General features: G+C 52.4%; 1 protein-coding gene across 5 annotated transcripts; it reads left to right on the top strand.

The window, feature by feature from the left end:
• Positions 1–26,089: 26,089 nt before the first annotated feature.
• Positions 26,090–65,430, top strand: VWA5B1 (von Willebrand factor A domain containing 5B1). 5 transcript variants are annotated; one of them, XM_087858300.1, is made up of 22 exons: positions 26,090–26,228; positions 27,971–28,123; positions 29,362–29,632; positions 32,942–33,087; positions 33,981–34,112; positions 34,723–34,847; positions 38,545–38,721; positions 42,818–42,928; positions 44,605–44,807; positions 45,273–45,387; positions 46,824–47,009; positions 49,235–49,424; positions 50,305–50,495; positions 53,483–53,563; positions 54,099–54,300; positions 54,784–55,095; positions 56,976–57,113; positions 59,521–59,652; positions 62,013–62,087; positions 62,697–62,766; positions 63,308–63,425; positions 64,924–65,430. In XM_087858300.1, exons 1-22 carry the CDS (start codon positions 26,090–26,092, stop codon positions 65,428–65,430), a joined length of 3,774 nt encoding a protein of 1,257 aa, XP_087714426.1. The 5 variants fall into 5 exon arrangements, with proteins under 5 accessions (XP_087714426.1, XP_087714425.1, XP_087714427.1 ...); XM_087858299.1 differs by having other exon boundaries at positions 34,642–34,847; XM_087858301.1 differs by lacking the exon at positions 53,483–53,563 and having other exon boundaries at positions 29,413–29,632.
• Positions 65,431–70,231: the final 4,801 nt, after the last annotated feature.

Raw genomic sequence — 70,231 nt, 5'->3', positions numbered from 1 at the left:
GTTGGATTGTAGGTGTGGGAGTCATAGGGCAGTGCTGATGACAGGCATGGTCCCTGCTGTAGTGGGACTGACAACGGACGCTCAGCCAACTCTCAGCCCACAGAGGGTCCTGTCGCATGGTGCCGATTACCATCGAGAGCTTAATGACTCCCAAGTGTTGTCTTCTGCTCAGTGTCATCTGAGCTCCAAACCCATATATCCAACGAGAAGCTCCCCCCCGGATACCTGATTTGCCATAAACTCATTATATTCAACATAGACTTCTAGATTCCCACCCATGCTGCCTCCGACTTGGTCTTTCCCACCTTCCCTACCTCTGCGAAGGGCACCGGTCACCCATCTCATTGCACAAGCCCATAACCTAGAAAGTACCCTCAGTTCTTCTCTTCCCTGTACCCCCCATGCAAGCTGCCACTGCTCTCTGTCACCACCATCCCCCCTCCCCTCTATTACTTCTTTTTTTTTTTAAGATTTTATTTATTTATTTGTCAGAGAGAGAGAGCTGGAGAGCACAAGCAGGGGGAGTGGCAGAGGAAGAGGGAGAAGCAGACTCCCCACTGAGCAGGGAGCCCGATGCGGGGCTTGATCCCAGGACCCTGGGATCATGACCTGAGCCGAAAGCAGTCGCTTAACCAACTGAGCCACCCTGGCGACCCACCCTCTGTTACTTCTATTTCCATGATAGCTGACCCCTTGACCTTCTCCCAGCTCACCCCACTCGAATCCATTCTCTACACGGTGGCTGGGACGACCTCATCAAATGTAAACAAAAACCTATTTCTCCCAGTTTATCGTCTTGCAGGGGCTGTCATTGCTCTCAGAGTAGAATTCCTGCTCCACAGGGCCGGGTACTGCCCCCGTCGCCCCACTGCCCCTCCCCCCTGCGTGGGCCACTCTTTACTTTGCTCCAGCCAGCCTGGTCCCCTTCTCTTCCTGGAGCCCACGGCCCCCCTCCCATGCTTTGCACCTGCTGCACCTCTGCTCCTCCCCCACTCCATTCTCCGAGCAGCTGGAGCCCTCCTCACCCATCATGCTTCAGCTCAGATGTTACCTCCTCAGAGGAGCCTCTCCTGACTTCCCGATCTGACATCGCACCCCTCACTGTAGTGACTCTGTACCATGTCACTCAAATTGTCCCTTTAGAAGCATTTCTCAAACCTCGAATGTTCTCATGACTGTAGAATGTAGGATTCATGATGGCAGGGGCAGTGTCCGTACTCCCCACTGTGGCCCCGAGGCTAGCAGAGAAGACACTCGAATATTTGTTGAACTGAACCAAACCAAACCACAACAGAAAAAGCTTCCCAGAGCTGTGTCGAGAATTATGTGAAACAGTGTGTGTGTACATATGTGTGTGCACATATGTGTGTGTGTGCGCATGCGTGAAAGCACCTGGTACAGTGCCAGACTCATTGTAGGTCCTCAATGCACAAAGTGTCCCAGGCTGGCCTGCAGATTTGCAGGGACTCAAAATGCATTCTCCTCTTCTCCGGGAAAAAGTGTGAAGAGACAAAAAGACAAGAAACAAGAAGTGCGGGGCACCTGGGTGGCTCAGTTGTTAGGCGTCTGCCTTCGGCTCAGGGCGTGATCCCAGCGTTATGGGATCGAGCCCCACATCGGGCTCCTCTGCTGGGAGCCTGCTTCTTCCTTTCCTACTCCCCCTGCTTGTGTTCCCTCTTTCTCTGACTGTCTCTTTCTGTCAAATAAATAAAATTTTTAAAAATCTTAAAAAAAAAAAAAAGAAACAGGAAGTGCTCCTGTCCACCCTTGAAGCAATGTATTCTCCTTTGTTCTCCTATTCCTCCTTCTTTGCGATGCATCTATGTTTAAAAAGCCAAAGAGTGCATTTCGAGATTGATAGCTTCAGAGAGTGGGCCCTTCTTTGTCCCCTGAGCAATCCCTCCTTGCATCCTTCCCATTGAGCAGCCACCTGTTCCCAGCCACCCACATCTGTCCCGGCGCCTGCCTGTCCCCACGGCGCTGAGCCGCCCGGGACCCCTGGCTGGGCACGTCTCTGTTCCTGCCCAGGACAGCTTTGAAGCCAGGAGCTGTTGCTGCCTGTGTGTTTGCACCAAGGCCCCACATATGATAACAGAGCATGAATCAGAAACAGGTACCTGATGGCAGAGCAGCTGTCTCCCGCCAGCACTGACCTCTGCCAGCAGCCATCTGCACACCCAAGGCAGTCCACCTTCTGGAGAGGCGACAGGATGCAGGGGACATGCCCTGGAGGTGGAGGCAGAACACGGCTCAGCTCAGCAAGCAGGGACCGAACCCCTCCGGGAGCCAGCAGCCGGCTCCGGGTTCTGGCCCTGGCTGTGCCACTAAGCCCAGAGACTTCACTCCTGTGATCCTCTGTTTCCTCATTCGTAAAGTGGATATAATAATAATTCCAACTAAGTACCTAGGATTTATATTTTTGATCAAGGTCTCTTCCATTAAGGCTTCCATTTATTTTCACTTATTCGGCTGTTCAAAAAATATTTACTGCATGCCTACCCTGTGCCAGGCATCACACTGGGTGTGGTATATACAGTTGCCAAAGGAGCTGAGGTATTAGCCTTCCTGGAGCCGTCATTGCAGGAGTGGAGAAAGACATGCACCATGGGATCCCGTGGTAGAATGTTCAGTTGCAAGTGCCATAAAGGCTACAAAGGACAGGTACTCAGGGCAAGGGGAGCCTCAGTTGGGGAATTTGACCTTGAGCATCCCACGAGGAAGTGATCCTCGAACTGACATCTGAGGAAGTAGAGGTGTTCATTAAGAGAGGAGGGAAGAACATTCCGGAGAAAGGGAACAGCTCTGAGTTGGAAGGTAGCCCGGAGACCATGGGGTCTGCAGGGAACACAGTGCCTCTGGAGGGTGCAGAGTGGAAACAAAGTGGAAAAAGTCAGCAGGGACCAGCTCTGTGGGTGGTCCTTGTTGGCCGAGGTACAGAGGAATTGTGTCCTTATGCCGATAGTAATGCGAAGTGTTTGCTGATTTTATCAGGGTGTCATGAGATCGGGTTTGATGCTTTGCAAAGTTCACTCTGGCAGCTTCATGGAGAACTGACCAGAGGGGCCTGAGGGGAAGCAAGGGCTCAGAGGCTGTGGCAGTCACCCTGGAGGGGCCTGAGGGGGATTTGGAATGGTGGCAGCAGCAGTGCTGGAGAGAGCATCCAGGAGCTGGCTGCACAGCAGGATGGACGGCAGGATGGCAACCCTGGAGATAAGAGAATCAAGCCTCAGAAAGGGAAAGTGGTCCCCACCCATAGCAAGTGATAGGACCAGGCTCATGGCCAGTCTTCTGACTCAGGGTCCAATCCCCAGGAGACCAGTGTCAGGTGTCCTTATGTAGGTGAGTACTGAGTGGCTGGGTGGAGACTGGTACCCGAGGCCAGGGCTGACCTCTTTCCTGAGGCTCGTGCTGTCAAAGGTGATGAGGGCACCCTCTGGGCTGACTTGTTCTGTCTTCAGCCAAAGGCCGGGGGGCAAGAGGGGACCAAGCTCCAGGGCCAGCTGGAGATAGGACCTGGAAGGGGTGAAGATGACAAGCTCTAGATGCATGCAGACCTGGGTGCAAATCCTGCCTTTGCCTCCTTTTAGCCACGTGCCCCATGGCCCTGCCAGTAGCTTCCTGGCATGTAACTTGCACTGCCAAGCCTTGATAACCCAGGCTGGGCTCACTGAGGTCGCCAGTGTCCCTCTCCCCAGAGACCGAGCTGCCCTATCTCTCCAAGGATGTCCTGGCAGGCGGGGAGTGCAGACTCTCTCATGGGGATGGTAAGCAGCTAGACATCAAGGTAGAGGTGGAAGGAGTGGTCTGCCCAGTGAGGAGGCCGATTTGGTCACTGATGTTGTTCTAACTTAGCACTGCACGGTGATAAAACACAGACTGATTGGGGTCTATCGGATGGTTTTTAGCTCTCTGCAGACAGTGCAACTTCTCTTGCCTGGACTCAGAACAGATGGCTTCCTCAAGGCCCCTCCCGCCTTCATCCCGCTATGCCCAATGCCAAGCTTCCTCCCCCACCACCACCACTGCCACCTTCTCTGGCAAGGAGAGGAGCAGCTTGCCATAACTCTTTGGGACACTGAGGAGATGCGGTCATGTTCATTCATTCACTTATTCAACAAATACTCACGAAGCCCTGTATGCAACAGGATCAGCGTTCGATGCTATAAATACACATATGTTAGCCCAAGACTGCCCTTGAGAGAGACTCATTAGTCCATGCCCTCATTCACTTATTCAGGCGACATGGCATTAGTTGAGCACCTACTGTATGCTGGGCTCTGCACTAAACACAGGATACTACAGCTCCTTGGTCGGGTGATCTAGCTGATGCTGGTGCTTCAGCTTCGCAGGACAAGTGGACCATAGCTAAATGGAAACAGGGAAGGGCGTCTTCTCAACGAAGGGATTAACGGTTGCTTCAACCCCAGAGGTTTGAAACAACCCAATGTGGAAGGAACCCCAAGTAGTTCTTCGTGGCTGGGGGAAGGGTCCATATGGGGGACTGGGCAGGACCAGGGCCAGAGAGAGGGCAAAGGCAATATCATAAAGGGCCTTGAATGCTAAGCTAAGAAGGGGACTTTTTACTGAAAGCCATGGAGGGACATTGAAAAGGTTTAGGCTGGGCTGAGAAAGGGGTAATGGGTAGGGACCGGCATCATCATGTATTACAGAGAACTGGCTGCAGCATGGGGATAAGAAGCAGTTAGGAGGCTGGAACTGAGGCAGGCGGTGGAAAGGAGGCGTGTGCTCAGAAGACGTCAGGAAGCCGAAATCTACAAGAGGTGGCTTATCACTTAGCTATTGCCAGAAAATGCTGCTAACCAAACCACTCCAATCCCAGTGACTTACAACACCAATCAGTTATTCTAGATCAGCTAAGTGTTGGCCGATCTCGGTGGGGGTTGACTGGGGTAGTTTGGTCCTGCTCCATGTGTCCCTCCTCCTCCTCCTGGCACCAGAGCATCCCACTCTGGGCTTGTTCTTCTCACAGCAACCAGGGCACAGGCACAAGAGAGCAAGCCCAATCAGGCGAGGACTTTGCAAGCCTTTGGTTACGTCATACCCTCCAACATCCCATTGGTTGTCATGGGGCCGAAGCCAAGGTGAAGGGGGGAGGGGGCTCTATCCACCTTTTTAGAGGAAGAGCTTCCAAATCACAGGACACAGAGCATGCATGCATATAGGAGCAGTGACAGTCTGGAACGATTTCACTATTTCTTGCAGCAGATCAGGGGCTGGGAGGGGAGGTAAAGAAAGGAGGGGAGGTCATGAGTTTGTTGCTGGGAACGCAGCCCATGTCAGCCTACTACCTCCAAAGCTGGGACCTGGTCCCCTTTGCACCCCACAGCCATACATAGCCACATCCAGCCCCCTCAGGAATTAAGCCTGACACAGGTGCCCTCTCACACGCTCTGTGTGCCCAGCCTGGCCACCATGCCTGGGGTGTTCAGGGGAAATAGCCAACCCACTGCCCGTTACCCCAGCCGGACCTTCCCTGATCTGTCTGCCAGCCCTGCCCTGGGCCCTCAGTTTGTGTCACTGGAGGACTCGCTTTCCCTTCTCACCCAGACTGTGTTGATTACACATTCTGGAGGCTTGTTTTCCTCTGTGTGGGCAGAAACAGTTACACGATTGCTTCCATTCCTGCAAACAGAGGGCTGGGTGGGAAAAGAGGTGTGTGTCTGGGGACAGGAGGAACCTACTGCTTCTGTCCTCACTGGGGTCCCCTCACCCCCTCTACACCCACCTCCTCCTCTCTTGCCGCCCCTCTGGACCATCCCCCTGATTTCTCCAACTGCACAAGAAATGGGAAAGAGATTTAGTCTCCCCTGAGGGCAACCCTGTACCCCAGCTGGCCCAACTGGGTGACCTGAGGGGATGTCATCTCCCCTTTCTGGATCTGAGTGTTCACATCTATGAAACAGTAACATTGGCCTAGGGGACACTTAACACTCATGGGATGCTTACTAATTGCCATGCTATCTTCAATGCTTTGCAAATGTTAACTCATGTAATTGTCATAATAACACTTGGAGTATCCCCATTTTACAGAGGGGACACACTGAGGCACAGAGAGGTTAAGTGATTTCCCCAAGAGCACACAGCCAGGGAATAAGAGAGTCAGGGCTTGAACCCAGGCATTCCAGTGCCCAAGTCCACACTTATGCACCTTATTATACTGCCACTTGCTTTCCTCTCCTCTCCAAATTTCTAGAAGTCCAGAGAACTGGCCTCTTGGAGTCATGCGCCAGTCCCATGTCTTTCTTTATTACCTTCTGAATGTCTTTTGTGGGTTGAATTGTGTCCCCTGAAAAGATATGCTCAAGTCCTAACCCCCAGTGTGTGAACATGACCTTCTTTGGGGTAAGGTCTTTGCAGATGTAATCAGGTGGAAATGAGAATGGGCCCTAATCAGTGCCAGGTGTTTGTATAAGAGAGAGGAGAGGGGAGTTTGGAGACAGACACACCAAGACACAGAGACATGCGTGGGGGAGGCTGTGTGACACGGAGGCAGGGTCCAGCCACACAGCTACAAGCAGAGGAAGGCTGGAAGGCAGAGGACCGCCAGGAGCCACTCAGGGTGCAAACAGCAGGAAAGGCTTCTTCCCTAAGCCTTCAGAGGGAGCAAGGCCCTGACGACACTTAATTTTGGATGTCTAGCCTCCGGAACTGTGAGAGAATACATGTCTGTTCTTTTAAGTCACTCATTTTGGGGCCATTTGTCACAGCAGCCCTGGGAACCCGAGGCAGCAGGTAAGGAGATCCCAGGGCTTCGAGCAGAGGCAGCTCTGGAAACCACCTCCAAGCTGGCAGGCTTCTCTCCCCACCCAGTCCTGGGCTCAGATCCTCTGTCGCCCACCACCCTGCGTTTCTCTGGATGGCCTTATCACCACTCACCCAGGCCGACCTTGAATCCTGGAGAGTTTGGGTCCTCAAATGCAAACTCCAGGCATGGGATTGCTGAGCAGAAAGGATGACTCTGGCAGTGGCCTGAACTGGGGGGGGGGGGGGGGGAGATCTTGAACTTCATGGGGGCTGAGAACTGGGCTTTGGGGAAGACTGGGAATTCTAAATGTCTGGGCCCGTTAAACCCCAGTCTATTACCTACAGGGGAAAGTGTGGCTCAAGGGGACTCCAGGTGCACGTCGCACCCCTGTCTCAGCCTCCATCCCCCACCCTTCCAAGAGCAGGGCTGATTCTGCCTGCTCCCTGGGGGGTCACGAGCATGCAAGACAGTGTTGGGGGGAAAGACATCAGGACTTCCAAGTGGAAGGAAAGTTGGTTGGGAACCGTTGTGCCTCTTCCCACTTGGGCAGGCTCCTGAAATCTGTGTCTGCTCCTGAGCACCCTCTCCAAGCACGGGACCCAAAGCCTGGCTCCCCGTGGGCAAGCCATGGTGCCAAAGTGAATTCTGCCTTGTACCTAGGTTCGTCCTCCGTGTAACAAAGGCAGCATTCCAGTCCCCAAACGTCATCTTCTGTCATCTGTGCTAGGACAGCCCAGCAGTCCCCAAGTCAGAGAAGTTCTTCTGCTCAGGCTAGCTCCCGTCGCTCTCCACCCCTCCATTCCCCTTGCCCAGCAGTACCCTCCCAAGTTTCTCCCTCCAGACTATTCTCCAAAATTCTCTTGCTGGGGCCTCCCTTTCAGCTGGGTGACACCTGCAGGGCTGGGAAAGACCTGGGGTTTCAGGTAGACATTTAATGAAGGTCTGGGGGAACTTCAGGCTCCAGGGAACCCTATGATGTGACTCTCGAATGGTGGAACCGTTAATTCTCAGGCTTCTGACTAAGATCCCAGGTCTTGGACCCGAGGTGACATCTCTGCTTCTTTCACCCCTTCCTTGTCCCACTGCGTCTGCCCACTGTTCCTGTCCCACCGTCAGACTCCACCCTCCTTAGGCAGAGAATCCAGAAAAGGGATAGATCTTCTGCCCTGGATGTCGCCTGATTGTGGTGAAGGAGGCAGGGTGGAGAGACGGAGTTGGACAGACCTGGACTTGAATTTTGGCTCTCCCACTTTCTGTGTGGCCTTGGGCAAGTTACTTCACCTCTCTGGGCTTGTTTTTTGACATGAGGAGGAACACAGCATCTATCTCCCTGTGTGTGGCACAGAGCAAGCGAACATGCCCTTCTTCCAGGCCCTGCGTGCAGTGCCTGGCACGCAGTGACGGCTTGAAAAGGCCAATGAGGTGTAATGGAAAGTTCCCAGGCTGACAGGTGTGAGTTTGAATCCATTCTCATCACCTCCTACCGTGTGTCCTTGGGCAAGTGACTCCACCTCTCTGAACTGCAGTGCCCCTACCATGTCGGGATGAAGCCCCTCTTCTCAGGGTGTTCAAAGGACTAAAGGAGATGCACAGGTGTAGGACTGCTAACTCTGTCCTGTTCTCCTGGGGCACCTACCTTCTCAACCTGGGATTGCTTAGCTCTAGACTCCAAGGTAGGGTTCACAGAGCCACCCGGCAGACCTCTTGCTTCCAGATCTACTTGTCCTTGATACGATAAGCCTCTGGTTCTCTGGGTGGTCCAACTTTATACCCCAGAGGCCAGACCTCTAGTCTGATGCCTCCTGGAAACCCGAAAAGCCCAGCAATTTCCTTTGTGGCTTTGGCATGACCAAGGGCAGGAGGTGATGGCTTGGGTCTCTAGGGCTGGACAGGCGTGGCCAAAGGTTTTGGCAGATAACCAGCCCATGACCACAGTAACTAGAACCGTCTGCTTGGCTGCATCATGGCCAGGAGGGGGGAGGGTGCATTTCCTGATGGAGCTACAGCTTGGACTTGCTGGGGGACAAGGAGACGTAGAGGGAGCCAGCTCTGCTCTGGTCCCAGGGAGCAGAGCCCCAGGGCCATGGCAGGCCCAGCACAGTGCTGAAGGGCCCGGAGGCAGCCGCCTTCCTTCAAGGAGGGGCTGCCCTCATGCCTGTTATCACTGGCCAGGCCCTTCCCATCAGTCCCAGCAGGAATTAGCAAAGGCTGCTAAGTGGCCTCCTGCTTCCTCCAGTGCCCCAGAGGAGGGGGAAGAGCAGGGGGGAGGGGGGAGCAGCACCAGCGGTGCGCACATGGGGTGATTGTCATGGTTACGCTCTGACAAAACAGTTGGCTCTGCTTCCTGCAGGCCACCTCAACAGCCCTGGCCATGTGTGCCTCCATCAAGCCAGCCGCCGGGGCGGCGGGCAGTGGGCTTGGGTGCTGGAGCCCAGCCCTTGGCGCCCCCTCCAGCAACTCCGGGTGCGGGGAGGCAGCTTCTGGGGCTGTGGACAAAGGGAGTATTTGCCCAGACATGTGCTGCTTCTGGGGCAGGTAAGGGCTGGTCCAGCGTGTGGGAGACAGAGGGGCTGGCTGCTGGGCTGTCCTGAGTGTGTGTGCGGAAGGGCGCGCAGGAGGGTGTAGACATGATGAATTCACGTGCCTCTGTGTGCGCTGGCTATGCAAGTGCGTGTGTTTGTGTGCGTCAGGGTGTGTACGATGTGTGTTTGTACTAGGGGAGGGGGTCAGAAAAAGATGGGGTTCAGGATGTTCCAGCACTAGAAGTGAGAGCTGTAACTACCACATGTTGCTGCTGGAATCCTCCTCCCTCCCTCCCTCCCTCTCTCATCCTCTCTCTCTCTCTCTCATCCTCTCTCTCTCATCCTCTCTCTCCCTCTCGCTCTCCCTCTGGCCCTCCCCCTCTCTCTCCCCACTCCTTCCCTCTCTCTCCCTCTCTCTGGAGCTGTCTAGTTCTCTCTTCTTTTCTGTGTGTGATTCTCTCTGCATCTCCTTCTCTCTGTGTCTCTCTTTTCTCTGTCTCTGCCTCCATCCTACCCTCCCCCATCCCAGCCACCTGTTTCCCCCATCTCCAGGTCCCCATAGTCTCTTGTCTGTCCTCCGGAGCCCTGGGGCTGCCAGGAGCTCTGCAGGCTGTCCATCCCTGACTGCCTGGCTCGTGCCTGCTGCCCTCCAGGTGCCCGGCGTGTGACTGTCCCCTTAGCCACTTGCTGAGTGCGGCACATGTCCCCCCCTCCTGCCAGGTAAGTGGAGCTCCAGGACCAAGAAGGGGTCCTCTGGTGGTGGGAGGTGGGTGGTGGGAGGTGGGCTGCTGCGGGGGACTTGGCCGGAGCGTAGCAGTGGTGTCTGCTAACACGTCAAACCCTGCTGGAGCCCTGTCATTACATCTCCCGCAGCCCCAACAGTTCCATCTGAGGCGACGCTCCCTCTGCACTGTCGCGCAGCAGCGGCGGCTTGGTGGAGGCTTGGTGGGGTGGAGGCCAGAAGCTTCCCCTCCTCTTCTCCTCCTCCAAGAGCAACAGGCACCTTCCTGTGTCTCTGTTCCGCTCTCTTCTTTCTTTTCTTTCTTCCTTTCTTTCTTTCTTCCTTTCTCTTTCTTTCTTCTTTCTTTCTTTCTTTCTTTCTTTCTTTCTTTCTTTCTTCTTTCTTTCTCTTTCTTTCTTTCTTTCTCTCTCTCTTTCTCGCCTTGCCTTTTTTCTTTTTCTTTCTTTCTACAAGTCTTTAGACAAAGCAGAGCATTCTTTCTCTCCTCTGCTGGCAAGGAGCCTGATCCCTGGGTTCATTTGTCTGAACCCAGGTAGGTCCCCGGGAACTGGGCAGAAGCTCAGAGGGCACTGGATGAACTCCTGCCCTCCTGCCCAGGGTGGAGGGCAGAGAGCATGGAGGCTCCCTTGGTTAGCTGGGCTTGGAGGTTGCTGACCTTGTGCGTATGTGGTATATAGGATGTGTGTTGATAAGTGTATGGGGCATGTGTGTGCAGGGGTGTGTCCGTGGAGGGTAGGGAGTGAGCTCCATAAGTTGGTAAGGGGAGGCAGGGCAGTAGTGCATGTATAAGTGTGTTCACGTGTTTAGGGGTACTTGTGTGGGATGCCCTGTGCCTGCAGGGATTTAAGGGTGTGGGGCACATGTGTGTGCTCACGCACATGCACACATGTGCATGGACAGATGATTGTGGATTGAACCTGACCCAGAGGTTGCTGGGCAGGATCCCTGAGGCATCACCCAGCTTTGGTTAGCATCCCCCTCCAGGAAGAGTGCTGTTTTCCATCCAGCCCCACACAGCTGGGGATCCAGGGCCCAAGGTGAAATGGGCACTGTGTTCTGATGGGTGGACTGCAGACCCCACTGTTTTTTGGACGTGAGACAGGCCAAGGTTCCCAGCCTTGGGGGATAGGTAACTAGGGTTCTGTGGCCTTGCAGAAAATAGTGTTAGGATCAACCCCAAATCCAGGCCAGACTAATCTCAGTAGAGATTCCAGCCATTGGCCATTGGTTTGCTGGGTGGTGGAATGGACCGTTAGTAAAGCCATCCTGACCCAGAGGGAAGAAGAAACAATTCTGTGCGTGTTAGTGTCTCTCACCATACGCCACTCTGAGTGGGCACCTGCAATGGTCCCCTGGCTTCTCCTTTGCCAACAAATGATGTTGACTATGGTTTTGCAGGGGGCTAGCTCCACAGAGAAAGGAGACAGCCCTGGAGGAGTGGAGAAAGTGGAAGAATTCCACCCAGGGCTCCACGTCAGCCGCTCCTCCAGGACCCTGACCTCAGGGTTCAAGCTGTCCTTTCTGCTGGGTGAGTGCATCCCTTCTAGCACCTCCTGGCTAAGTTCCTCCACCTACATGGCCAGGGTAACCAAAGGCCAAGCCAACCTAGATTTCTCGTGGTCTCACTAGTGTCCCCCGTCTGGCAATACCAAGTAGAGGGTCACCATAAACAAAAAAATCAACAGACTTCCCTGCAGGCATTGGGAACAACTCAGTGGGCTCAGTGAGCAAAGTGTGGCTGTAGGTCACCAAGGATGAACTCATCCTGTCATCCCATTTAACCTCCTTTAAGAGAATGTGACCACTGGGCACTCCATCGTGAAAACCCTAGCCAGCACTCTTGGGAGGCAATCACCCAGCAGCATAGCTGACACATGAAGCCTTCTGGGAGAAGGGGTTGGGATCAGGGGTGTTCAGTGTGGGGCCAAGAAGGCTTCCTGGAGAAGGTGGTGTTGGAGTGGGGACTTGGAGGTAGCAATTAGGGGGCTTGTGGATATTTGGATGGACAGAGAGGAGCAAGGGAGGGTTCATATGGACTGGAGGTGTGAGTACAGGTTGGGAGGGGCAGGAGTTCTTTGTTGACAGGCATCAGGTAGGTCAGTGTGAATGAACAGACAAGGTAGGGTGGAAAGAGGGAAAAGATTGACAATCATTCGGGTACTGGATATCTACTTTAGGCCAGGTTCTGTGCTAGGTATTGGGTCCCTGTCCTCAACGAGCTTGCAGTCTCCAACAGGCAGACCAACATTAGTCAACTATTTAAAATAGTGCCAAGGAGGGGGCGCCTGGGTAGCGCAGTCGTTAAGGCGTCTGCCTTCGGCTCAGGGCGTGATCCTGGCGTACCGGGATTGAGTCCCACATCAGGCTCCTCTGCTGTGAGCCTGCTTCTTCCTCTCCCACTCCCCCTGCTGTGTTCCCTCTCTCGCTGGCTGTCTCTCTGTGTCAAATAAATAAATAAAATCTTAAAAATAAAATAAATAATAAAATAAAATAAAATAAAATAAAATAAAATAAAATAAAATAAAATAGTGCCAAGGAGAAGAGCACTTGGACTTGAGGTCTCTTGAGCTAGCCAAAAGGAGAATGCAATGGGGTTTCTCTGGACCTGAGGTGCAGGGATGGATCCAGGCTGGAGAGACACACTTGTGAGTCAGCTGCTCGTATACTGGAACAAGGCAGGGGTCAACCACTTTGGGACAGCAGAGGCAGCCTGAGGTGGACCCTTGTGGAATGTTTGCCTCCATGCCCAGTCACTTGCCTCACGGAGGGATGAGTCTGCAAAAGAGACAGAGAAGGGGCTGCCGGAGGGAGGGACCAGTACCTCATGTCTTCCCTGCCCTGTGCTGTCCCCTTGTCAGGGACCTTACCCCTGGTATTTTATTTAATCCCTACATTATAGCTGATGAAACTGAGTCTTGGAGACCTCCAAGAGCTAGGTTTAAGGTCACCTAGCAAACGGCAGAGCCATTGCACCAGAAATGAAGCAAGGGATACTCCTGAGCACATGCTATGTGCCTGGTGCCAGGACAGAAGAGGAATGAGAAGGGCCTCTATGCCATCCCCTTGGAGATGTTAGAACCATCATGGAGGGGGATGATTATAGCAGGATATGGCTAAGGGGGCTCAGGGGAGGGAGCCTTACACCAGATAAAGAGATCAGAAAAGTCTTCAGGGAAGAGGCAGGACTTGAAAAGGCCCAGAGGACAAGGAGATTTAGAAACTGGTAGATGGGACAATGGTATCTGGGTGGAGGGAAGTTCATAAGAAAGGATATGAATTTGGGGGCCCATGGGGGTCCAGGGAGGAACAAACGTACTGCTTTGCCAGGAACATAGCGTTAAGAGAAGAAGAAGAATATGGGATCAGGCAGCAGAAGTCGATAGGGGCGTGACCATCAGGGAAGCTGAATTTGACATGAAGGAGTCAGGCTTCAGCCAAAGCTACTGGCAATCCTGAAGCAAGGAAGCACTGGTCAGGTGGGGACTCCAGGAAGACAAACTGACGAACCTGAGGATTTTAATTTCACCTCTTAAATAGTCACTGGGATCTGGGGGGATCACAGTCCTCAGTTTGAAACTCTGTGCTAGAATTTTCACTGTGAATGTCCCTGAGTTCCAGGCGATCCTAGTACAAAGCTCTTCTCCCTCTTCCTATAACCACATTAGGGATCACACTGCTGGGCCCAGGACACAACGTGGTTCCTTCCATGGGTGTCATTCTGGAGACAGTGAAGGACCCAGGGTCAGGACAGGTAGCTGGAGTGGATGCTCCCAGTACAGCCTAGAAAGGAGCCATGGGTGAGAGCGGCTGGAGGGCAGGGGATGGGTTCACCTGGTTGGTCATGTATCTCCCCTGTTCCTTGCTCAGATGCCATACAGGAGTCTCAGTAATCATTATCTGAGACCCCACAGATGTGAGGTTGTAGGTTTAAAAAGAGTCATCTAATAGAAAAACATTAATGAACTGACCACCTAAAAAGTAGCTCCCACCTGAACATCTCTCCTTGCTCAATGCCAGCATCCATCCCTGCCCGTCACTTAATATCTACATCCATCAGGCTCTCTTTGGGTTTGGGGTGATGTCAGCAGCTGAACATACAATGCCGAAGGATCACAGAATGAAACTGAAATCTTGTGAAGGTTGTAGGATTTAATGAAGCCAACCAAAGGCAACATCGGAGCTCTTCAAATCACACAAAAAGTCACAGATGAATTAGAACCCTGAAGAGGTAGACCAGTCAACAAGAGAAGGAAAAATTGGCAACAATGAGTTCATGATAGGAAACTTGAATCGTTACACTGTGACAGTGAAACAAGAAATGAAAAAAGAATGTCATATCATGCTAGCATTTAATTTTGCACAAAAAATGTATCTCCCCCCAACCCAATCAATAGTTGATTTGTTCTTTGTTCATTGAAAGGGTTAGCACATGTCTGTAATTATAATCTTATTTTGGCCCAATATAAGATTCTATATTCATAATTTTAGTTTCACTTTTCAAAATAAAATCCCAGTTGGAAACATTTTTTTCACTCACTAGTTCATATGAAATTTTGGCTCCTGTCTTAAGTGGATTCACTCAGAATGGTCTTGTTCTGGACCAATTATTGGGGGAATATGGAGGCCATTCATTCATTTACTCAACATTTAATGAGCACCTGCTGATTGCTGGACACTCTTCTAAGCACTAGGGAAACAATTGTCAACAAAATATACAAAAATCTCTGCCTTCACGGAGCTTAAATTCTAGTGGACCCATTGGCCACGCGCCCCTCCCCCACCTCTTACTCCCTTCCCAATATTGTGATTTCTGTCCCTGGACCATCATCTTTGCTCAGAGATCCAAACATTCATGGCTCTCCCTGCCAAGTTAGATTAGGTTGTTCTGCAGTAAAAAGCAGCAACATTTTCATTCTTGCTCCTGCTGCACAACCAAAGTGGATCATGTATGTTGTCACATAACACAGTCGCTCTTAGGTCCAGGACAACAGAGGCTCCTCATGGACACGTGTCCCCATGATCACAGTGACAGGGAATAAGACATGGCCAAGTACACAGCAGCTTTGAAAGTTTCCTCATGGAAGTGACACACCTCACTTCCTCTCAATTCATTGGCTGAAGCAAGACACACAGCCACACCTTCTGGGGACAGCCTGCCAAGTGCCCAGAGGAGAACTGGAAAGGGTTGCCCAACAGTGTGAAGATCACATGTGGGCTTCCTCGAGACAGGGGCATCACAGTCTTTATGAGGATGCAGACATACTTCTTGCTGTGTCCAGAGAGGGCTCTGGCTTCGTCCTCTTTTCATATAATCCCATTGTGAGTTTCCACCCTCGTGGTTTCATCTACATTGCCTCCCAAAGGCCATCTCCAAATACCATCATGGTGGGGACTAGTGCTTCCACATATGAATTTGCAGGGACACGGACTTTCAGCCCGTAGCATAAAGAACACTCTGCTGTAGGAGCTCCAATTCTCCTGCATCCTTCCCCCACTGAGCCTCAGTCCCCAATCCTTAAAATGGGTATAATAATCTTTATTCTGCCCCAAGTCATAGAGCTCCGATTAATTCATAGATGTGAAAGTATATTACAAATCGCTCCATATGAGGCACGGATGTTTATCATTCCCACTTTCATGGCACAGTGGTAGACAGGAAAGGGTAAGTTGGGCAAAGACTAGAACCCCCTCACTACTTTAAATTCCATCATTTTCAACTCTTTGAACCTTGAAGTCTTTTCTAAGAGATTCCTCAAGATTCTGTCGGGAGATGTGACTTGACCAGCTTTGCCCCTCAGCCCATCTTCCCCCACACAGGCCAGAGCTGCCTGCTCACCTTCAAAAGCCAGCCCTCCCTCGTTCACACGGCTTCAGGTGACCTGACCACCTCAGCTGAGTCGTATATACCTGTGCAGATGTGGTCAACCCTGACTCCGGGCCAGGCACCGTGCTTGGTGCTTCACACACATGGCTTCACCACATCATGATGATGCTCAAAGCAGGTCTGCTCCTGTGCCCATTTTACAGATCAGAAAACCGAGGTTCGGAGAGATGAAGTGACTTTCCCTTGTTATTCGGAGGTACAAGTCAGAGCCTGGCTTCCAACCTAACTGTTGGGACTCCAGAGCCTGAGCTCTTGACCCTCAGGCTGGCTGATCAGGGGGCCTTTCCCACTAGCCTCCTCTCTCTGCCTTCTTGTCCCCAGCTGGTTGTCTTCTTGTCTCCGTTGCAGATCACCCCACTTTGTAACTTGGACTCTAAGAGAAGGCTTTTGTCTTGCTCCTGAGCGTGGGGGGTATGGTCAGTACGGCTTCTACAATGGCACAGTGATAGACGCAGAGGCACGGGAAGGAGACCGCGAGACTTCTAGCCCCACACCTATCACTGACTAGCTTTGTGACCTTGGGCCAGTTTCTTAACCTCTCTTACGTTCACCCAGATCATCTGCAGAAAAAAAAGAAAGAAAGAATGAATGAAAAAAGAAGTCTATAAGCTCAGGAAGAATCAGTGTGCTAATCCCCATAAACTGCTTAGCGAAGTGCCTGATTCAGTGACAGTTTGTTTTAAGTGCCGGGAGCCTCTAAATCCTATCTCCTTAAGCCTGGTTGGCAGTGGGGACTCGATGCTGGACCCAGCTCCTTCCACTGCCCCGCAGATTCCTTGTTAACCTTCAACTGGCTCTTCAGCAGCTGGAGCCCTCCCGGGAAAAGGGACACTGCAAAACCTCTTCTGAGTTTCTCCTGAGCTCTTACCCCCTGAGACCCATTTGAAGGCCTCTCTGTGTGTCCACGATGCTCTGTTTGCCTCTTAGCGCAGATGATTTCCCAGCGGGAGTTGCCGCAACGAGGCCGACTCTGTAGGAGGATCCATCATTGCTGCTCCAAGTACGGGGAAGGAACGTCAGAGGGTGGGAGCCAGTGTGATGTGGAGCCTGGGGGTTTTGCCCCCGTTGAGGCCAGGGATGGCAGCCTGTGAATAAGGGCAAGCGGGCTCTCGGGTGCCCTGAAGGGGCCTTGGTACCTGGATCTGACTAGGAGTCAGAAGGACACAGTTAACAACCTACGTTCTGGAGCCAAACAGCTAGGGTTCAAATCCTAAATGCACCACCAGCTTGCTGTGTGACCTTGAGATGTCTTTAACCTCCCTGGGCCTTGGTTTCCTCTGCTATAAAGTGAAGATGATCTGCTTCATAAGGTCTTTATGGGGCTGAAATGAGATAATCCCCTGGAGAACTCCAGAAACAGTGACGCCTCTGAAAGTAACCTAAAAGTCAGATATGTGGCCCCCTTAAAATGGGAACCTTCAGATGAGGAACCCATACAGGGCACCTGGGTGGCTCAGACCAGTGAGCGTCTGACTCTTGATTTCCACTCAGGTCACGATCTCAGGGTTGAGATCGAGCCCCAGGTTGGGCTCTGCACTCAGTGGGGAGTATGTTGGAGGTTCTTTCTCTCCCTCTGCCCATCCCCCTGCTCATGCTCTCCTTTGTCTCTCAAAAAAGTAAATAAATCTTCAAAAAAAAAAAAGATGGGGAACCCATACACATCTGTTCCCTTAGAGCAGCTGGGAGCACTTGATTTCTTCTGGGTGGACCCTGGACTTTCAACTTGAGAGAGAGGACAGTGGATTAATTCTCCAGGCCCATCTCTTTATGTTGTCAGATAAAGATGTCAAGACCGGGTCAGGGTTGGGAGGTGACCCTCACCAGGTCACTGCGATAAGTATGGAGGGGTCTTGTGGTTAACAGCTCAATCTCTGAAGCCAGAGTCCAAATCCTAGCTCCATCACTTATGAGCGTATCACCTTGAGCAAGGGATGCAAACACTCTGAGCCTCAGTTTCTTCATCTGCAAAATGGGGATAACAGACCTGTCTCCTTCGTAGGGTTCTCCCGAGGGTTCTTGGAGCTAATGCATGAAAGGCACTTAGAATAATGCCCAGCAGATATTAATTACTCGACATATGTCAACTGTTATTACGTTTTTTTTTTTTAAGATCTCATACATTTATTTATTTTTGCGGGGGGCGGGGGAGAAGGGCAGAAGGAGAGAATCTCAAGCAGATTCCATGTTGAGAACAGAGCCCGATGCAGGGCTCACCACCCTGAGATCATGACCTGATCCGAAATCAAGAGTCAGATGCTTAGCCAACTGAGCCACCCAGGCACCTCTAGCTGTTACTACTTTTAAAGAACTCTTTCAGCCACTCTTCTATGTGCTGGGGAACATAACAAGGAAGAAGACACCTTCGGTCCCTACCCCCTGGGGCAAGGTGGACAAAGACAGACAGTAAGCCAGCCACCCACCCGTCTTTGCGTCCCGCCAGGCGCACTGAGTGGGAGATCCAAACGGTGGGCCCCGGCAGTGTGTGTGACAGCAGGGTCCCAGGCTGGGGCCCATATGGAGTGGTCGGCAGAGCTGGCACTCGGGCCTGGGGACCTTGTCTCTTTGTCCAGTGCCCTGGACAAAGCCCATGCAGCCTGTCTGTGCCATCAGAGGGGACAGCAGGTGCGGGGGAGTAGCCTCGCAGGGTAGCGCAAACCTCCCTGGGACCTCAGAGGAAGTTAAGGCAATGAATCTATGCTTCAGCCAACACCCAGGCCAGGTGCTGTGGGAAAAGGGGCCCCTGGGGTGGCTGGACAGCAAGTCTGGGGGCTGCGGGTGTCCATGACCACCATGGGGAAATGCCAAAAACGCAGGTGCTCAGATGCGGCTGGAGTTGGTGGAAGAGCAAGACCAGGAAGAAATTCCAGAGAGGAAAGGAAATGAAAGCCTTGCCAACATGCATTTAGGAGGAGGCCCTGGGGTAAGCAAGCCCTCTAGATGCAGTGTCTCACTTGCAATCTTTGCAAGAGCCGGGGGGGGGGCGGCGGTTATACTGCCGCCTGACATGCCCGTTATACAGAGGGCAAAACTGAGTTTCAAAGAAGTTGCTGTGAGAAACAATTGGCAAGAAAGAGGAAAGACAGTTTCCCGAAGCAGCAAGTAGCTTCCTAGCCTGTCATTCTACCACTTCCAAGTGTTTGGGGAAGGCTCAGTACAAGGGTGTCTCTTCAATTTCTAAGGAACAACCCCCCCCCACCATGCAAGAGATCAGTTCTAGAAGGCAAAGGACTGTGGGGCGGGGGGCGGGGTTCTGAAACAGCCCTTCCCCGGCGCCATCCTCCCGTGAACTCCTCAGCGCCCCGGGGAGGCCTGGACAAGGCTAAAGCCACAGACGACCATTTAGTACGTTTCCTGGGGCCACGGGGCTGCTAGTGGCTCAGCACAGGGGGCTTACCTTGCACGTGCGGCCCTGGAAAGATGGGTGGAAACTGCATTGTGTCAGTGGAGCCCAATTTTCCCAGTGATGGGGTGGCTCGTTTCTGAATGACCCTCAATGGGCAGAGACTGCAACACCAGGGACGTCACGGGGCCCCCAGGAAACAGGCCCGTTTCTGTGCACCTGTCAGCCAGCACCGCCCGCAAGGATTCACACACCTTCTCAATGGTGGACAACAGAGACTCTTTTCGGAAACCCGACAGAACCTCACCAAGGGATTGGAGGACGTGCATTTTATGATGTGGTTATGCCTCTTCCTCCCTCCTGCAGCAGGCCCAGACGCAGCCTCTTAGCTGGAAGCTTCTGCCGCCACCGTGGGCGGCTTGGGCCTCAGCCACCTGCAGGGCTGGCTGACCTGGACATCCGGACTGGCCGGACTCCAGGTCTCTCTCGGCAGTGTGGGCACGCCAAGCACTGAGCAGCCTGGGCATCTTCCGGCCTGATTACCACCCAATTCCCCACCCCAGAAGAAGACTACATCTGTCCCTGGGATGGAATCCTACAGGCTTTGGGCTGAAATCAAGAGATGTCTCGCATTGTTAGCTGCTTTAGATGAACCCCTAGCCAAGGCCTATTCCCACCCCAGATACATTCCATCCTGTTCATTTATTCATTCATTCCCTCGCTCATTCAATCACTGGGCCAATGGAGCACCTGCCAGCATCCATTCAGGCCATCGGTGAGCACTGACTATGGGCCAGACAATGGGGGGGACAGTCCTCGCCTGGAGCGCCAGGAGCTGACAGGACACAAGGGGACAGGACACAAGGCCTCGGGGCAGAGTCCTTGTCCATCGTGCTCGCCTCTGGGGCCCAGGCTCAGCACAATTCTGGTACATGGGAGGCACTCCATCTACATCTGCTGAATGGACAGCACACGGCCAATGAGAGAGTGGGCTTGCCAACGGTGCTAGTGAGGGCAGTCATGATGCCAAGAAGACTTCATGGAGGTGGTGGCATTTGACCTGGGCCTTAAGGGATGGGTGAGCCCTCCTCTGGGGGGCAGGGTTGGGGTGGGGACGGCCTTCCTGGCAGAGCCAGTGGCATCAGAAGAGACGTGGAAGCAGGAAAATCAGGCTTGTTTAGAGGAAGAGCAAGTGGTTTTGACTGGTTGGAGTACAGGGTAGATGGGGCGGGGGTGGGAGGGTTCAGAAGCATGGATGTAGGCCCAAGGTGGGGGCATGGAGAGAAGGAGACCAGAATGTGAGAACCCCAGAATTCTAGAAGCTTAGGACAATCAGCCAGGCCTGAGAACCCATTGACTCTGCCCCTACTTTGAAGGCAGTGTTGGTGCTGCTGTGTGGGGGGGGCGGTCCTTGAAGGACTGGCTCCCAGTGGGGGCATGAAAGCATGGACTTTCTAAACAGCTCAGTGACAGGGAAAAGGATGAGGACCCCCAGCCCAAGGTGAGTGGGCAGGGGTCAAGGCCAGAATTGCATGGTGGGCTCACAGTCTACATCTGGCCCAGGCGTGGCTGAGCCCACTGAGCTGAGGAGCCCTGGGCCTGTGGGCACAGTCTGGGGGCATCTGGCTAGGGGGAAGGGGAGAGGTCTCTAGAATGGCTTTCCAAGTGGGGAAAGGAGGGCCGCCAGGCTGCCTCTGGGACAAAAAGTGAACTGGGGAGGAGAGGCGATAGGGCCCATTTCAGTAGCAAGGCCAGAATCAGAGGGCTTACTGAGGTGGGCTCTTGGGCAGGGATCTTCCCAGCTTCCCAAGGATCTTCCCAGCTGTGCCAACTCGGCACCTGTGCAAGCCCACTCAGCCCAGGAAGGGGCCCTGCAGGGAGGGTCTACGGGAAAAGACACGGAAGAGAAGCCTCCAGCCCCATCAGGACCCACTAGCTTCCTGCCCACTCACTTGCAGGCATTCTGTCCTTTATCCATCCAGCTTCTAAGGAGGTGGGCACTGTCATGGTCCCATTTTACAGATGTGAAAGCTAAGGCACAAAGAGGTTAAATAACTTGCTCCTGGTCTGTTCAGGGCACAGTGAAAAGGTCTGGAACAAAGTGACCATGCAGACCATGGCAGGAGGTGGTGACACTGGACAGAGATGGGGACCTAAGGGGGATGAGGCTTGAATGCCATGCTGAGGGTTTAACCTGTCCCAACAGACAAGCGCAATGCGGAGCCATGACGCTCAGGGTAAAGGGAGGCTGGGGTGTGTGTGTGTGTGTGTGTGTGTGTGTGTGTGTGTGTGTGTGTGTGTGTACGTGCCTGAGGTAACAGAGTGAACTGGAAAGAACACAGCCTGGAAGTTGAAGGACAAAGTCAGACATGGTAGAGGTGGTCCAGGGCAGAGTAAGGAGGCAGCAGCGGTGGAAATGGAGAGACAAAGAGGACGTCAAGAGAGCGCCTGGGCGGAAATGTTCCAGCGCGGGGAGCAGATTAAGCAGGAGGCAGGGCAGCCACACAGCAAAGCAAGCACGCGGGCTCTGTGGTCCTCCTGCTCGGGTCCAGCTTCCAGCCCCGTTCCCTACTGGCTGTGTGACCTTGGACAGTCTACCTCACCTCCCTGAGCTTGGTGTTTTCAGCTATAAGACAGGGATTCTGGGAGTATCTACGCCGGAGGGCTGTTGCCAGACTTTACAGATAAAGCCCGTGGAATGACGTTTCATTCATTCAAAAACAAATCTTTAGTGAGCATCTACTACAGGCAGGCATTGCTGTCTCGGTAGTGGGTATAGCAGCGAAGGAGCTGAAAACAACCCCCGCGCCCCCGTTGGGGATGACACTCTGGAGAGTTGGGGAGACACGTCAAACCAGAATATACAGTATGCCAGACGGTGACAAGTGCTTCGGAGAAATCCAGGAAAGAGGGCTAGGAAGTGCTGAGAGTTGGTGATTTTTAGAGCGACCTGTGTGACTGAGAGAGCGGTCTCGGAGATGGAGCGTTCAGGGTGGCGTCCGAAGCTGAGCTAGAGCGGGGAGCAAAGGTTTCGGGGGGACGGGGCAGGGAGTGAGGGATAAAAGAGCAGGGAGTTGGACGCACCACGCTATGGATGCTGAAGTCACCGGGCTGATGGCAGGGCTGGGGAGCAGAGGACAATGGGAACCAGGTGCCAAGTGTTTGCTACAAGAAGGGTGGAACCAGGACCTTGGGAACGGCAAGCAGTGCGGGGGGGCATTGCATCACCAAAGGGCATCAGCCCCGTACCCCCCACCAAATCACCACCACAGAGAAGGGGTTTTATAGGCAGATTAAAAAAATGGTGATCTTGGAGCAGCAGCTGAGACCAAGGAGGGCACCTGTCCCACCTCCCGACTCTGAGGGGAGACAAGGAGTCAGCAGCCCTTCCTGTCTGGGGCTGCAGGGGAAGCAGGTCCTTGGACAGGGACTCGGAGAGGAGCCCGCTGGCTCCGGCGTGGCTGCAGAAGGCCCAGCGGGAGCCTTGGGAGCTGGGGGTGGCCGGAGGCTGGCGCAGGGACACAGAATCACAGCATCCCCTGTGGACGGACCGTCTGTTAGAAGATGCTGGGACCCTGGTGCATTTGGGGCCTTGACATGAACACTGAGATGAGAGCCTGATGGATTTAGCATCAATGTCTTCCCGGAGGAGTTGCCCTGGTGGTCAGAGGACATCTCTCCCTCAGCCGGGTGAATGAGGAACCCAGAAACTGCCAGCCTGGTGTTATAATTGCATATTCATTCATTCATTCATTCATTCATTCATTCCACTGTATAAATATTTATTGAGCACCTAATATGTGCCAGGCACTGTACTGGGTACTTTTAAACATTATTCAATGTGATCTTCATGGTGTGATGAGGTGGGAGCCAGCGGCCCCTCCGTTCGCCCAGTTTTGCAGACGAGGGAGCTGGCATCCAGGGACTAAAGGGCACCCACTTGGGGGAGTGAAGCAGTCAGTGAGGCACCAGGACTCACGGCTAGGTTTGTCCGGCTCCAGAGAGGCCTGCCCGAAGGACAGGGATCGCGGGCAATTTACAGGTTCTAGACCATCAAGAAGAGTCTTGGTTTCCTCAGTCTCCCCGGGAAACCTGGGTGTTTCCTAAGCCCTGGCTCAATAACCAAATTGGGATTATTGGAGGGAGGACACCCAGCATTATTGGCTCTGGTTTCTACCTCTCACAGGGTTGGCCCTGGGCTGCTTCAGGGGAAAGCCCTACACAAGCACCCCCTGTGCCCCTCTGTCCTTCTGCGCCCCCCCCCCCAAACTCATGTGCAAGACCGAATATATCTCTCTTTGGGCCTCAATGTCCTCATCTGCAAAACAGTAATGCACCTTATACGGCGGTTGTGAGGATTCAGTGAAATAATACAGCGTCTAGCACATTCGAAGTTCAAGAGATTCCAGCCGCTGTTACCACTCCTCCTCCACGCTCCTTCTTCGCTGCCAGATAGGTTGCAAGCTCCTTGAGGACAGAGCGGCCTCTTGTCTTCGTACCCCTAGGTGTGAATTCAGGGCTTGGAATACAGTAAGTGCTTATCAGTGCTGCATGAATTGATGAAAAATATGCATTGTTTAGGCCCCAAAGAATTTCAAGTTGACTCTTCCCAAGAAGAGAAGGTACTGATATTGTTAAAAGGTCGATTCTGAGTGAGTCTGCCCCTGTGTTATCGACAACATTCATCCAAGCCCCACTTCCTAGACGAGCCCACACCCTGCCCCACTTTCTGGGCCAAGATCCCTCCCCTACTTCCTGGGCAAGGTGCCCATAGGGTAGGCCCCAGGGACGGTGTGGGAAGATGCCCCTGGCCAAACTCCATCTCACAATGGATGAAGATAAAGGCCAAGTTGGCCACACATCTGGGTGTTGGTTCCCTGAAGCTGGGCTCCTCAGTCAGCAGACTGCCAGGAGTGACCCAGGCTGAGGAGGAGGGGGAAGGAGGGAGGGTGGTTGGCCGTGGAGGTGGCTCAGGAAATGAACTCCGCCATCTTGTTCTGCCCCCCTTGGGCTTTGCTCGGCCACCAGGACAGAGAACACTCCTGGGAGGAGGCGGCTGGGAATACAGCAGCCCCCTCCTGGATCCTTATCTGCTTCCTGCTGTCAGTCAGCCCAACCAGATAAGGCCGGGCTGCTGCTAGCCGTCTGGGCCGGAGCCGCAAGGGAGAACACGATTAAAGACCCGGCTGCCTGGCAGGACGCGTGGGAGCTCAGGAGGATCCCAGCAGGGGCACGAGGAGGACTGGAGGGGATGAGGTCCCTTCTTTGAGAAAAGGCAGGGTAATAAGCATGCATGGAACAGCCTTGCAAATCAAAGCAGCAGTTCCATAGGGAGGAAAACCCAGAGGGAACCTGACCTCAGATTTGCATTCCCCACCCTTTGACTTCGCTTCCCATGCCCACCACACCCTTCAAGCACAGCGAGGACCTGGGGGGGCGTCTCGAGAGCCCAATAGACCATGGACACATCCCTGCCCTGGGAAGGGCTAGGTCCTTCACTCAGCAGTGACGACGGTCGTCCGTTCCTGTATTCGTTTAACCAGCACTGAGGATACAGCAGGGAGCACAGAGACCCGGCCCAGCCCTCCAGGAGCACACCCTGTACATGGGATGATAGCAACAAAAGAACTTCACACGACGAACTGCATCTGAGAGAGAGAGCTGGCCCTGCGGGAGGCAGATGAACAGAGAACGCTGGGTCCTGGGGGGTGTGGCTTCCCCACGGGGTGACCCTTGGTTGACACCAAAGGACTAGATGGAGGTTACTAGTTTAAAAGTGGGTCATAGGGTGAGCCTTTCGGGGGTGAATGGCAGGACCAAGGTGGGAGATCCCAGGACATGTTTGAGGAATGGACTGGAAGCTGGGAGAGCCACAAGGGCTGTGAGGATGAGGTGACTGACCCGCTGGAGAAGCCAGCAGGCCAGACTACACAGGCCCTCGGCCGTCCTAAAGGTTTTGGTCTCTGCCCCAGGAGCTGGGTGGCGGGAGCTGGAGAGCTCTCCAACTGGTGCGTCGCTAGGGAGGCCTGGCCACTGAGGAGAGAATGGATTGGGGGGAGCAGTAGATTCAAGAGGCCAACTGGGAATCTTGGTCCACATGGATACGGTGGTGGCTGGGACGAGGATGCCGGTGGCGGAGAATGGGTGGGTGCCAGGCGTTTGCAGAGATAAATCACAAGCTTTAGCCGTTGGACTGCTATGGGGGCTGCAGGGTGAAAAAGAGGCGCCAGGATGACTCCCAGCCTTTTGACCTGCACACCTAGAGGAAACAGGTGGCTCCTTTCACTTGAGTATCTTTTGGGGGTACTCCTCGCCGCCCTCACAACCAGTGCTGACGGCGGTGGGTAGATTCCTTCTAGATGCCCTCTGCAATCAGAGAAGGAGGGATGGGGTGCACTATCTCCTCTCCCTCATCCTGCCTAGGGAGCAGAGATGAAGGGACTGACAAAGGGACGCCTGTGTCCCTGGGTTCCCATCCTGAGTTCGGGGAGCCCTGTCCTTTGGGGAGAATTCCAGGTTGGCCGTCAACCTCCTTGGGCTCTAACCCTGACTCTGCTCCCTCCCACTGAGTGAACCCAGGCAGGCCACATGTCTTTAGGGCTCAGTTTCTCTGCTGTGAAATGGAAAGTAAGGGAATTCCTACTTCTCTCAGGGATGGTTGAGAGTGAACAGGAGTCACTCCCTGGGAAGAGCATGGGGAGAACTGGGAGAACAGCATGCTGGCTGCCTGTGGGGGCAGAAGTGGAGGCCGGGGCGGGGAAGGGATGGGGGCACCTCTCCCCACTTTCCGCCCTTCCTGTGTCTTGCAGGTCCTGAAGGCTGAGTAGCCAGCGGGATGCCTGGTCTGCTGAACCAGATCACAGGGGCTGCCCTGCCCCTCACCGCCTCCGATGTCACCTCCTTCGTCAGTGGGTACGCCCTGGGGCTGACTGCCTCTCTCACCTACGGCAACCTGGAAGCCCAGCCCTTCCAAGGTGAGGACCCCTGTTGCGGCTTCCCCAGGGCCCACCTCCATCGTGTGTAATCCTCACCTTGACACGTATTAGCCGATCCACACAGGGCAAGGCATGTACATTTTCCGAGCCTCAGTTTGCTCATCTGTGAAATAGGCACGGCAGTTCCTCCTCTCAGGCCTCCAAGCCAGTAGCTCATCGGGTCAGGATTTGGGCTCAGCCCCAGCCGGCTGTCCCGCCACTATCTCCATCCCACAAGGCATTCCCACCTGCGTCAAATGGCCGGTCCCCCCACTTTCTCAGGGAGCCTCCCAGTAGGAGAGGCATCAACACTCCACAGAGAACCAGGAGCTCCCACGCTTGCCTCTGTGACCTTGGGGAAGCCACTGTCCTCCTGCAGATCGGGACGCTCCTCTGCCCGTCGGGACGCCGGGGTTTGCAGGAGGAGCCAATGAGGTAATGCGCAAGCAAGGACAGTGTGGCATGAAAAGCAGTGTGAGACGATGAATCATCAGTGCGGGGCAGGCGAGAGCGTGCGGGACGCTGGCCGGCAGAAGTCTGTAAATCAATCGCCTCTCTTCCCACTTCAGGAAGGGGGGCACAGGAAGGCTGGCCAGGAGGGGCTGTGTAAAGTCTTACTGTGGCTAGGATTCCTCCTCATCCACAGTGAGGGGGGCCTCCTAACCCCCAGACTTCATGTCTTGGGGTACCACCCTCTGTCCCAACCATCTCGGTTCCCAAAGAAACCTGCAGGGAAACTGACTTTTCCTCAGAAAACTTCTGGGCCGAGAAGACCACCCTGGTGGTCTGTTCAGGAAAATCTCCAGGGGGCGACTTAAAATGGAACTTGCTAGGGGCCCAGGAGACTAAAGGACTGGCTATCATGGGGACGGTCCTTAGGCTTTCCACGTTCAGGGAGAGCCAGTCTCCCCATTTTGTAGATAAGGAGGCTGCGGCTCAGAGGGACGGGAGCCAGGGTCTATGGGGGGATCACCATGGGCCAGGCATTGGGCTGCCCCAGGGTTCATGGGCGCATCAAATGAGATCCTACCTCCATCCCTCAAGAGTGGCCCCCAAGCCATCGGCATCACTCAGGAGCTGAGTGGAAATGCAGAATCTCAGAATTTGTCCTGAAACTACTGAATCAGAATCTGCATTTTAACAAGACCCACCCCTCACCCAGGTGACGCATGTGCTCTTAGAGTCTGAGAAGCACAAAGGTATAAAAACACAGGGCACACGGCTAAATCATGGTGGCTACTTTTTCCAGTTTTGCGACAAGCCCATGAGTTTGGCTCTATCGGCCCCATTTTACAGATGGGGCTGTGAGGCTTCAAGAAGCCAGGTGTCTTATTCACGGTCACCAGGCTAGGAGGGGTGGCAGGGACTGGATTAGAGCCTTCGTCTATCTCCTCCGATGCCCCAGCTCCTTGGCACATAGAACAAGTCACATAAAAACCTGGATTTCCACGGTGTCTTGAAAACCTAGAAGCCCTGGCCACGTGGGTCTCACATGCCAGCGAAGTAAGGCTAGCTGGGACACAGGAGCAGCTGTGCCTTTGCCCCACTGCTCCCACAATGCCTCTGGTGCCCTTACCTGACCAGCCCCAGAGCCACGAGGTCCCCACTGGAGCCCCCCAGCGTCCTCTAAGTGGCAGTGAGTACCGTCCATCGATCTGGCAAAAGACTTGGCTTCCCTCCCAGGGGTGGGGTGTGCAGGGTGCGGCTGGGGCACCCCGTGATGCTGGGCCCTTCCCCTGCAGGCCTCTTCGTGTACCCACTGGATGAATATACCACAGTGATCGGCTTTGAGGCAGTCATTGCCGACCGCGTCGTGACAGTACAGATCAAGGACAAAGCCAAGATGGAGAGCACCCACTTTGAGGGCACCCGCATCCGAGCCACCACTGTCACAGGTGAGGAGGACAGAAGGGCTGTGGCAGGGCCCGGGCCCATCTGGGGTCTCGAGCAGACTGGAAGGACAGCAGTGGGGTAGGGTAGAGAGAGCACTACACCAGGAGTCAGGAATCCTGTGTGACCTCAGGCCAATCATTCAACCTCTCTGAACCTCGTTCCTGCTCTCCCCTCAAAATCGTGGTGAAGATCAGAGGCAACAACCCCATGAGCTGTTGCCTCTACCTCTCTCGATAGCATGTCCGTTGAGCTCAGAGGCTGTGGAATGAATCACACTAGGGCTTGACTCCCCATCCTGTTGCTTGCCAGTGGTATGAGCTTAAATAAAAAATTAAACTTCATCCGTAAAATGGAACAAATAATTGTATGCACCCAAAGCTCAACAGAGACGTGGTTGCAGAGATGACAGTCTCTGATACAGAGGAAGGACTTGAATCATGGCTACTGGGCCTGCTCTTGAGTCTACTGAGGCACAGAGAGGGTGAGTGACTGGCCCAAGTTCACACAGCAGGTTAGTGACAGTAGGGGTTTGAATTCAGACCAAGTATCATGTGACGTAAGAGATTCTTACCATTGGGTCTGCGATCGAATGCGGTTTGTTTACCCGGTCATCAAGACATTCGAGAATCCTTTAATGAGCACCCAGCATGTGTAAGATACCAAGTTGCTTTCAAGTTGTTACAGCTGCTCACAGGCTGGAAGAAGAGCTAGGACACGCTTCTTCGGGGTAACCGCAACAGGAGGTGGGAGGAGGGAGTGGCTCTGGCAGAAGAGGTCTGGATAATGTCACAGGAGGGAGAGAGGGGCCGAGGGGGCATCAGGGAGGCTTTCATGGAGCACTTGGTGGCTGGGTGATGCTGGCTAAGCAGGGGTGAGGAAATGGGCCTCTCAGACAACAGGAGAGAAATGAACAAAAACGCTTGCCCCAAAGCTGGGAGGGTGCTTGAATGCGATTCTTTCAGGGGGAGCAGAGTCTGGGAAGGAACGGGGATGTGACTTCTGCCTGGGTTTTGCGGGTCCCAGCCTCCCACTCCCAGCAGGGTGCAATGGAAAGTAGAGATCTCTGTGGGTTCAGACCCCAGTTCAACGAGTCAGTTATTCGCTGAATGACTTGGGCAAGTTGCACCCTCACGCTAAGCCTCAGTTTTCCCATCAGCAAAAGGGGCTTACAAACCTACCACCCTTACAGGGAACTAGAGGTAACACATGCATAGCTGCTGACTCCAGGCCTGTCGCTTAGGGAACACTCTGCAAGAGGGGATTTCTGTCACCCCTCCTTCCTGCACACCAGGGAAGCTGGCTTTGGATGAGGATTTGGAGCGGATCCTGTTCGTGGTCAACCTGGGGACCATCGCCCCCATGGAGAACGTCACTGTCTTTGTCAGCACCTCCTCGGAGCTCCCGACGCTGCCCAGCGGGGCTGTGCGGGTCCTGCTGCCTGCCGTCTGCGCCCCGACCGTGCCCCAGTGCTGCACCAAGAGCATCGGCCCCTCCACCCAGCAGACCCAAGGGTAAGGAGCCCCAGCCCGGACCAGGGGTAGAGCCTTGGGGGGCCGCAGGGAGTCCATCGGAGGAAGGCAGGGGAGTGAGGGGTGGGAGAGGTAGGGAGAAGAAGGCGGGGCTCAGTGCTAAAGCGGCCACCATCCAAATAATTGCTCCCCTCCGCTCCCATTCAGAGCACTCAGAATCTCCCTGAAATGCCCCCTGTCGCTATGGGCCAGAAGCTCTGGTATTTGGATAGCTTGGGATTAGAATGTCCAGGCTTTATTTTATACTGCACACAGGAGGTGTTTTCTGAGCACCTACTAGATGCTAGGCACGGAGCTGAGTATTAGGAATACAGAGGGCACCACGCCAAGGTGGCTCCTCCCTGTTTGGAGCTTGGTGGGAGAGATCATGATCCAATAAGAACACTACTGATGTGTAGGTAATTGTTTCTGGGCTTGCATGCATAATTAATGACGTGAGAAGAGCCATGAAGGAGAAGTTCATTGGGCTGACAGTATAAAAGAGGGACCCACCCTGCGGGCCCAGGGGCCAGGCCAGGCTGCTCTGGGAGTGGGAGCTGGGCAAGGACGGGGAGGTGTTCACAGAGAGGAACGTTCCCACAGATAAGAACAGCAGTGGCAAAGGCCCTGAGGTAGCAAGGACAGGACTCCAGAAAGAAACCAAAGCAGGGCGACAGGAGACAAGGCTGTAGACACAAGGGACACCGTGTGGCCCTGGCCAACTTCAGATCTCTCCCAAAGCAACAAAAAGCCATTACAAGGTGTTTCAGCAAGGTGGGGCGGGGAACACTGCAAGCCCAAGGCAGGACAGTTTCTCTCTGCTGCCCTCGAGGGGTAGGCAGAAAGAGAGGGTGGGTCCCAGCCTGAAGCCCCTGCTGCTGAAATTGGGTCTCCTCCCTTTTCCCCACCTGAGGACTGAGGAGGGCGAGCATTTCCCATTAAGGGAGAGAGGAGGCCCTTCTTACTCGTTGCGTTCACATGTCTTTTGAGGTCTTATATTTTATCATTCATGGGTGAATTTTTAAAATCTATTCCAGAGTGTCTTTGCACCATTTTGACATTAAAATAACACTCACAATTAATGTCCAGTTAAACTACTTAACTCCCGCAACCCCAAGCCCTGTCTCAAACCTTTGAGCCAAGCTGAAATCCAGGACAGTGCACCCTGTATATCCAGGAGTTTCATACACACCTTGGTAGGGTTCTGGGGACAGCCGGGAACACAGAAGACAGTGTCAGCAAACTTCTGGTTGCTACCGCTAAAATGCTGGCCTCAGGCCGAGCTGGGGGGAGGGTTATTGCAGCTTCCCATGTGAAGTCAGCCTGGAGGGCACTCCTCGGTAATTACCTGAACAGTAATTAAACACCTACTGTGTACCAGGCATGGTTCTGGGTGCTGGGAATACAGCAGTAAACTAGACAGACAAGGTCCCTGCCCTCATGGGGCTGGCATTCTGATGGGGGTGGGGGACATGGGGACAGACAGTAAAGAGATAAGCCCATAACATGTAATACCTTGGGTGAGTTCTATAAAACTAAATGCTTCATAGCATAGAGGCTAGAGGGGGATAGATAGATAAATAGGTTGCTATTTTAGCAGGAATAGATGGTTTAGGCAACATTTGAAGCCTGATCTGAAGAAAGGGAGGGTGGAAATACACTGGAGGAAGAACATTCTGGGCAGAGGGCAGAGCAAGTGGTAAGTGCAAAGGCCCTGAGGCAGCAGCGGACATGGTGTGCTGGAGGAGAAGCAGGAAGGCTAATATGGCTGTAGCAGCATGGGAGCAGGAAAGAGAGAGGTCAGAGGGATGATGGAGAGTCCGATGATAGGATCTTGAAGCCTAGGGTGAGGACTCCTGTTGGCACAGCAGAGAAGCTGGCAGCACAAGCCAGTGTCAGACCAGGAACATCAGACGCATGTGGTGTATTGTCAGATTTGCTTTCTAGGCTGGAAAGTTTCCACCAGAGTCTTCCTCTTTCCTCCTCCTCCCTAGCACTTGGTGTTACCTAATATTCTTATTTTTTCTTGTGTCGCTCTGTCTGAGCCACTTTGAGGTTCATGGGGATTTGTTGCCGGCTTCTCTCGAGAGCACCTGTTTCACTCTGCCTGCCGGAAGGGGCAAGAATAAACATCTCAGGGCCTCCCAGACCTCTAGTTCCTGGACCCACCAAGGTCTTGAATGTTCCCAGCTCTGGTAGGCCCTGCCTCTTGAACACAGAAGGCTCAGTGGTGCCGATGTCAGCAGGTGCAAAGACAGCACCTACATGCCTTTGACCCAGTAGCCCCAGACATAGTCTTTCCTAAGTCCAAAAAAGGGACGCAGACGAGGATCTTCATGGCCTCGTCATCTGTTGACACAGGGAGGCTGGAAGAAATAAGTACATGATAAGAGATGCCCCCAAGTAATCTCGTGTCCCCGCAAAGGCTGGTTTGCAGACAGCCACATAGACCCACATAGACCGAGCTCAGAAACACAGCAGCGAACAAACAAAGGAAGTGATTGAATGTGATTCAGGACACAATGCGCTGTCTTCCATTGAACACACACAACCACATGCCACCGCACCCTGCCACCTCCCCCCACCACCACCGGGACTTCACAAGGAGCCCTGTGTGTCAAGTATTAAGCACTGAGAGCAAAGAGCTTAGAGGGTGTGGCCCTGGGGGTGGGGGATGGAGCGGGATCAGAGACAGGGTGGGGATAACCCAGGAAGAGAGCCCAGCAACTTGAGCCTTCAGCAGGTGACACTTCACTGAGCTCTGGCTAAAGGCGCCTCATTATTATCCCCATTTCATGGATGAGAAACTGAGGCTTGGAGAAGTGACTTGTGCAGGGGCTCCCAGCTCGTAGAGAAGGGCAGGGAGCCAAGAAGCAGGGTGATGTGGTGTTAACCTCTTCACTGTGTAGTAAGACTGACCTGGCAAGGACGCGCTTTCTGCCAAGTCCTAGCCGTGGGAACTTAGGCTAGCCGCTTCATCTGGTGGAGCCTCTATTTTCCCATGTGGGAAATGGGGAGATGGGGGCCCTGATGCCTCTTCTAGGGACACTGGTGAGAACGCTGTGCGCTGCTGCTGGGGGGCACCAGGCCTGGCGCCCGGCCCATCCACTGTAGGAAGCTGCACCTTATGCCTGAGTCCGGGCTCTCCCAGGAGGCAGGTCGTGGGGCTAAGGGTGTAAAGTGGGAGGAAGCTGATCAGCCCCCTTGAGAGCTGAGCTGCAGGGGTCCCCGGGCTGCCTGGGCTCACCATTGTCTTCTGCCTTTCCACTGGCCCCCTGCCTCCTCTCCTCCTCGTCTTGACCCCCTTCCCAGCAAAGACAAGCATTGCTTCGGCACCCGCTCTCTGGACTCCTGGAGCAAGCTATGCCTGGCGTCTCTCCTCGACACCAACGTGTCCAACCCCATGGAGTACGAGTTCAACTTCCAGCTGGAGATTCGTGGGCCGTGCCTGCTCGCAGGTGAGACACAGCTGCCCAGATCCGGACTGGGGCTGGGAAGGAGACCTGAGGCCCCAAAGTGGGGAGGGCTTTGGGCCAAAAGCTGCCAGGGATGGAGAGGAGGGAGAGGGTAGGGAAGCGGTCCTGCCCAGATGGAAGACAATCTGAAGTTCATGGAACCTCATGGACCCCCGCTTCCTGAACCCCTACAACTGGCCCAAAGATGAGCCCCTCCCAAGGACAGACTTCAAGGCTGTCCCCATGTCCACCTCAATGGCTCCCGTGGGGTGATGTCCAAAGGGCCATGGATGTCCTTGGTCCTCTCCTAGAGGCCACGGCCGCAGAGGTGCTTCCTAGTTCTTACTTTGCATGGTCGAATCACCTGCGGAGCTTTCAAATCCTGCCACCCAGACTCCACCCAGAGCTACTGATGACAGTGGTCTGGGGTGTGTCCCAAGCATTGGAATATGTCAGAGCTCCCGGGTGATTCTAACGTGCAGCCGGAGTTGGGGACCATTGTTCTGATGGCTCCCCTCCCCAACCCACTCAAGATTTTAAAGGGATACAAGGACACGGTTTCTTGCCACTCAGTGTTCTCCCAGAGCAGCATGACGTTCCAACATGAAAAGCACTTAGAGAGGGCCCGGAGATCGAACGTTGAGCTCTTTCTTTCTTTATGCGCCCTGAGAGGAAGCCACCCTTTGACCCCAGTGGATCCTGAGGTCGGGGCAGGAAAGGCCATCGACACCATCTGTCTAAGCCCCCATTTTTCAGATGGGGGAATAGAGGAGGCCTGTCCGTGGTTACACAGCAGGTCAGGAGCCCCTCATCTCTGACCTGTGTCTCCGTGTCCCCCTCTGAGTCCTGTTTCTTCCGAGACTGCCGAGCCTACTCCGCCTCTCTGCGCCCCACAGGGGTGGAGAGTCCCACCCACGAGATCCGAGCCGACGCCGCCCCGAGTGCACGGTCAGCCAAGAGCATCATCATCACCTTGGCCAACAGGCACACCTTCGACCGGTCCGTGGAGATCCTCATCCATCCCAGCGGTACTGTGCGCCAGGCGGGGCCCCTGGGGAGCCTGTGGGAGGGAAGAGATGCTGATCCCGTGGGGCACAGGCACGCGGCCCCTGGTCCAGTGGCCAGGCCGGGGAGAGCGCAGGGGCATGTGGCAGAGAGAGGAGACCAGCTACGTGGCTCCTGGAAACATGAATCCAGCTGGCAAAGCTGAGTGCCCGGATTCTAGCTCCAGAGGCCCCAGGGTCTCCTTCACCCATTGGGGTGCATTGCCTCCAGGGAAGCTGAGCAGATGACCTCTGAAATCCTAAGCTCAATGAGACCCTCCCAGCTCTGAACACTCAGAGAGCAACTCTTTTGTCTCTTTAAGGATTCATAAAATGTCAGGATCTGAAAAGATCAGAGCCCGGTCTCTCTCCCGTTTTACAGATGGGTAAACTGAGGCCCAGAGAGAGACAGTGAGTTATCCGAGACCACTAGGCTCTCCTGCCTCCCGGCTAAGGAGTCTCCCATGGCCCCACACCACGCCAGGCAGTCAGGGATTCTATCCCCCTCTTCCAATCGGGAGTCCTCCCCACCGTGAATTCCCTGGTGTTGTCCTCACATTCGGACAAGTGCCAAGAGCTGATCTCATCTCTGCAGAGCCCCACATGCCACACGTCCTGATGGAGAAAGGGGACATGACCCTGGGAGAGTTCGAGCAGCACTTGAAAGGAAGAACGGAGTTTATTAAAGGGATGAAGAAGGACAGCAGGGCAGAGAGACAGGTGAGGGTGGCTGGGACCGAGTCTGTGGTGGCAGAAGGGGGGTGACACTTGGTCACCACTGGACCAACAAGGATACCAAGCAGGGGAAGGGGGTGGCTTATCGGGTCACTCCCACAGCAAGCTGGTGGCAGATCCTCATCCCTGTTTCCCTCAGCGGGCTGGGGCGCCGCTGGGAAGATGGACAGCCAGATGCAGCAGGCACCCTGTCCTCCCACCTCCTGCCAGGCCACCTCCTCCTGGTGCCACCAAGGGGCCTAAGCCAGGTGACATTCTAGGCGGGTGGCAAAAACAACCTTGGTCTTCTCCAAGTTACTCCACCCCACAGGGCCCCCAGGACCCTATAGGCAGGTGCCCTCCCAGCCCCATCTTTACCCCTGGGCCCTTCTTTTCCCACCTGCTGAATGGGTCTCCTGCTCGTCCTTCCTCTGAGATCCTTGCTGCTATTATGTAAAGAATAAAGGCAGAGCAGAGAAAGCCTGAAGAAGACCCTTTCTCGGCCCAAGCCCCCCCCCCCATGAAGTGCCAGTATGAGGAGGCCTCCACAGAGGGGTGAGCTGGGGAAGGCTGGTACAAGGCCGGGACCCTGGCTCTAAGTTATACCAGCAGAGTTTCCTGCTCATGGCCCTGCACACCAAGCCAGGCCCTGAATGCCAAGTCAGGTTTAAGAACGATGGCACACTTCTTTTTTTGGTCTCCCCTTTTTAGATGAGAACATTGAGGTTTAGCACCCAAAAAGGACTGGTGAGCTGGGAGGAGGTAAAGATCGTTCTCTTGGGAGTTGGCTTTGGTCGACGTGAGGCTAAGGACTTAAGAGTCGATCCTGGGGGCAGCTTCGCTGGATTTAAGAGCCCCTCCCTGACTGGCAGAGGACTATGGCAGAGGGGGGAGGTATGGGAATGTGTAGACCGCTTCCTACTCATGTCATCCCCATTGTTAGACATCCCTGGAGGGGCCTGGTGGGGGGTGGGAGGGAGGCAAAGGGAAAGGGTCAGTAGCTCACGGCCCATATCATTCCATGTTAGGGTCCCCACTGGAAACACCTGCCTTCCCAGAGGGGCCCTCTCCCCCAGATGAGTCATTGAGAGAAGAGGCTGGGGCCAGATTCTCAGAGTGGAAGTGGCCCTGAGCTGTGGGAACTATAGCATGTGGGCAACAGTGGAGGCAGTGGGGCTCCCAGGCCTGGGGCTGGCTCCCCTGCCTGCCAACACCTACCAATTAGCTCTGGGACTGCCGAAGCAAATGATAATTTGCCACCTTGGGTTGGTTATGCAAATACCCTGTATTCTCGTGAGCTCCAGGGATGCTAGGGATCACTCAAAGCTGCTAAGAAGTGATGAGTTTATTGTAATTGGATAAAGGCAACCAGAGGAGACATTGGAGAATCCTCTCTGAGAGGCAAAAATCAGGTTCCCAGAAGGGGCTCCTTTCACCAGCAGATGTGGCTGTTGCTGCCTAAGGCTCTGTCTTCCAGAGAGCCAGGCTGGGCAGTGGCCTTTGGCAAAGGAGCTCCACGGGGGGGGGGGGGGGGGCACGATCCCTCACCAAAGAGGGAGGCAGGCCTCCAGAGGGTGAACATCAATCAGGAAGAGTGGGTATGACACGCTGTCAAAAGCTGTGATTTAGCAAAGAGGCAGCAAATGACACAGAGGAAGACACCATGTACCAGAGATAGAGATGCAGAGAGAAGCAGAGACAAGTAGAGACAGAAAGACTGGGGTGAAAAAACCCCAGAGATGCACACATAGGTCAGTGGCAGATAAAAAGACCCACACAGATTCATCCTCTCATGTATTCTTTCAACAAACACTGTGTCCCCAGTAGATGTCAGGCTCTTCTCTAGGCAGTGGGGAGACAACGCTAAAAATGACACATCCTTGTTCTCATGAAGCTTACATTCTAGCACAGACAAGAAGTAAATGAATGAGCAAGATCAGTGTGGAGAGGACTGGGGACTATGAAGGAAATAAAGCAAGATAATATGATAATGAGTGATAAGTGTGGGTGCTGGTTAGCCCAGGGTTTAGAGAAAGCCTGTCTGAGAATGAGACCTGGTGAGTGGTGAAGAACAGAAGATCGTGCTCAGAACCAGAAGGAGGACATGGTGACATGTTCAGGAAACAGGTGGCCGGTGTTGCTGAAATGCTGGGAGAAGAGCGGGCAAAGATGGGGTGAACAGAGAGGCATGGGTCAGGCATCAGGGGGCCTCGTACCATGATGCTAAGTATGAGGGGAAGCTATTGTTTAAACAACAGATGACAAGAATGGTCACACTCCCTGCCCTATGTAGAAGGGACCGCAAGGAGGGGTGCCTGGGTGGCTCGGTCGGTTAAGCATCTGACTTTGGCTCAGGTCATGCTCTTGGGGTCCTGGGATCCAGCCCCACCTCTGGCCCCTGCTCAGCGGAGAGACTGCTTGTCCCTCTTCCTCTGCCCCTCTCCCTGCTCATGCGCGCGCTCTCTCTCTCTCGTAAATAAATGGAAAAAAAAAAGAATGATGCGCAGGGAGATAAAGGTGGCAGAAAGAGGCCCCTCAGGGTCCAGACAAGAGACAATACTGTCCTGCACTGGGGTGGTGGCAGTGGGGCAGAGAGCAGAAGACACGTTCAGAAACATCTTAGCTGCAGAAATGACGATCCTTTGCTGAATGGTAGATGTACGGGGTGAGCACAGAGAGGAACCCAGGACAACCCCTAGGTCTTGGGTTTGAACACCTGTGTGCATGATGATGTCATCGACTGAGTTGAGGAAGGGGCTCCAATAAAAACAGAGAAACAGACACAGCGACCCAGGGACACAGACACAGACAAAGAGAGAGAGGAAGTCGGGGTGCAAAGGGGGGGCAGCATGAGGACGAGGAAATGAGATTTGGCTCAGCATGCGTGGGTGCGTCCGGAAGCCGCGTTCAGCAGCAGCATGCCAGGGCCAGCAAAAAAAAAAAAAAAAACACACACACACACAAAAAGATAAAGAACTACGAATCTGTCCTCCCTTTAATGTTTAGGAGCCCATCTCTCCATGGGGCTCTAAGTTAAACCCCAGAGGGTTTAGTGACGGTGACTCCTATTTGGAGACAGCTGCTCTGTGCCAGACAGCAGGCTTCACAAGCATGACACTGAACTCAGTGAAATAGGCACCATTGTCTTCATGCCATGGATGAGGAAATAAGCACTCGTCAGTCCACCCTAAAGATGGGGGCAGGTGTCCTGAAGAGGGAAAATCTGAAGAAGAGTAGGAAGTTAGCAGAGAGAGAGAATCAGAATCAGTAAACCCAGGACAGCTGAGCTGGAGAGTGGCTTAGACCCTGGAGGTGAAAGCCAGAGAGATGCTTTCCAGCTGAGGGCCAGCACCTGTGTGGGGGCTTCCTGCCCAGGGTCATCCCCTAACCGCCCTGAGAAGGGGACGTCATTTCCCCACTTTATAAATCAAGAAACAGACCCAGAGGAGGGACTTGAACAAGATCACAGGGCGGGACGGTGAGAGCTGGGATTTAAACCCCGGTCTTTCTGCCTCCGAAGTCCATGCAACTGTGAAAGTCTAGCACACGGAAGAGCCAGGTGCAGACGACCTGGGACTGTCTTGTGCAGAGCGTGAGTGGGATCTTGGCAAAGCCTGGTGAGGAATGGGGGGACCAGCGTGAGCCCCGAGGAGCAGCTCTGGACCCCTGGAATGCCCAAAGTGAGTTTTCCTTTGTCCTCCAGACAGAAATCATCCGGAAACGCCTCCACAAGGACATTCCCCACCATTCGGTCATCATGCTCAACTTCTGCCCTGACCTCCAATCAGTCCAGCCAAACCTGAGAAAGACCCATGGGGAGTTTATCTTCCTCATTGACCGGAGCGGCAGCATGAGTGGGACCAACATTCACCGTGTCAAGGTACCTGTATGAGGACCCCCATCCCCGGGGACTTAGGGCTCCCGGGTAGATCATCTGTGCTCCCCCAAACCAGCTTCCTCAGTACTCTTGTGTTCCAAGCAGCCCTCCTTCCACACCTGAACTGCTTTCCTCAATGACTACCCATGACTACAAGGAACAACTTAACTTTTAAAAATCAGTCTGAACAGAGACACCCAAACTCAACTTGTTCCCAACATAAAACTTTGAAGGGGTGTGAATGGAGGTAGAATTATTGTCCAAGGGATGAAGTCCTCTAGAGCTTTCCTTGGCACTCTGCAAACCTTTGCTGAGGGCCTGCTCTGGCTGAAACACCTCACTAGGTCCTGAGTGATGAGGGGCCCAGAAAAGAGAGGAATGAACCAACATTTGCTGAAGCTTACTATGTATCAGATACAACCCTAGCCACTTAATGCACAGCTTGGTGATTAATCCGAACAATAATTCTGTGAGGTTGGCCCTATTGTCACCATTTTCCACATGGGAAAGCCAATCCTGAAAATTTCGGTAACCTTCCCAACGTCACACAGCTGGTGTGGTCTAAAATGAAACTCCTGTCTCTGTTCCTACCACCTGACATTAGAGATTCATTGCACATGGCCTTAAGGAGTGTATCATCCAGTAGAAAATATTTGGTTCATTTTTTTTTCAAGTGCCTGATATGTGCAAAGCCCTGTGCTTGGCCATGTGGAAAGACAGCAGGCTGTAAACATAAGTCCTGCCCTCCAGGAGCTCACAGTCAAGCGAAGGGGCAGCCCTGCTAACCAGCCATAGCTGGGAGCATGGCCTCATTGCAGTGGGAAGTTCTGAAGGAGCACAGAAGAGTGATAAACCTTCCTCCCCATGTATCCAGAAGCATTTCATCTCCCTCAGGAGATTATTCACCTCGATTATGGCATTATCTAGCTCTTCTTTGTATTTTTTATTGTGTAGACGTGTGCCTCCTCTTTTGGAGTTATGAACTCATTAAGGGAAAGGACCAGATCTTTCTCATCTATCTCTCCCTGTGGAGCCTGGCTCTGTACTTATGCATAAAAAGCCCCCAGTCGCTGTTTATTGAACTGGGTAAAAGCGCATAGTTCAAGGAAATGAAGGATGTGGGAACAAGAAGAGAGAAGGCTCTGCTGTCATCTGAAATTTCATCCCTCCCCCTAGTTGGTCCCTGGAGCAAACTCTTGTTTCCAGGGCAACAGGACTGGCAAGGAGGGGAGGGTTTGGGTGAGATCTGTGATACCAGCTATCTCCTCAGGCTTGCTATGATTGGACGTATGACTGAGCAATCATATATGAGACCAAAGTTCCTGTTTGAAGCTTCTTGACACTGAGGTGTGGGACTGGTTGTCACCTTCTCCCGAACTCTGCCGTCTATCTAAGGCAAGAATCAGACAGGGAGCTGTCCATAGTCCTGCTTAAGCACACTGCAGGCCTGTGTGCCCATGTGTATTTCATTCCATAGCTCTATCAATGTGTAAGACATCTCTTCAGTTACTCTAAAGTATCATGGGATCTTATGATGTCTCTTAGAGAGCGTTTAATCCATTTTCCCAGTAAGGAAACTGAGTCTCCAAGAGGCTGTTTTCCCCAGCATCACAGATCTAATGAGGAAATCAAAGCCTTCCCTATCTTGGATCAGTGCTCATTTTCCTTACCCTGTTGATAGGGAATGATAATACTCTTCTACTGAGAAAAACTCTCTTCTCTGATTATGTCATTTCCGCTCCATGGCTTAGTAGAAAGAGCAATGCCTGGGTTTGGGGATCGTTCTGCCACTGACTTGCTATGTGGCTTTGGACAAGTTGACTCTCAGCTCTGGGATTCAGTTATCCTTTCTGTAAAGTGAGAAGGAAAAATTAATTCAGGGAGGGCAAACATATGTCACATGTCCCTTTGTTTCCCTCTCCCAAGGCCAGACAGACATCAATAATTGACCATGGCATTTTTTTCTCAGGCTGAGCCTGGACTCATTCTCTATATCCTTGTCATCTCTGGGTTCCAGGCTGTTACTACCAGATAAATGGAGTTAGTTTATGAATGGAAATCCATTTCCTGAACTAAAGACCTTTCCAACATTTACCTTCCAGAATTTTCAGACAATAACTTCATCTGGCTCCCCTCTCAGTGCCTTTCCCCTTTGGTGTCTCTTCTGCTTGCTTTTCCAGTTCGGCTCACTGAGCTCAAGGTCATTCCTTCACAAATGGCTTTGCCCTGGCACAATCCATTCTGCTACACATGCCCCCTTTGAGAGAAAGGTGCCGAAATTACGCAAGGCACACACTCCTTTCCCCACTGGCAATGAGGCCATAGGCGATTTGCTTGAGTCATTAATTGCGGCCCGTTAGGTAGACCGTTTTGGGAAAAACTAGGCTTAGGAAGGTAGGAGAGAGAAATCTGAATAGCCACACCACGGGGGAAAGTTCAGCCAATTTAATTTCCTGCAGCTGGTCTCATTCTCCAGCTGCCCCTGGCTACCAAAAACATGGCTTTAAAAATTCTAACAGGTGCAATCAGAGACAATCTTTATGGATCAGCAGAGTCTCCCACTAGCAGGAATAGACATTCGCGGCTAATGAAAAAATAAGGAGATATTGACTTCTTCTGTAGAGACACAAAATGTACTGACGTGGGCAATAAGAAGAGATGAGGGAACATTGACATTAATGTTTGATGTTTACAGAGGGGATGGGAGAGGGGCTGCAGGTCTGTGGAGCCTGCAAGGCTATAGGCTGCGGAAGTTCCCAAGATCCAGTTGCAACTAACTGCTTCCTTCTTGATTCTGGAATACAGTTTGTCTCTCCGAAGTCATGCTGAGATCCCTAGGGTGCCATCGATAAACTACTCAGGGATGAGGGAGAGCCCCTCATTCCTGGGCTCTGTGCCAGGGCAGAGAGCCAACAGGAATAATGATCTTTGAGCTATGTTTTAAAAGCTGTCCTGTTCTTAGGTTTTGTGATCCAGTGCAACCTCTTAACCACCCTGAACCTCAGTTTCCTTCTCTGTAAAACAGAGGTGTTGCTATTAATATGTTTCTCATTGGACTGGTGACAGTAACCATTTACTGAATGTTTACTACGTGCCAAGCTGAGGTTCCAAGGAGTGACCTAACTCGTCCAAGGTCAAGTTAGTAATGGTAAAAGTGAGATTTAAACCCACTGTACTATAATACATGTTATAGCGATGAAATGAGATAGTTAATAGAAAGTGCTTAGCACAGGGCTTGGCACATAGTAATTGCTTGAGATTTATTGTTGCTCTGTGCTGCCGCCATCATCTTCATCATCATCATCATCATCATCATCCCTCCTGCCATCTCCTCCACCTTTCCTCCTTGTGATTATTTATTTCAACAGTCCTCATCAAGGGCTCCTGGTGTTGCATAGTTAAGTCAGTTAGGACTCTGTAATGTTCCCAGACTTTGGAGGCACAGTGACACACGTTTGAGTGCTGGCTCTACTACTCTCAGAATGCTCACCAATGAGTCATTGCACCCCTCTGTGCCTCAGTTTTCTCTTGTATAAAATGGGGATCATATTGTGCCTGCCTAAAGCGTCATGGTAAGGATTACGTGAAGTAATGCATATAAAGTATCTCCTGGGCATTTAACAAATATGCGCTGAAGAGACTGCCCCTTAGAGACTTGTCCTGAGTTAACCATAAGTAAGGAGCGTCGGATGCAGAAAGGCCTGGATGAAAGTCTGTTCCACCCACAGTGTGCCCTGGACCCAGCCACATGCCTCCCTTGGACGTTGATTTCATTTTTGCAGAAGGGAGTGGATGCTCCCTGCTCTTCCTACCTGTCAGGGTCAGCAGGAGGTGAAATGGAGCTGGCAAGAATAATAGAAAGGCTTTGAGAAGTCAGACTTGCTACACAGATGAGAAGTTTTATGACGATGGCTTTGGTCCAGACTCTGGTCTCTGTCAGCAAATTTCTTGATCTGAGGGAGAAGGCACTGTTGGGTGCGGGCAGAGGGGTGAAAGCCCGTCTGGAGGCTGCTTCTGTGCTGGGATGAGAATACTGCTGGGTGATGGCAGAGCTAGTAATTCCTTCCCGAACTCTGAAAATCCCTTTCTTGCCTGCCAGGATGCCATGCTGGTGGCTCTTAAGAGCCTCATGCCAGCCTGCCTCTTCAATGTCATTGGGTTTGGATCCACATTTAAGACCCTCTTCCCTTCCAGTCAGACCTACAGTGAGGTAAGGAGGGGGTAGGGCTGGGTCTGGGATGGGTGGGTGATGAGGAGCAGAGGAAAAGAAGAAAAAGAAAGTGCAGGTGACCCTGAGGCCTGCCTCAGGAGCTGCTCCCCCCTGCCCCGTGGAAACTCAATGATGCCCACAGCAGGGAACTAGAGAGGCTGTCTCTGAGTAGGCCATTTGCTGACATCTCATCTTCTGACATCCCTCCTCTTTAAAATAAGGACTATTTTGAGCAAAGTATGGGTGTGCACAGAGAGGAGGTGCAGGGAAGGGGTAGAGAGAGGATATATCCTAGGCCTGCCACTCACTGAAGCTTCTGTTTCAAGAGAACGATAGACTCCTACAAGGTTGAGCTAAAGCAGCGAATGGTAAGGGGTTACAGAGTGAATAGGTGGGGAGGTGGGCTAAGAATAGAACTCACAAGGCTCAAACTACAATTTAGAACAAGAGGACTGGGGCCCCAGCAGCACATTCGAAACTGGAGCATATCCTGTCCAGGTCTAGAAACAGGAAGAAAAAATGTAAGGGAGGGGAGGGAGAAAGGAAGAACACGTTTCAATGAAAAATAACTTATTATGTTTTTAAAATACAAAAATATTATACATATTGATTGTCCCACAATTTTTAAATCTGGATAATCAAAAAGAAAAATTAAAAAGTCTCCCATGATCACATCAGAAAAAAAAAAAAACCACCATTACAAGCTCAGTATAAATCCCTCCAGACTTTATTCTATGCATTTATACCCTTTTTTAATAAAGATAGGATTAGACCTGCCATACCATTCTCTAACCTACTTTCTAACACAACAGCCTATCATAAGCATATTTCCATGGCTTTACTGGCTTTAATGGCTGCCTGGTATTTCACTGCACGGATAAATCAGAAGCTATTGAACTAAATCCCTACAGTTGAGCTGTCAGTTGCTTCCACATTTTTCTATTCAGTCAACTTTGTAGCAAAGACTCCACACCCATCCTTAATGACTCCCTTGGGATAAATCTTTAGTCTTGTTGGCTCAAAAGGTATATATCCATTTCAAGACTTTTGATACGTGCCATTACCCCAAGCATGGGTATTGGAAGAACATCTTCATGACTCAGGAGCAGAACATCTGATGTCCAGTGAGAATCTGTCCTTGCTGCAGTGACATCCACCCAGTGCCAGGAGTCCTTGGCCAGTTGGGTTCCACAGTGTTGATCCAGGAGGAAAAGAATCTGAAGCCCACACTGGGCATATGATTTCCTCAAGGTGCTGTAGGGATTTAGCACCACAGGTGGGCCAGAACTTGAGTTTTAAGATTTCTAGCATGGTGGTTTTACCACTACACCTCCTGCCTCGCTCATCAAAAAAGGACTCATTTGTGCTGAGCAATCGGGGCTTGACATGCTACCTTTTCCAGGGGTGTTTATATTTTTAATGAGGAAAAAAGAAAGGACAGTGGTGAGTTAGCACATCATGGACAGCATTTAGGGCATTCGTAGGGGGTGTTATTGGGCAGAATCACACCAAATGAGTGGCCATCCATTCCTCCTGTGCTTGGATCTAAGGGATCCACGGATCCATGGATCTAAGATCTAGGGAAACGAAGGACTCATCCTCCAGGGGGCTTACGGTCTCAGCTCCATATGGTGATCCTGGGGCCTATCTTCCCTGTCTGTGGCCCTTCCCTGCAGGAGAGCGTGGCCATGGCCTGTGACAACATCCAGAGAATGCGTGCTGACATGGGTGGCACCAACATCCTTTCCCCACTCAAGTGGATCATTCGGCAGCCAGTGCGCCGAGGTCACCCGCGGCTTCTCTTCCTGATCACAGATGGTGCCGTCAACAATACCGGCAAGGTGCTAGAACTGCTGAGAAACCATGCCTTCTCCACCAGGTGGGCACAGGCTGAAGGTCTAGGCCTTGGTTATCCTGGGCTGCCCTGGGCTGGGGGTGCTGGAAGTGGGACATCATATAAAATGCCAGAAGGAAAGGAGAGAACTCCAGTTCCTACAGTGCTTTGTCTCCAGGGTGGTGTAGTTGACTTTAATGTTCGCCTTTTTCCTTCAAGAGTTCAGGTGGGATGAGATAACCACACCTCTGCAGATAGATCCCAAAGGGCAGCCTAGGTGGAGGAAGTCCTTCCTGCTGCTTTGACTCTGTCCTGGGCTGGGAGTTTATGTGCTATTGTGAATGTGAGTGCCCACTGATGGCTGTCTGCCTTCTCCCTCACCCTCTGCCTGAAGCTAGGGTCAGCTCTCAGATAGCTCTGCTGGATCATGCTCTGTCCCTTTCCCCACCAAAGGGACAAAGAGAACACAGAGGATGGGAAGTAGCAGCCTCTCTTCTCCCCTTCCCCCAGGTGCTATAGCTTTGGAATTGGACCCAACGTCTGCCACAGACTGGTGAGAGGGCTGGCAACTGTGTCCAAGGGCAGTGCTGAGTTTCTGGTGGAGGGGGAGCGCCTCCAACCCAAGGTAGGCAAGAGGAGCTCAGCCTCTTCTGGTGCTGGTACCTCAGAGGCCCAGACCGGTCATACAGCAACTCAGTGGTAGAGCTGGGATTTCATTTCACCCAAGTCTGAGCTCCCCACTAGGCCACAATACACCCTAGTGAGAATCAGAGAGGTAGAGGCCACAGAGCAGGCAACTCCTGGAGTTAGTAGAGGACACTAGATCCACTGGTCTCCAGTCACTGGATCACATGCTCCATCCACGGCTGGGCGGAACTGGGGCTCTGAAAGAGTCACTGCCTCTATGGATAAGGAATTGTGTTGGGGGTCATTCCTGGCCACATTCCTGATGATGACAAATGGTGGCTCAGAAGCATCTAAAGGACCCAGAGATCAAGATTATAGTCATCTCTCCATTTTCTGCACAGTTGGCACAAATAACCCAACTCTTAGAAAATCCTTGGGTCAGTCCAGATCCTCCAGGAAGCAGAGACAGAGCTGGATTTAAGAAGCTCATAACTACAAGAGGTTCATTGGGGAATAATGTCTGTGAAAGAAAAAGATGAAGAAGCAGGAAGGAGAACTGTTCAGCCTATAATGCACATGCATACCCGTGAAAGAGAAAGAGGGAAGCAGGATTGAGCAGGGAGAGCTTCAGACTGCAAGCCTGGCAAGGTCTTAGCCAATGCAACAGGGAGCTCTGGAGCAAAGATTACCCATTAGGTCCTCAAATTGGGCTGAAACGCCAGGCACTAGTATCCCTGATGTGCTCAGTCATTGTCGGGGGTCTTCCAGAGAGAGGTGTGGTCTTGGCTGGAAAGCTGGGACATTGCATCTGGAGACTATCACCTAACTGCATTCCTTGCAGCAAAAGGTCACAGTCTTCCCCCAATGGGCATCTGGGAGTGCACCCTTATGGCTGCCATAAGCCCCAAATCATTTTTCTCCAGCTTTGCGGTATGTTTGAAGAAATCAGCCTAAGTGATGCAAAACCACAGCTATCGTTTACTGAACACCTATCATGAGGCAGCGACTTCAAGTCCAGTATCTCAGCTAATCCTCCCAACTACATTGAGAGTTGAAAATTACTAATTCACTTTACCGGAAAAGGAAACTGAGGCCCAGAAAGGCAAATTAACTTGCTCAAGATCACTATCCAGTCCATGCTTTGACACAAACTTTCTTTGGGCCCCAGGCTTGTCTCAACCTTCCTCTGGGTCTTAGATCTCCTCATTATAAAATGCCAAGCTTAGAGAAGCAAGATCTGATCCAACTCTGACATTCTAATAGTCTAAGAAGCTCAGAGGCCTGTTCACTGCTGGACAAGCCATCCAAGGCCTATTGTGTCTTCTTCTCTGCTCACACACCCCCAGGCTCATACCCACATGGTATTTGTGCTCCTCCTCTGTGCATGCCCCTGCTCACACGTCCCCCAACCCATGTTCTAACCCTGCCCAACAGATGATCAAATCCCTGAAGAAGGCCATGGCCCCAGTCCTGAGTGATGTAACTGTGGAGTGGGTCTTCCCTGAGACCACCGAGGTCCTGATCTCACCTGTGAGCACCAGCTCCCTCTTCCCCGGAGAGCGGCTGGTGGGATATGGCATTGTGTGTGATGCCTCCTTATACATCTCCCATCCCAGATCTGTAAGTATCTTAGACATTCTAGAACTCCGTGGCTCCAGAACCTTGCCCACAAAACCATCCTTAGGTGGAAAGACTATTGGTGGCCGCTAGGAACTAATCGGATCTAGCTTTACAGTTGTGGGGTCTGGTGCCAGGCCATGGGCCTGTGGTCATGGTGACACTTCTTGGGTAAATGCTATCGTTGCAATACGTGGTTCTTAAGATCCCCTACAGCAGAAAAATTGGGGGAATGTGTTTAAAATGCAGAGCCCAAGGGGTGCCTGGTGGCTCAGTTGGTTAAGTGGCCAACTCTTGATTTTGGCTCAAGTCTTGATCTCAGGGTCCTGAGATTGAGTCCCGCGTTGAACTCTGTGTTCAGAAGGGATTCTGCCTCAGGATTCTCTCCCCATCTGCACCTCCCCCAGCTCTCTCTCTCAAATAAATAAATAAATCTTTTTAAAAAATAAAGAAAATGAAATGCAGAGTCACTGAACTCTACCTCTGAAACTAATAATATGCTATATGTTAATTAATTGAATTTAAATAAAATTAAATTTAACTTTAAAAATTATAATAAAAAAATAAAATGCAGAGCCCAAGCTCCAACCCAGGTCTGCTGAATAAAAGTCTTTGAGGGTAAGGCCCAGGAACCTGTATTTGACATAATCTCTCCAAAGTGATTTTGACAAACAACTCAGTTCAGGACAACTGAACTCAGGTTTCTTTCCCCAAAAGCTCTATTCAGGTCATGTCTCCTCAGATGAGTTTGTGCTTTGCTTACACGGATCATTCTCTTGTATGTGGTGACAGAAGTGAGATAAAAGTGAGGCACTTCTGAAAGAAAGGTGGGATTCATGCTAGAATGTGGGGGATTGCCTGAAATTTCCCCATCCCTCCTCTTTAGTGAGTCTCTCCATTCCTGCTTGAAGGATTTGTCATCTTGTTTTATTTTTAAGCAGGAGTCACCAACTCATTGCCTAGAGGGACTGAGCAGGTATAAAATGAATGAAATGGATTTCTAAAAATAAAAGGGGAAAACGCCATGAAGGGTAGCATTTATCCTGGAGTCCATAGAGAGGCAAGAGGAGTGGTGGGGACTATGGCAAACTGGATGGCACGTGGTCGTCTAAACTGGGTGGCCCCTCCCCAGCTCTAATAAACTTTCCAAACAGGAATGTGGGCTCTGCGTTAACGGTGCTTTCAATCTTGCAAGGGAAGTGAGAATTGTGTGTGATTGCTTCCAGCTTTTAGAATGTTATACAATCTCCTAAGAATCATGGTCAGGATAATGGTTAATATGTTATGGAGAGTGGGGCATTCAAATGCAGGGAGAAGACGCTAAACATTATGTTGGTCTGTCTTCGAACAGTCTGGACCCTTCTTGGAGGTCTGGGAGGCAGCAGATGATCAACGGACCCTACCACTAGAAGGGATCATCACATAAATGTCTTCTCCTTTCCTTATCCACGAGACTGGCAAAGTTTTCTCCTGGTACTAGCAGGGCTGCTGGGGAAGGGTACCCTTGCCTATTGTGGTGTAAAAATGACTTGCCCACCTGGAAAGCAATCTAGAAATAACTAATGAAATTAGAAATACCTAACTTTTCAGCCCAGAAATCTTTCCTAAGACTCTAAAACCTAGAAATAAAAGTGATGTAAATGGATTTACGTCCAAAGATTCTCTGTAGCAATTTTTTTATAGTGCAAAAATGAAGGGCCGCAATGCAAATGCTTAAAAATGAGGAGTGGTAGAAAATCATGCAGTCGAAAGTTAAAAAGAATAGTTGATAAGCAGGATTTCCAAATTGTTTTAAGTGCGAAATTCAAGATACTGATCCATGTAAGTAATATAGTCCAGTTCTCATAAAATAAAAATCACCCCCAAAGCCCTTATGTTTTATATATATGTTTAGATCATAGAGAATGGAATGGAAAGAGCAGATGGCTCATTTTGTTAATTCCGGTTACCTACTTGGAGACAGCAGTGGCATTTAGAATTATATTTAAAATTTTTTTAAATAAAGAAGATAATTAAAAATATAAACAATATAAATGTTATGAAGTCAGTTCCATTCACCATCTCTTAAACAGAAGTCTGCCTAAATGACTCAAGCAAGCAAAAAGCTTGCCTGTTTTTCCAGATCTTCAAAGATGGAACATCCACCACCCCCTGTCACAGCCCTGGCTGCCCTCCAGAGGTTCTTTCTGCCATCCACTCCCAGCCCTCTCTTCTCTCCCTCCCTCCAGGACAAGAGGAGACGATACAGCATGCTACACTCTCAGGGCTCCAGCAGTTCCAGTTCCGTCTTCTACCATTCCCAGGATGAGGGGCCCAGCCCAGACAGCAGAAACTGTGCCAAGAGTGTGGGGGCTCACTTCCACCTGAGGCAGCCCAAAGATGTGCAGCCATCCACCGGAGATGCCACCACTAATCCTGGTTTGTCTGCTACTCCTCGTGCTTCGCTCTCTCTTCCAGGGAGGCCATGATTGCTACATTTTACTGAGCACTTACTGTGTGCTGAGCCCTCTATACAAACCATCTCACTGAAGAGTTAGCAGCTGTGGAGATGGGTCCTATTCCACCGATTTTACCGGTGATGAAACTGAGGCTTGGAGAATTTTAGCAATTTGGCTAAGCTCAGGAAACCTCAAAGAGGGAGGGTACAGACGGGTCTAGAGCTGTTTGCATCCAAAGCCTCTGTATGGTGCTAATTTCCATTCATAGGGCATTTATTGGATCACCTACTAAGGCTAAGTACTGAACACAGCATAGGGAGCAAAGAGGATGCAAACATGGACTCTTGTCCTTCAGAAGCTCTCTGCCTAGCGGAAGAGAGACAGTTGGCTCTAACTTTGATAGAAGCAGAGTGACAGGGACCACAGCAAAGTTTAATAACCTGTAAGGGGGGGTCCCAAGAAAAGACACATTGGTAGAAGATATCAACAGAGACATAATGAGGACACAGATTCTTAGAAGCGGGAAGAGACAGGAGATTCCAGGCAGCAGAAACTGACTGAGCAAAGACAAAAATGTGACACCTAGAAAACACATACACAATTGATTACTCATCTGGTACGTTTGGAGCACAGTACATTGAAAAAGGAGCAGAAAGGACAGTAGCTGGGTAGATGGATTAGGACCAGTTTACCTAAGGCTTTGAACATCAGGGGAGCTGAGACATCTGCAAATATTTCAGCAGGCAAGCAGTGGATAACGCAAGAAGTTTCCAAGCAGGAAAGGAGCATCCAAGCCTCCCCCACCCCCACCCCTCTGCTGTTCTCCACCCTGACGGCTCCCCTGTCACCACCCTATCCAGGTCAAGACTTCTCCCAGCGACGGCGGGCATATAGCACCAACCAGATCACCAACCACAAGCCCTCCCCAAGGGCCCCCACAGCCAGCGACCCCACAGTGCCTGCCAGGAGATACCCACTTCGGAAAGCCAAGCTGCAGGACCTCACCAACCAGACGAGCACAGATGCCCCGTGGTGGCAGATTGATTTGCAGGTACCTGAGCAGGGCAGGTTGGAGTTGGGGGAGATCATAGATGGGGAGACAGCTGTCTCCTGCTTCGGCCACAAGGATGGAGATGGTCCACTACTTCTGCTGCAGAATGAGTGTCTTCTTCCTCGTTTCTCTGGATCTTCATCTGCCTGAGCCCCTTTCTAATAATGGTACCCAGTATTCAGCGACATCACACATTCTCTGTACACTTCCTAGCTGGCAAGGAGCAGCCCCATCTACACTCATTTGATTTTATAGCTAGCACTCCTGTGAGAGGAAGGAGTGGGGGAGCTGACCACCCCCGCTCTGTATAGATGTGGAAATTGAGGGCCAAAAAGGTCAAGAGACTTATCCAGGGTCACATAGCCAGTCAGGGGATTGCAACCCAGGACCCTCTGCCTGCAAAGGCCCCACTTCCCTCCTCCATCACACTGCACCTTCTGCGAATCCCAGCATTCACTCAGGGCAGAGATCATCTCAGAGTTAGAGCCAGAACAGGACCAGTCCCCACTGTTCAGCTAGACGGGAGTTTCTCAGCTTCAGCACTACTGACACGATAATTCTTTGTTGAAGAGGCTGTGTCCTGTTTGGCAGGATCCCTGGCTTCTATCAACTGAATACCACCTTTGACCATGATAACCAAAGCTGTCTGCACTCATTGCCAAATTCCCCTGGGGAAGAGGGTAAAATCACCAGATCGAGAAACACTGTCCCAAACCAGAGTGGTGTTTGTTATTACCCGCATACTTTATCCACTTTCTTAAGAATGGGCTTCGTGTAGCTTTGTCATTGTGAGTCACGGTGCCATAAAAGCAGTCTTTTGCTCTCCCCCTCCCACCCACCACAACCAGCCCTCCCTACCTCTCCTCTCCATAAGCTCTGACACTCCCCAAGGACAGAGACATTGTCCCCTTGTCCCTGCAGGCCCTTCTCTGTGCTTAGCCAGGGATCATTTGATGCGGTTGGAAGACACTGACCTTGGAGTTGGGTGGACTCTGCTCCTCAAACATGTTGCTTACCCTCTGAGCCCCAGCCTCCCCATCTATGAAATGGGGAAAACAGTTTGCACAGCTGATTGAGCTAACTGCCGTCAGCAGGTATTGACTGGGAGCCAACTCTAAGTGGAAGACTTGTAGGCAATGGCTGATAGGAGATGAAGTACCTGGTGCATCCCTGGTATACAGTAGGTGTCCTTTAAATGCCACTCTCCTTGGTGAGAGCTCTGGGCAGCTTAGCATCTGTCCTCTCCTGCTTGCTTCTGGCCCATCTTTGCTCATGTCTCCCTGATCACCTGCTTGGCTTCTTCTCCGGTCTGATTCTCCCCAACACACTTGTACAAATACACACACATGCGCGTGCGCGCACACACACACACGCACATTCGCCTTCCCTGCAGCTTCTGGCTGGGTGAAGGGTTGAATCTTAGACTAATCCGTTGCCATAGAAACTGTAGCAGCGTCTGTTTCTCAGTGTGGTGGTGATGGTGGGGCAGGGGTGAGGGCAATCCCAGCCTCTGATGGGAGATGGGGATTAAGGACCCCTTGGGACCCAGCAGCCCTGGCTGGATACCAGCTCCTACCAAGGCTGTCCTACCAGTGACCAGTCCCTTTCTTCTTCCACACCCTTGTACCATCTCTAGGACCACAGGTCCAGAGGAGACAGGAAGGAGGACCCCCAGCCCCTGACCTAAGGAGCCCCCATCTAATGAAGAGGCACAATCCTCTTCCCAGTAAATATTTGATAGAGATGAGAAAGCCTCAATGGTTAACTGTTGACCTAAAAACCTGAGAGGCACTCTTCCTGTTTCGCCTTGCAAGTGCATTTGCGCCCCCGATCCCCTCCCCCTACCAACCATATGTGCTCCCAGAGGCACAAAATTCATTTTTAATTATTTAATATTCTTTAATTACAGAAGTAATACGTACTCAGAGTTTTCAATAAAAACCCTCACACAATTCAGGCAGGTATAAAGTAAAAATAAAATTACCCCTCCCCTGTGCCCAAACCCACTGATTTTCAGTGTTTCCTTCCAGAAATACTACACACACACACACACACACACGCAACAAACATACATGTTTTGAATAAAATCACATTGTAAATCTCCAATTATATCCAATTATTATTGGATATCTCCAAAATCCAAAAGTAAATCTCCAATTTACTCTTTTAATGTCTTTTTTCTTTTTCTTTTTCTTTTTTTTTTTTTTGATATTCAGTAAAATTCCTCTTTTTGGTGAACAGTTCTGTGAGTTTTGACAAATGCATAGTCCTGTAACTAGCTCCACAATCAAAATACTTAGAATGGCTACAATTGACTTGTTTAAAAATATGTTTGACCTTGCACATCTTCCCACAGCAGTATGAAGAAATTTGACTCATTACGGTGTTTGTTGTGTAGTGTTCCATTGCATGGGTCTACCACTACGTGTTTGTCAATCCCTATCGATGTGCACTTTGAGAGTGTCCAGAGAGTCACTTTTACAAACAACACTGCAACAAATCTACAGTACGTGCACATAGGTATTCGCATCCTTGAGCACGTCCGCGGAACTTCTAAAAATGGAATCGTTGGGTCAAAGGAGCTCGTGCACATTTAATGTTGATAACACACTGCTTAAGTGTCCTCCCACAGGTGTGCGTCAAGTTCATATTCCCATCAACATTCACGAGAGAGACCCTGTCTCCCCACTGGCCGCAAAGGGTATCATCAAATGTTTAAATATTTGCCAATCTGGAAGATGGGGGGAAAATCATATAACTTCTTTTAATTTAGAGCAATGCTCATGTGGCAGAGCATTTTTTTCTTGGGTTTATTGGATACCTTTTCTGTGAATTGCCTATAGATGCCCTGAACCCATAGGCTACCTCTGCCCCCCCACCCCAGTGATTTATAAGAGCTTTTTCTTGAAAATGATCTTTGTCATGTGTGTTGCAGATATATTTCCCAGTTTATCCCTTGCCTTTTGGTGTTTTTTGTACCAGCAAAGAATAGACAGATGAAATCCACAACACAGAAGAGAAAGTCCAGAAATAAAACCCATGTACATGAGAGCTTTGATAGGATAAAGGTAGGGAACTGATAAACCCTAGAAACTCAATGAATGAACCATATTTAATAAATGGTGTTGAGATCTGTACTACTCAGAAAATCAAGAAAAAGGCTGGTTCCTATTACTTTACACCAAAATAAATTTCATGTGAGTCAAAGATTTAAGCAAACAAAAATAAATCATAAAAATTCTAGAATTTTTTTTTGAGTGGGAAAGACCTTTTAAGCATGACATATGAGAAGACATAAGGAAAAGGCTGATAATTTTAGCCTCCTTCCAACATACACACAAAGTTTTAAACTTTATGGCAAAAAAGAGTGGGTTTAGAATATTATCCATGGTATGCGATTTTCCATGGTTTTCCACAGTTTGGACTTTATCCATGCTTTTGGACTATTTGTGTTGATGTTTGTCATGGGTAGTGGAAAGTAGGTTATGCGTCCTCTGGTACTGCAGAATGACCTGGGGTGCCCAGGGAAAGCTGTGGCTAGGGGTGGAGGGAAGGGGGCAGCCACCAGCTCAGTCTCCTCCCCTCCCTCTTACACTCCTCTAGCCCTTGCTGAACAGTGGTCTGGACCTGAGCCAGGGCCCCAGACTCCGGGGCCCGGGAGCCCGCAGGCCCTCTCTGCTGCCCCAAGGCTGCCAGCCTAGCCTGCCCTCCGGCCAGGAGACTCAAACCTGGAGCCCCATGAAAGAGCCGGATCTTGGGTCTAGCCTGAAGCCTGCCTCAGACAGCCGTAGCCCAGGGGAACTGGGTAAGTGCCTACAGGGTTTAGAACCTGACCAGGGACAGGGAGGAATTCTTGCCTGTAGCCCTAGCCCAGCTTCAGATGATAGGACTGAGGGCAAATGCCTTTGTCTGTGCCCTTGCGGGGAAGGATAGGCTGTTGCCCATCCCTGCCAGAGAACCTCACCAATCCCACCCCCCCCCCCCCCATCACCCTGGCCCTTGGGCTGGCAGTGAGGCTTCCAGAAGTCCCTGTGGCTGCCCAAGTGTCCCCACCCCACCCTATCTGGCCACCTCAGGAACTGGATTCCTGGAATACTCCATTTTGGGGACAGGTCCCTGCCATCCAACTGTCCTAGGGAAGGAGTCTGTGTTCCTCGAGGTGGAGGGTGGGGGGAAGAAGACTGTACTTTCTTGGCGATGTCTGCGCCCTAGGGAGGAATGACGTCCCTAAGGGCTGACCCTCTGTGCCCCATCTCAGAGCACCGCCTGGTTGTCCCTCTGCCCGCAGAGCCGTCCCATCACCCTTCTGCCTTCGAGACCCAGACATCCTCAGACTGGGAGCCTCCAGCAGAGTCCGAGGAGCGGATCAATCTGGGCAGGCCCCCCACCCCAGGCCCGGTGCTGGGCAAGGCCGTGGTCAAGGGCTTGCGCGACAGCCAACGTTTGCAGTGGGAAGTGACCTTTGAGCTGGGGCCCCCCGGGCCGGAGCCGGGAGCACACGAAGCCGACCTGTGGAGCGAGACCTTCCACCACCTGGCGGCCCGCGCCATCATCCGCGACTTCGAACAGCTGGCGGAGCGCGAGGGCGAGATCGAGCCAGGTGAGCTGCGTCGCCCGCGCGCCCCTGACCGCCTCCGGGAGCCCCTCCTCACAGCCCCGCCCCAGGCCCCCTCCCCACCCCGGCCCCGCCCCCTCCTCATGGCTCCGCGGAAGGCCCCACCCCGCTCCTGGCCCACGCACCGGTGATCAGCTCCCCTCCCCAGGCTTCAGCAACTTCCTTCTTCTCACAGCCCTGCCACTGTCTAGTGCTCCCCCTCTTCTCCCCCACCGCTGCCTCCTGGTGCCTCCCCTCTGCTCCTAAGCTCCCAGCCCCACCCTCCACCTCCCCCCACTCCCGACACACACACACACACACACACACACACACACACACACACACACACACCACACACACACCACACACCCCAGGGTTCCATCCTTTCCTTGATCAGCCCCCAGCCCCCAGACGCCTCCCCCCAGCCTTGGGCTCCTGCACCCCTCCCACCCCGTCCGGCGATCCGGTGATCTGTCCTCTCCTCTCTTTCCTTTTCCCCCTCTTTTACAGTCCCCCATTCCGTCTCACTTCCCAGGGCTTCTCCTTGCAGCGCCCCCTGTAGGGCTCCAGAGACAGAACAATGGGGCCAGCCCTATCGCGCCAGACCTGCTCCCCTGGGACCACAGCTTCTTACAGAACCCATTAGACCTAGTTGGTCCACTCACTCACTCACTCATTCGTCAACGCCATTTATTGATTTTAGATCATCCCGGGGCCAGGCTCGAGGCTGAACAGTGCAGTGACCACCACAATTCCCATCCTTACTTATGGCACGGACCAGCAGGGAAGCTGATATGAATCAAATAATTATACACACAATTAATTGAGTGCATTTGTCCTGAGTACTCTTAAGAAATACAGGGATCCAAGAAATCCTATAACGGGGATGGTGGGGCAAACTTTCCTAAGACAGTGATTCCTGGGATCACAATGGTGCACATTTGGAGAAGAGATCGGTATAGATCTAGAGAACACTACTTGTGATAGAGTCATGCTTTGTTTATACAATAATATACTGCTTATATTTTACATTACTTGTTCTTTCGCATAATACATTTTTTTTCCTGAGCACCTCACCGTACAGTTTACAAAGCACCTGTCCATCCCTCACCTCCCTGGTTGCTTACATAGCCCTCTGGAGGCACCGAGCCACAGAGACTGCTCACTTGTTCAGTGGGAAGAACTTGGGTTTGGGGGTCAGATCATCCTGAGTTCTGATCCCAGGGGTCAGATCATCAGAACGCAGGATGATCTGACCCCAGGGCCATTACTAACTTGCTGTGTGACCCTGTGTTTTCCACTCTCCCTCTCTGGTTTTCAATGTTCTCTGCAAGACTGTCCCAATGGGCCAGACCAGTGGTCCCCACCCAGCTAGGGGACCTGTAAAATCCTGCAGCAAAGTTTTTATCGGATAGCTGCAAAATGAAAATAGAGAATACAGGTGACATAGAGGGTTATTGGGGTTTGGTTTTGTTGTTTGTTTAATTTTATTTTTAAGTAACCTCTACACCCAACGGGGGACTCAAACTCACAACCCCAAGACCAAGGGTGGCACGCTCTACTGACTGAACCACCAGGTGCCCCTAGAGGATTTTTTTTAGATAACGCTCAAGTTATTTAAGGGGTGTAACCATCTTTTTGTCCTAGATGTCTTAGCTCTTTTACATTAAAATATCCTTATTTTATGAAATCATGATGAAGGTTAATAATCTTGGGGGCAGGGGCTTAACTTAACTGGCAAGTGGGCAGACCCCTTGATTTTAAGGGCTTATGGAATCCCAAAGACAGGGACCACTGGTCTAGCCCTTTCTTTTAGCTTCCAGAACGGCTGTGTCAGGTAGGACTTTCTGGGTCCGCACACCGACCCCCAGCTTCCCCATCCGCAGGGTCCAGCCGCCGTTACCAGGTGAACGCTGTGCACACCAGCAAGGCCTGCAACGTCATCAGCAAGTATACAGTCTTTGTGCCCGTGGACGTGAGCGAGAGGAGGTGCCTGCCCACCGTGGTGGGGTACCCCAACTCTGGTAAGGCAGACGGGCACTTCTGAGGTTCAAGCAGCCCCCCCTTGGCTGGCAGAGGGGAACTGGGACCCAATGGAACACGGACCTGCAGAGAGGGGTACAAGGAATAGCCTAGAAGCAAAAAGGCCCCCGGCCAATGGTTCGGTCAGTCACCATAGGGTGGTGGGTACATGAGCCCCCACCCCACTGCTCTGCAGAAGGCAATGAAACCACCCCATTCCCTTTTTCCCACCAAATTAATAGGACTTTATTGTATTTTTCCAACTGGGACAATGTGTGTGGCTCTCTGTAGAAAATTCCAGAATAGAGAGAGACATAAAATAAATAAAAATGGCTGGAATTGACAGTCATCCAGAAGTGAGTAACTAATTACCTCCTTGGTATGACCATCCTTCCAGACTTCTCTCTATGAATATCTGCATGTAGAGAAATCAAAAGATAATTTTTCATGAATTGGATTATACCAATATGTGCTGTGTTCTACAAAACATGGGTGTGGAAAAGATCTTTCCATGGAGGTGAATGTCTCTCACCACTTTGATAGCTGCAGGGTTTTCTACTTTCATCATCATTTAGACAGTGCTCCCAAGCACTTTATCTACATCGAATGATGTAATCCTCAACACGGCTCCGCCAGGTAGATGCTATTATTACCCCCATTTTACAGATGGGAAGACAGGGGCAGAGGGAGTTAAGTTACCTGCCCAAGGTCACACAGCAGTGAGGGGCAGAGCCAGGCTTTGAATCCCATGGCCTGGCTGCAGAGTTTGTGCTCCCTCCGGCTTCTCTCCACTACCACATAAGGTTCATCAGAACCTTTTCCACCAGCCCCCCAGCTACTAGACCTTCAATTTATTCCCCTTTTGATTATTGTAAATTATGGTGCAAAAAACATCTTTGTACCCCTGTCTGGTTATCTCCTTGGGGTTAATTAACTCTCAGAAGTAAGATTATAAAAAAATAATAATAAAATAAAATAATTTAAAAAAAAAAGAGTAAGATTGCAGATCAAAAGGTCTGCCCATTTAAAACTGGGATGTGTTTTGCCAAAGTGGCCTGACTACAAAGGTTGTTCGGGGGTCTCCTTTTCACCTGCTTATCTTTCTAAACGCTGCCAGGATTGTAGGCAGGGGAAGAATCTCTCTTTGGGGAATTTTTTTTAGTTTTTGGGTGAGATACTTTTCATAGGTACATAAACTATATGTACTTTTTCTTTCCTGAATTACATTTTCCCATCCTCTGCAGCTCCTTTTATTTCTTTTTTTTTTCCTTTCTTTTTTGTTTTTTTAGCAGACCTCGTGAAAAAATGTTTAAAAACAAAATGTGCCTCTCTTTGTTCCCGTCTCCCTCCTCCCCTGCTGTTTTTTATCTGTGGTACCAAAATCATTGACGACCTGTTCCCTCTTTGGGTTGCTCTCATTTCAGGTTCTGGCCAGAGGCCCAGACTCTTGCTCCACTGGGCATCCTCATTCACTGGGCTTTGTCACCCCGAATGACATTCAGGATGTCTCTCCCTCCCCACGCATTTCGTCCCTCCTAGTGTCTGTAGCCCACAGCCTGGAAGGTTCAGGGACCTGGCCCATGTTTAACCCAAGTCCCACAGCCCCCTAAGACCTGGATCAGTGCTTCCCAAAGTGTGGTTCAGGAAACCAGAACCCTAGTTGCATGTCCTAAGCATGGCCATTCAGCACAAACTAGGAAGTCTCAGTTTAGGAAATACATTTAGGAACCCCTGGATTAAATAAGCTCAACAGTTTTTTTCATTGCAGAACTTGTCAGAGCCTTTAGTATGTTAATATACATCAGAAAGCTCAGAGAAGGGACTGTAGTTTGCAACTTCTTCCAAACTTACCTCCCCTGTAGATCATTTTTTTAAAGGAATAGTTTACAGACTAGTGTTCTCCAAGAGTGGGGCTCCCGAAAACACACTTGAGGGTGCTATAGCTTCATCTCTCTTTATCCATCCCCTATTGGTGAGGTCCTAGGACTCCAGGGGCCTGCCCTGGGGGAGGGGAATGGAGACCTCAGGCTCTGAGACCACAGACTAGGAGAGAAGGGAAATGGGGTGTTCCTGAGAAAACCAGCCTTTTAACTAATTAGAAAATATTGCTGCTTCCTGAGCATTGTCTCGGCAATAGCACGTACTTAGCAAGGTTATTATCCCCATTTTCCAGATGAGGAAACTGAGGCACAGATTGGCTAGCACCCCATCCAGCTACTGAGAGACGGGGCTGAGGTTCAAACCCAGGTCATTCTGGCTCCAAAGCTCATGGTCTTACCTTGTACAATGTCTTTCTGCCTCTGGACAAGTGACAGACTGAAGGCAGAATCGTTCCTGCCAGCCCTGGTGGGGAGGCAAAGGACTGACATGGTTGTACCCGTCTGACCCCTTCTCCTTGTCCTCGTGAAGGTGCTGCATGGCGGATGATCAACTCTCAGGTCCTGACCCGACAGTGGAGGGGCCCCGCTGCTGGCTTCGGAAGGTCTCAGACCCTGCTCGGGGAAGACTCAGCAGCAGGAGACGGCAAATTCCAGAACCTAAGTAAGAGCTGCTTCAGGCGTGTTCTGAAGCCTAGGCCCCAGAGGCACCCTGGTGTCCAAAAGGCCCCACGGAAGCCAGGCTCTGAGTCTGCACTCTGGGCCTCCTTGCCAGGCGAGGCCAGGCCTCCTGGGCTCTCGGAGGCTCAACATGGCCCAAGTGTGCCGCTGTTAACACAGCTTTGCTGAGAGAGCTACTGCTGAGAGAGCTGCTGGGAGCCCGCGTGCCCGCACCATCCCTCTACCTCTCCCCTTTCAAAGTCTGCTGAGCCCAGGGGCTGTTCCCTGACTCCAATCCCTTGAGTCCTCCCAGGCACCGAATGCCAGGAAAACTAATAAACAAGGGGAAAAGCAAGGAGCAGAGAGGCAGTTCCATCTGTTTGGGTCCCACCTTCTGCTTCTTTCAGGATTCCCAAAGCTTCCTTTCTGCCTTTGCCTGATTTCATTGTGCCTGTAGCTTGGGTCCTTAAGCATCTGTTATTTGACCCTTTTGTGACCTGGCACTAAATCACAGGATAGTTTTAATCCTCTGTGTCCTGAATGTGTGCGTGTCTTATGGTCCCTTCCAAGACAGCCTGACTGCTGCACTAGTCCTAACCCCTTCCTTCATGCCCTCCCATGTTCAGTGAGGATCTCCTGCCTTCTTCAGTGTGTGGGAAGGACATCAGAAGCCCCACCCTGCCACTAGGCCAGACACCCAGATCATAATAGATTTTTACCTGAGGGACTCGAAAGTTCTTACAGACATGGATGGAGTAAAGAAAGGAGCAGTGTGTGAAGGGTAGGAGAATATGTAACTCCAGAATTAAAAAGCTCCGCCAGCTCTTTGGTCCCTCAGAGCCTCCCAAACTGGGGGGGGGGGGGGCGCTGTAATCCCTGAGCCAAGCTGGGCTTCCCGTCTAGAGGAAATTTTTGTCCATCTTTTCATTTCTCCATAGCTCAGTTCTTGGTGGCCCATGGCTTCCATCAAAATCACAAATCCCTTCTTTTCTTTCTTTTTTTTTTTTAAGATTTACTTATTTATTTTGAGAGAGAGAGAGAGAGAGTGGAGGGGTGCAGAGGGAGAGAGAAAATCCTGAGCAGACTCCCCACTGAGCTGGAGCCTGACAGAGGGCTCGATCCCACGACCCCAAGATCATGACCTGAGCAGAAATCAAGAGTTGGACCCTTAACTGACCGGGCCACCCAGGCACCCCAATCCCTTCTTTTCAGTTGACCTCTGATTCACACCCAAGTGTCTGTATCTTCTAAACTCTTATTCTATCCCAAGCCCTTTCCCTCTCCAAGGATGACAATAGCTAACACGTACTGCGAGTTTCCTTTGTGCTGGGCACTGTTCTCATCATCCATGACTCCTCCAAATATTTGACAAACTTGGTGAGGAAAGCAAGGCTCAGAGACGTCAAGTGACTTACTCAGTATCACACAGTGGATACGTGGTAGAGCCAAGACTTGAAACCAGGCAGTGCCTGGTTCCAGAGCCCACAAGGTTAACGACCGTGCTGCTGGCCTCCCGGCTGCCTCAGTCGCTCTGCACCCAGTCCCTAATTCGCTGTGGAGCTGCTCCCGAGCTCCCGGTGATAAACAGAGCTTCTGGGCCCTCACAGAGCCACTAATGGTCTCAGAGGGGAGACAGGCTTTGATAACATTTGTGCATGAAGCCTTTTCCATATTTTGTACTCTTCCCTTGTGGTATATTGCCCATCCCGGGCTGGACAAATAACGATCATAAGAATAATCACCCCGATGATGCATATTGAAGAGACCACGTGCAGTTATTATCCCCCATTTTAGAGATGGGGAAACTGAGGCTCAGAGCCCTCTGACAAGTCAGTGCCATGTTCTGATGCCTCCTGGAGAGTTGGCATGAGCCCCTCCTCAGTGAGGCACAGCCCTGGTGAGCTGATGCCCACCTCTCCCCCTGCCGCCCTCAGACCCCTGACCTGCTCCCATTTCCCTGCTGGGTCTGTAGCTCGGGGCTTTATTGAGCACTTCCCTTGGGCCAGGCATTAAGTACTAGCTGGGTATTACCTCCCTTAATCCCTACAACAACACTGTGAGACAGATACTCGGATCCCCACTTTGCAGTCTAAACTTATAAAGGAAGCAACTTTCCCCAGGGTCACACGGCTAGGCAGTGGGGGAGTCGGGATTTGAATCCAGGCATATCTGATTCTTATGGTGGATCAACGGTGTTACCTTTGGAAGACAAAGGCCCACACAAGCAGGGGTGGAAACCCTGACCTTGCTCTCCCAGCCCAGCCCCAGGTAGTGTGAATTCAGACCTTCACTCTCCTGGGGGGGATGAGAGGTGAGAAAGGGAGGCCAGGGGAGCTCAGGCCTCACTGGCTTCGTCTGTTGTAGATGTGGAGGAAAGCCCCACTGCGCCCTTCGGTGAGACCACGTCCCCAGGCCGCGAGAAGTATGCTGCTTCTGAAGGTGAGTAAGCGGGCAGAGGACTCTGTCCTTAATCAAGGTAGTGGCAGGGATTGATCCTTGGGCTAGGAGAGTGTCTTAGCCCAACAAAGTCCTCGTGGTTCATTTATTCTTCAAAACATCCCTACGTGAGATTAATAGGAGTAATCCTTAATCTAAAGACGGGGAAACAGACTCAGAGAGGTGAAGTGACTTGCCCAAGGTCACACAGCAAGTTAGTGACAACGCCAGGCCTGGAATCAGACTGCCCGGTTCCCAGCTGAGGGACCATTTCTACCACCTAACTATGCTTAGAAGCCCCCAGCAATGTGCCAGGGAAGGAAACTCAATGTCTCCACTCAGGGATGGGAGGCTTATGTGAAGCCATCACTGCCCCCATGGGTAATCTTCCAGAAGACACCAGCAGCCTTCTTACATGTGGACATACGTATTTCATCCTTCACCCCACAACCCCCCAGGTCAAAAGCAGCCCTGCAGTCTAAAGGTTAGCTCGGACCCCCAGCGATGTAGGCAGGCCCCTGCTCCTCTCTGAGTCTCTGATTCCCCGCTGGGCAGTGAGCAGTTGGACAGCGTCATTTGTCAGGCCCCAACTGTCATTCTGTGGCTCTCCAGGTCCCCTGCGCAGTCTGGCTGCCAATACGCTTTCTTCCTTCAAGACCTCAGACTCTCTCTTTGGATCCAGGTACGTGGGATTTCCACCGGAGTAGGCTGTACCACCACCTGCTTCCCCGGGGCCGTCCCTGGCTCGGAAGGCGGAAAGCAGGCCCAGCCTGACATTTAGACAAAACTGAACCATCTGAAGGGTATCGAGAAGGCCCGCTACCCCCAGATACACTGTCTTCCGATCTTTGCACTGTGGAAGCCCCCCCACACGTCTGTGGTCTCCGAGCAGGTGCAAACCCCCTGGGAGGGCTAGCCGAAGATTCCCTGGCCATGGGCTGAACGAGAGATACGCTATCAGGAAAAGGTCACAGAAAGAAAACTAACAAGTTCCTCGTCTAGGCTGCGACTAACTCACTGAGTGACTCGGGAAACGCAAGCCCCCCCCCCGCTTCCCTGGGCCTCAATTTCCCCAGCTGTCAAATGAGGAAGTTGGAGGAAGCCATTTGTCACATCCCTTCTGGCCCTGACCTTCGGAGGCAGCTGAGCTGGTGCTGGGGGATGGGACGACCAAGGACGCCAGGGGGCAGCTCTGACCACTCTCCCCGGTTCCGCCTACACAGGCTGAATCTGAGCAAGTCCAGGCTGCTGACTCGAGCAGCCAAGGGCTTCCTGAGCAAGCCACTGACCAAGGTTCCAGAGTCAACCCCAGGGAGCCAGAGTTTCGACTACATCCCGCTGGTGAGTGCCCTAGACCCCAGACCTTAGCCCCCAACACTCTCCGAGGGGCCTTCCCGTGAGCCTCCTACCCACCCCGCCCCCTTCACAAAGGGAAGAAGACCGAGACCTTCCCACCCAAGTAGCCAGCAGGGCAAGGGCCAGGCACTAAGAGTGTTGCTAGAAGCCAGCGTCAGCATCACGAATATTCTTTGCAATCTGCTCTCTTTGCTTTAAAAATGCACAGGAATTTTGCGTTCTACTCCACCATCTATGTGTGTTTATTTTCCAATACATAAAAATAAGCCTCGAAATAGCTCACAAGTGAGTAAAATTAACACCCCAGGGACACGCACCATGTTTAGCAAGTGACTCTGCAGACAGCCCAGCAGGCTGTGGCAGGGCGAGAAGCCCAGGTCTGGAGCGGGCGGGTGGCGGCGGCGGTGGGGGGGGAGTCTCTATATTGAAGAGCAAGGGGGCCTGGCCCCACCACATGGGAGGCCCAGCGGGGCTTGGGGATCAGAGGGTGCAGGGAAAGGGGCCACGATGTGAACTGCACTCCATAGCCCCAGTCCCTACACGCCCAAGGCATAGCGTCACATTGAACTTGCGGATCTCCTGGGCGGCAGAGCCCTGTACTTGCATGAAGTGTTTAAGGAGCCAGGCACCGTGCTAGACCCTGGGAGACAACCTTGAACTGGACGCACATAGTCCCTGAGCTCACGGCACTCAGTGTCTAGTGGGGACACAGACAGGGAACCAGACACTCCTGATGCTTGGGCGCTGTGAGAGCAGAGGTCGGGTTCGGTGGGGGAGAGGTGGCAGCTGGGGGGACACCGACTCCAGGTTTGAGGTCAGGGAGGAAGGAAGCCTGACTGCCTGAGGAGTGCAGGGGTCATGGCAGGCAGTATAGAGAGGAGAGAGCTCAGGGGCCCGAGAATTAGGAGTTGGGGGCGGGGGAGAGTCAAGGACGAGCCAGAGCTCTGGAAATCGCAGATTCTAAGAGAAACTTGAAGTCACTGAGCTGATGGCCTCCAAAGAGCGCCATGGTCTATGCCTTACCCAAACCCCTCAAATGCAGGGAAGAGGAGGAGCATGGGTACAGGGGAGGAAAGTGGAGGCAGCCGGTGGGTTGCAGAGCTGAGTAGAAAGGACACCTGTCGGGACTTGGAAACTGATCAGTGTGGAGGGAGGGAGACGGAGGTGAGCTGCCCAGAGTCTGCGGAATGGCAACGGATGGCCCCCATGGCTGAGCGGGACCCACTTGCGCAGGACAAGAGGCAGGTGTGGGGTGAAGATATTGGCTTGAGCCTGATCGGCCTGAAGTGCCCGTGGGGTAAGCTCAGAGACGCTCAGTTGGCCGGGGTATCCAGCAGATATCCCAGGCAGGAGGGGCAGGCTGGGGGCAGGGGTGGGGGGTGGTTATGAATGGGCGGGCTGTGTGGACCCAGGCTTTTGCATGGCCCTGGGGCTCCACAGGCTAAAAAGTTTGAGGCCCACTGAGGGGCTCCCCCACACACAGGTGTCTCTGCAGCTGGCCTCCGGAGCCTTCCTGCTCAACCAAGCCTTCTGCGAGGCCATCCACATCCCCATGGAGAAGCTCAAGTGGACCTCACCCTTCACCTGCCACCGAGTGTCCCTCACCGCCCGCCAGCCTGAGTCTAAGGCCCCGAGTCCCCAGCTGTGCACCAGCCCCTCCGCGCGGCACCCCTCCTGTGACGGCTTCTCCCCGGAGCCCCTGGCAGAGGGCAAGCCAAGCTGGGAGCCCAGGGCGGTGATAGAACACACAGGGAAGCTGTGGGCCACGGTGGTGGCGCTGGCGTGGCTGGAGCACAGCTCGGCCTCCTACTTTGTCGAGTGGGAGCTGGTGGCCGCCAAGGCCAGCTCGTGGCTGGAGCAGCAGGAGGTGCCCGAGGGCCGCACACGGGGCACCCTCAAGGCGGCCGCCCGCCAGCTGTTCGTGCTGCTGCGGCACTGGGACGAGAACCTGGAGTTCAACATGCTTTGCTATAACCCGAATTACGTGTAGTAGGGGTGGGAAGGGAGGAGGGGGAGGGGACCGTGTGGGCCTGGCGGGGGAGCTTTTGCAGCTGGAGCCAATATACTGGTTGCTAGAAAGAGCCCTGGACTGGCAGTCAGGAGGCCTGAGTTCAATCCCAACTTTGCTACCACCTAGCTGTGTGGCTGTAGGCCAGCCCTAACCCCCCGTCTGGGCCTCAGTTTCCCCACCTGTAAAATAAGTTCATAAGGTGAGGGAGTTGGACTAGATCTCTCGAGCTTCTCTCGAGAAGCTCCAAAGGTTCCTCTCGGCCGGACACCCAGGCAGCCGTGGGGTGGGGAGAAAGAAAATACAGTTTAAACCCCAGTTCTCTCTGGAAGAGGGTCTGGAAGAGTGGCTTAAAATCAATCCACTGAGGGGCAAAGCCCCCCTCAAATAAAAGGGTGGATGAGCGAACCCAAAGACTGCCAGTTACCAGACCTGCGAGCTCGCATCTCGGCATGGGAGACCCCCTCTGCCTGCTGCCTTGTCTCCATGGTGACCATCCGGCACCCCAAAATCCCACTTACAATCCGACTGGAGAAACAGCCTTCCCAGCAGGTTACAGAGAGTCGTTCGGGGACCTTTTCCCTGGGCTTGGAAGCCATTAGTATATTTTAGTTTGCAGACTCTCGGTGACCTCCTGTCTAAGAAGAGGAGGCGGGGAGGACAAGGGGGGGCACCCTGCCAGCTGAGGTGTTAATGCTAAGCTTCAGTCTGTGCAAAAGTGTCCAAACAGAATGGACGTGGTCATTGAAGCTGGTGGAGAAACCAGGCGACACCTTAAATCATTTGCACAGTTGCAGGAATTGTGCAAGGCGAACTCCACCGGCGCTGAGGGGGTGCGAGGCCCCCCCCCACGTCGGCTGCATTCTGGGGGCCCGGGGACCCCCTCTGCAACAGAGAACCAGTGCTTGGCTGTAGCACCTCTGGGGCCAGCAGCTTCACCTGGGAGAGGGCTTTATTCGAAGAAATGAAGGCCTCTTGAATTGTCCAGCAGAGAGCCCCTGGGGGCTTCCTCTCTCAAGCCCACCTGTACCCCGTGGTGAGGACACAGCCACGGATGCCCTGGGGGCTGGCGCTCAGTCGTCTCTGCCCTGAAGACTCCTGTGGAAGTCCCCCAGCCTGGGACCCCCGGCTGAATCCGCACACCCCCCTCTCCAAGGCCTTAACGTCTCTTCACCAAGTGGTCCCTTCGGGCCCCTGGGCCCTGGCACAAAGCCAGTCCCTCTCCAGGGAGATGTGGAGGTCCCCACAGAGCGAACTGACCTGTCGAGGGGCTGTGGGCTCTGGCACACGTCCCAGCCTCACGAAGACTCAAGAAATGCCCGGTCTTCAGCCCGGGCGGAGGGGGAGAGGGGCTCCAGCAGAATGTCCTTCAGGGGTAGAGAAGAGGCAGCCTGGACACGATGGGGTATCCTGCCCCCGACACAGCCTGCCCTGGATTTGGGGCCCTGCCCTGCCCTCCTGCTGCGCTGCAAAATCCCGCATGAGTGGGGCTTTCTCCACATGGGTCCTGCTGAGGCTCTGAAAACCTGGTGATCCACCCCCAAGGGAAGGGAAGGGGCTGGAGACCTCATAGAGAGTCCTGGCGGCTGCTTGGCTGACTGTTCTGCTTTAGAATCACCCTCTGGGGAGGAACCCAGCGGGGCAGTCACCAGCTCCGTGGCCACCACGACCCCGGGTGGCGCATGGAGGACAGTCTGGGCTGTTGGCTTAAAAATCAATGCCACTGAGACGGATCAGGGTTTTAGGCTCTCTTGCTCAAGGCCTCAAGCAGGTGTGAGGACAGCCTTGTCATCCCCCTACACACCTGCCCGCACAAAAGTAACACTTGTGCTGCCAGCAGCCGCAGCTTCAGGGTAAGGAGAGAAGGGTGTGACATGCCCTCCTTGGCCCACCCTTAGTGGATGTGCCTGTCAGGCCTAGAGTGGGAATGCCTGGCACTCGTTTGGGCAAGTGGCTTCCCCTTGCTGTGTGAGCTGGAGCTGGGAGACTGCCCCCGCTCTGATGTTCCCAGATTCTCTGCCTCTGAGATGGGTCCCCCTTAGTGACCATGGACTCACGCGCACTGTCTGTGTGACCTTGAACCAGTTGCTGTGCTTTCTGGGCCCCTCTCCTCCTCTTACATGATAAGGTTGGACTGGGCCATCCAGACTCCCAAGCCACCTGATTCTGGGTCCTCAGGCTCAGTGTGGACAATGAGAAGGTTCAAGGTGGCCCAGTGTAGAACTGGAAGGAGTACCCGAGAACCCAGCAAGATGGTGGGTGTACCACCCCCTTCTCCAGCGAATGTCCTCAGATCCTGCTCTAGGAGCAGCTGCTGGAAATCTGGGCAACTGAGCTTCGCACGCGCTGGCTCCGCTGCCCAGCACCCAAAGGGGCAGAGGAACAAATCCTCATTGATATCAAATAACCCAAGGGCTCTGGGGGACATCTGGATAAGAGACATTTTTTTTAAAGACCTTCAGAGGTATTCGATGACAGGCAGTGTCCGCAAACTGCCCCCAGGATTGCCACGCCCAGAGCAGAAGTCACTAGCTTTAAGGAAAAGATACAGACCTTAGGTAATTAGCACATGCATTGAAGTTAAGGTGGTTCCGAAATTCTCAAGGAGGGACACATTGCTCCTGGAGCTGGGATTCACTTGAATTAATCTGGATTTTTTGTTAAACTAGCTCTTGCTTTCTAGGTGATGCAAAGAAACATTTATGCCCTGCCTGGCTGAAGGATCAGGAGAGTACAAATGCCTAATGGCACTGTCCAACAGAGGCCGGCCTTCAGTGGCCAGAACGCTGAGGAGAGCCGGGGAATTTGCTGGTCTAAAGTCCATCAGTGTGCTGTGTGACTTCTGGCAAGTTGCTTGCTTTCTCTGGGCCCTGTTTCATCTTTCATAGAATGAGGAGGTTACACTCAATCGGCATTTCCAACACCATTCGTTGGTTGATATGTGAATTAGCAATTCACAAGACACTGTCCGGCAGACAAATATGTTGGGGAAACACAAGGAAAACAGATTTCTTTAGTCAAGACAGACTCAGAGTCATGAATATGTAAATGTGTATTGTCAGTCTCCAATGGGGTGATTCAGAAGGTTGCGCTCTCCCCTGGGTTATTCAGTTGGGAAAACACTGGTCTAGATCTCCCTTAGGGATCTTCTGGCACTGACATTCAAAGAGCCTTTATTGAGAGCCTCCTGTATGCCGGGCATCCTGGGGCAGCAGAGTGAACACATCGGCCAGTGCTCCTGTTCCTTTGCGAGCTTGGTGAGAAGCGTCCAGAGAATGTCTGCTCCATGAACCATTTCCCCACTCCCTGGCATTCTGGGGCACGTATGTCTTCCCCTGCCACATCCCCAACCTCTGATCCTGCCGAATGGAGGGGTGGCCTCAGACTGTGCTGTCTGGGCACCCTCGGCACTAGAGGGCAGCCCCTGAGCTTTCTGACTCTGATGGTGGGATAGAGCTGCTCCCAGCAGCAGCGTGGGACCCTGGCAGGAGCGCCTGCCATGGGCCACCTTGCCCAGAGGGAGCCCGGGAGTCCCAGCCCACAAAGTGTCCCAAGGGTCCAACCTCCTACCACACACAGGGCAGAGTCGTCTCTCCGGGCCCCCTCAGCTGAGATCAACTCCAGATCCCGGGAAAACTGGGCTCCACACTTAGGCAGACTTGTGCTGGGTTTGAAAATAAGCATTGGCTTCCAGCTAGCGATTGCGTCGTCCCCATCCTTCCCCTGCCTGGGGACAAATGACATTCACTGTCCTCTGTGGCTGTGATGGGTGAATGGAGTATCGAGTTCTTAAAACTATTTGCGGTGGGTAAGGGGGCTCACCTGCTCTCTAGGAGGGGAACCTCGTCTCATCCTTGGCAGGGACCCCCAATGAAAGGAAGTGAGGAAAGGGGTCTCCCCTGGTCTGTGTGCAGCCTCCACCTGGCAACTAGCCACCCCACCCACCTGCCCCACTAGAACCCGTGACACAAGCACCTGCTGTTGAGGGGTCCAAATGCTGCTTTTCACTACTTTCATATTGGAACCTCTCCAAGGGGTCCCCAGACACAAATGCATTCTGCATCCCAGTGCCCTGGAAAGGGGTGAGAGGAGGGCGTTGCTACCCCAGGAATGGGTTGTGTGTTCACTGCCGTGGCACTTGGGAGGTTTGGGGGTTTTTTTCACCGATCTCACAGGGACTAGGGAAATCAACCCCCCCCCCACGGGCGCATTCCTCAGCGGGAGCGCGCTCCACAGTGCCAGGATAAAAATAACCAGGGCAGGGGCGTATGTGGCATTTTGCAGCTGGATAATCTGATCTGCAGAGCTACGGCCTAAGGTCAGGAGCTTGGCAGCATCTCCCATCCAGGCTCCCAGCCCCCTACAATGGAGCTCCCTGACCTGCGAGTTCACCCGGCCCCCAGCCTGTTGACTTTGACCTCTGAACTGCCTCCCAGATCACCTGACAAAGTGGGATTCCTCCTGCTCATGCTGCAAGCCTCCTTGGCTCAGAGCCAGCTGTCTTGAGCTTACAGCCGCTTCCCAAGGCACAGCGCCTTGCCTCAATGTGGTCGAATGTGGCGACACATGCGGTGTAGTTTCGCTATTTGCCCAGGTGGCTTTGGCTCAAGTGGCATGGCCGGTGCTTGTCCCCCTCGGAGCCTTAAGTGCCTACAACGTGCTGCCCCGTTCCCTTGCCTGCTCACCTGTAATGTCCCCACAGTGCCTGCGACACTCCTTGTTCTTAGAACACCCACCGCCTTTTTCCAGTAGCCAGTCACGCGGACACTGTGGGAGTCCTGGA

The sequence above is a fragment of the Ursus americanus genome, chromosome 33, assembly GCF_024610735.1.
Source record: "Ursus americanus isolate L20-20 chromosome 33, mUrsAme1.1.p, whole genome shotgun sequence".
Lineage (NCBI taxonomy): Eukaryota > Metazoa > Chordata > Mammalia > Carnivora > Ursidae > Ursus > Ursus americanus.
This window is presented reverse-complemented; position numbering and strand designations above follow the sequence as displayed.

What these genes read in the sequence shown, in the direction of transcription:
- VWA5B1 (XM_087858299.1), top strand. Translation starts at nt 26,090, where the DNA reads ATGCCTGGTCTGCTGAACCAGATCACAGGGGCTGCCCTGCCCCTCACC. An exon ending in TGGGCCGTGCCTGCTCGCAG is followed by an intron (nt 33,088 to 33,980) that starts GTGAGACACAGC and finishes TGCGCCCCACAG; the next exon opens with GGGTGGAGAGTCCCACCCAC. An exon ending in GACTCTCTCTTTGGATCCAG is followed by an intron (nt 62,767 to 63,307) that starts GTACGTGGGATT and finishes CCGCCTACACAG; the next exon opens with GCTGAATCTGAGCAAGTCCA.